At 47.0% G+C, this 58,608-nt stretch overlaps 1 protein-coding gene, 2 long non-coding RNA genes and 1 other non-coding gene across 13 annotated transcripts; 2 read left to right on the top strand and 2 right to left on the bottom strand.

Annotated features, from left to right (window-relative positions):
* Positions 1 to 18,861: 18,861 nt before the first annotated feature.
* Positions 18,862 to 28,410, top strand: LOC130313384 (uncharacterized). 4 transcript variants are annotated; one of them, XM_056552647.1, is made up of 3 exons: positions 18,903 to 18,965; positions 25,363 to 26,373; positions 27,490 to 28,410. In XM_056552647.1, exons 2-3 carry the CDS (start codon positions 25,383 to 25,385, stop codon positions 28,332 to 28,334), a joined length of 1,836 nt encoding a protein of 611 aa, XP_056408622.1. In that variant the 5' UTR covers positions 18,903 to 18,965; positions 25,363 to 25,382; the 3' UTR covers positions 28,335 to 28,410. The 4 variants fall into 4 exon arrangements, with proteins under 4 accessions (XP_056408620.1, XP_056408622.1, XP_056408619.1 ...); XM_056552645.1 differs by having other exon boundaries at positions 18,862 to 18,915; positions 25,363 to 28,410; XM_056552644.1 differs by having other exon boundaries at positions 25,363 to 28,410.
* Positions 19,982 to 34,250, bottom strand: LOC130313386 (uncharacterized). 6 transcript variants are annotated; one of them, XR_008861316.1, is made up of 7 exons: positions 34,236 to 34,250; positions 27,647 to 27,731; positions 25,340 to 25,446; positions 20,824 to 20,864; positions 20,663 to 20,729; positions 20,398 to 20,562; positions 19,982 to 20,295 (listed from the first exon to the last, which is right to left on the bottom strand). It is a non-coding gene; the product is annotated as an uncharacterized LOC130313386 (long non-coding RNA). The 6 variants fall into 6 exon arrangements; XR_008861315.1 differs by lacking the exon at positions 34,236 to 34,250 and adding an exon at positions 28,806 to 28,842; XR_008861317.1 differs by lacking the exons at positions 20,824 to 20,864; positions 34,236 to 34,250 and adding an exon at positions 28,806 to 28,842.
* Positions 34,251 to 35,383: 1,133 nt separating this feature from the next.
* Positions 35,384 to 35,571, top strand: LOC130313388 (U2 spliceosomal RNA). The gene has a single exon (XR_008861321.1). It is a non-coding gene; the product is annotated as a U2 spliceosomal RNA (small nuclear RNA).
* Positions 35,572 to 41,188: 5,617 nt separating this feature from the next.
* LOC130313385 (uncharacterized) lies at positions 41,189 to 42,255 on the bottom strand. Of its 2 annotated transcripts, XR_008861313.1 has the most exons (5): positions 42,237 to 42,251; positions 42,016 to 42,056; positions 41,855 to 41,921; positions 41,589 to 41,753; positions 41,189 to 41,485 (listed from the first exon to the last, which is right to left on the bottom strand). It is a non-coding gene; the product is annotated as an uncharacterized LOC130313385 (long non-coding RNA). The 2 variants fall into 2 exon arrangements; XR_008861314.1 differs by lacking the exon at positions 42,016 to 42,056 and having other exon boundaries at positions 42,237 to 42,255.
* Between the last annotated feature and the right edge of the window lie 16,353 nt (positions 42,256 to 58,608).

Below are 58,608 nucleotides of genomic sequence, written 5' to 3'. Positions count from 1 at the left end.
CTTGATACTGGAGGAACATATTGATATAGTTGGGGTCTCTGAGACATGGCTGGACTCCTCGCATGACTGGGCTGTCAATCTGCAGGGGTTTACATTGTTTCGCAAGGATAGAATGAACAGAAAAGGTGGTGGAGTCTGTCTGTATGTAAGAAGTGGTATGAAAGTCCGTGTGAACGATGCCATAGTGTGTGATGATTCTGAGGAGGTGGAATCACTGTGGGTACAAAAGGAGGGAAATTCTGAAAAAATAATATTTGGTGTAATCTACAGACCCCCTAATATCACTGAAGAGATAGAAGGTCGGCTGCATAAACAAATAGAGAGGGCCGCCCGGGCAGGTACAGTGGTAATAATGGGAGATTTTAACTATCCAGATATAGATTGGGGTCCGGGGTTGGCTAAAACTACAAAGGGGCGACAATTCCTAAATTTATTGCAGGATAATTTTATGGGCCAGTTTGTGGAGGACCCAACAAGAAGTGATGCCTTGTTGAATCTGATCATTTCCAACAAAGCAGAGCTGGTTGGTAATGTAACTGTGCGGGAAAACCTTGGTAATAGCGACCACAATATAGTTACTTTTGACTTAAAATGTAGAAAACAAAGACAGGCGGGGAAGGCAAAAACATATAACTTTAAAAAGGCAAACTTCCCTGGGCTGAGGGCTGCACTACAGGACATAGACTGGGGGGAGGTGTTCTCAAATACTGATACAGAAACTAAATGGGACATCTTTAAATCAACTCTAAATAACTATACAGCTAAATATATACCAAAGGGGAACAAATATAAACGATTAAAACTAAATCCTACATGGCTGACAAATGATGTTAAAAGAGCAATAAACAACAAAAAAATAGCCTTCAAAAAATTCAAATCTGATGGGTCAGCTATAACATTTAAACAGTACAAGGAGCTTAATAAAATCTGTAAAAATGTAATAAAAACAGCAAAAATTCAAAATGAGAGACAGGTGGCCAAAGAAAGCAAAACTAATCCTAAATATTTTTTTAGATATATAAATACAAAAAAATCAAGGACATAGTATGTAGGACCCCTTAATAATGATAATGGGGAGGTTGTCACGGGCGATCAAGAGAAAGCGGAGCTACTGAATGGGTTCTTTAGTTCTGTATACACTATGGAAAAAGGAGCTGACATTGGCCAGGTCAGTGCTGGTAACACATCATGTAATGTACTGAACTGGCTTAATGTAGAGATGGTACAAGGTAAGTTAAGTAATATAAATGTAAGCAAATCTCCAGGGCCAGATGGATTGCACCCAAGAGTTCTTAGAGAGGTAAGTTCAGTAATATCTGTACCCCTGTTCATGATATTTAGAGAATCTCTGGTGTCTGGTATTGTGCCAAGGGACTGGCGCAAGGCGAATGTGGTGCCAATCTTCAAAAAGGGCTCTAGGTCTTCCCCAGGAAACTATAGACCGGTAAGTTTAACGTACATTGTGGGTAAATTGTTTGAAGGACTTATTTTTTATTTTTTCAACTGTAATTTTTATTAAAGATTTTCACAAAAGAAAACAGGAGTCCGCTAAGACTTAGGCAAATCAGAGTCCGGGGCGCAGCCCAGCACAATCACAATAGGGGTAAGTAACAATCCAATATAGAGAGCAGGACAAATAAAACAGTTGTACATCGGGACAATTAGCCCCGACTGCAGACAAACCATCAACCCAGCAAATATACAGAAGATAAGAAGCCATATAGTGAATTACTCAAAGGAGAGAACTGAAAAATTCTCCAACATGAAGGACAGAGAGAGAAGACAAACAGAAGACAGAAGGAGACAAAGACACCGAAGCACAAACACATTAGGGGAGAAGGAAGGAAGGGAGGGAAGGGGGGGGGGGGATAGGGAGAGTTTTCGGTAGCGCCTTAAGGAGGTTGCCTGTCAGAGAAACGATCCCACGGCTCCCAAACTGAAAGGAAGGTGGGGATAGTATTATTCAGAGAGGCTGTGAGGTATTCTAGAGAGCGTATTTCACTAATACGGGAGAGTAGGTCTGACTCAGAGGGAGGAAGAGTCCTCTTCCAGCATTTAGCAACTAAGGTCTTAGCCGCCAAAAAAATGTGCATAGCCAGTTTAAACAACCTCTTGGGTAGAGCCGAGTGCGAGAGGTGCAAAAGATAGACCTGAGGGTTAGGAGGGACCGATACTCCAAAAACATCCGAAAGTAAGCAACTCACTAACTCCCAATATCCCGTGATGAGCGGGCAAGACCAAAAAATATGAAACAACGTACCCAAACCCACCCCACATCGCCAGCACTGGGGGGGGACACTGGGATTCAGTCTATTCAATAACTCCGGGGTATGGTACCAACCCATAATCAGTTTGTATTGAGTCTCCTTGTAAGCAGTACATATGGATGCCCTAGAGGCCCTCTCCCATATTATTTTCCACTGAGGAAGGGTAATAGACATATTAAGCGCTTCCTCCCAACGAGACATATACCGGTGGGATACCTGGACATCCCCCATAGGCCGGGTAAGCAATGAGTAAATATCGGAGAGAAGACCCCTCGCCTGAGGTCCACTACGACACAGCCTTTCAAAGCCTGTAGGCAAGGACACCACAAGGGAACCGAGCGTGGAGGACATAAAATGCTGTAGCTGTAAATAATGAAAATGCTCAGACAAGGGGAGATCCCAACGAGACTGCAACTGAGAAAAAGGCAAGAGAGTTCGCGACAAGGGATCAACCACATCTGCCCAGCAAAAAAGGCCTCTAGACCCCCACTCCCCCACCATAAGAGAAGTCCGGCCGGGGGGAAAACTAGGATGATAAAGGAAAGATCGAAGAGGGGAGGAGGGAGACAGTAGTTTAAATTTGACAGAGCAGTAACCCCACACATATCTGGAAAGTGCCATAGGGCCCAGGAGAGGGGAGAGAGAAGGAGCAGAGGCAGGAAGAGTCCAAAGGAGAGCGTTAGGGTGGACAGGCGCTAACCATAGCTTCTCTAGCTCCATCCAACGGCTATAGGCATGATAGGTAGACCACGCCGCTAGATGGAGCAAGTGGGAAGCCCAATAGTACTTTACCACATCCGGGACCGCCAAGCCACCAAACGCCCTCCCGGCCATCATCACGGACATCGGGAGCCGATGTCTTTTCCCATCCCAAATAAATCGAAAAATAGCCACCTGTAGAGAGCGCAGGGCTGACAGTGGGACCCGAACCGGCAGGGTCTCAAAAAAGTAAAGAAGCTTCGGGAGAATAGTCATTTTCCCCGCAGCAATGCGACCAAAAAAAGAGATGTATTGCGAGCGCCATTTTTCCATAAGAGCACGGAGCTCCCGAAAGAGGGGAAGATAGTGCGTGGAATAAAGTGAGGAATAGTTAGAAGAGATCCAGACCCCCAAGTACTTAATAGCAGAGGGAGACCACCGGAAAGAATAGTCAGAGCGTAGAAGAGCAGAAAACGAAGAAGGGAGATTGAGAGGAAGGGCCTCCGACTTAGCAAGGTTAACCTTATAGCCGGAAACCACCCCATAGTCATGCAAAACCTTGTAAAGAGAAGGAAGAGACAGTAGAGGGCGAGAAAGTGTAAGAAGAACATCGTCAGCAAACAGACAAACCTTGAATTCCCTATCATGTAAGGAAATACCAGTAATGTCCGGATCACCTCTGATCATAGCGGCTAAGGGTTCAATACATAGCGCAAAGATCAGGGGGGATAACGGGCAACCCTGACGAGTTCCATTAAATAAAGAAAAAATAGGAGACGGCGAGTGAGGAAGCTTGAGTGAGGCTGTAGGGGAGGAATAGAGACCCCGCAGTGCAGTCAAAAACTTCCCCGAAATCCCAAATTTTTGTAAAGTAGCAAAAAGAAACGGCCACCCCAGCCTATCGAAAGCTTTTTCAGCATCTAAACTAAGAATTAAGGCCTGCTCAGATCTCCGATTGATCAAATCAATCAGGTCCACCACCCTCCTTGTGTTGTCTCCACCTTGGCGACAAGGGATAAATCCAACCTGGTCTTTATGAATGAGAGCCGGGAGGAAGGAGCAAAGTCTAACAGCTAATACCTTAGAAAAAAGCTTAAGGTCAGAGTTAAGGAGGGCAATGGGCCGATAGCTGGAGCAATCGTGAGGATCTTTGCCGGGCTTGGGTATAAGGGTGATAAGGGAGTGTAAGAAAGACTGCGGAATCGCCTCCCCGTCCAGAAAGGAATTGAAGAGAGAAATGAGATTAGGCACCAGCAGAGTGGAGAATGTCTTATAATACAGATATGGGAAACCATCCGGCCCAGGAGAGCGACCAGTCGGGAGAGATTTAAGGACCTCCAAGACCTCCTCTCCCGTAATAGGGGCATTTAGAACATCCCGGTCGGCACCTGAAAGAGAAGGCAATCCACACCGAGAGAGATAGGTGTCTAAGGTGGCTGCCCTCTCCCCCGGGTCGGACGGCAACTGGGAAGGAAGTGAGTAAAGACCAGTGTAATAGTCAACAAAAAGACGGGAGATATCAGCAGGGTGGTAATGGAGAACCCCATTAGGGTCCTTCAAAGCAGAGGGGGATTGAGCAGCAGCCCGGTCACGTAAACGCCTCGCCAGCATTGTGTGAGCCTTATTGCCTTTCTCGTAGAAGCGTTGCTTGGCATACAGCAATTGCCTCTCAACTCTATGTAGAGCCAGGTCGCCCAATCGCGCCCGGGCCGCAACCAAGCCCCTCAGTGTTGAAACAGAAGGAGAAGACAGCAAGCAAGCTTCCAGACGAGCAATCTCCAATCGAAGTTCCCGAGAACGACTCAGAGCATTACGCTTAAGACCAGCGCCCAAAGCAATGCAATGGCCGCGGATCACAGACTTATGAGCTTCCCAAAGGATAGCCTGCGAGGACACTGAGCCTTCATTAGTGGCAAAGTAGTCAGTAATACACCGCTGAATCGACTCTCGGGAAGGTAACGTTTTAAGGAGGGAGTCATTCAATCTCCAATGACAAGATCTCAGAGAGGAAGGGGAAGAGGAGAAAGAGAGGAGAACTGGACAGTGGTCAGACCAAGAAATAGGATCCAGAGAGGTATCAGAGAGCATGCGCACCATCGGAAGATTCCCAAAAAAAAAGTCAATACGCGTATGCAACTTGTGTGGGTGCGAATAAAAACTAAAAGAGCGCTCCGTCGGGTGGCCAATCCTCCACAAATCGTAGAGCGAGGAGTTACGGATGAGACGCCGAAAAATTGAGGCAAGACGCAGCTGCGCAGGCACAGGGGGAGCGCCGGTGACTGAATGGCGGTCCAAGGAGGGGGAAAAGATGAGGTTAAAATCTCCACCCACTAACCATGCTGACGGGGGATACCTCTGGAGTTTAGTAAGGACCCTACGCAGAAAAGGAACTTGCGAAGTGTTAGGAGCATAGACATTACAAAGCAAAAGGGAGACCCCGCCCAGGGAACCCTCCAGTATGACATACCTCCCCTTAGGATCAAGAAGAGAGGAAGAGACTTGTAATGGGCAGGACCTAGACACCAAAATAGCTACCCCCGCCCTCTTCCTATCCATGGTAGCCGAGTAACGTTTGAAGGACTTATAAGGGATTACATACAGGAATACATAGGGGATAATAGTATTATAAGTGATAGCCAGCATGGGTTTACTAAGGATAGAAGTTGTCAAACCAATCTAATTTGCTTTTATGAAGAGGTGAGTAGAAGCCTTGACAGAGGAATGGCTGTGGATATAGTGTTTCTGGATTTTGCTAAAGCATTTGATACTGTCCCTCATAGACGTCTGACAGGTAAGTTAAGGTCTTTGGGTTTGGAAATTTTAGTTTGTAACTGGATTGAACACTGGCTCATGGATCGTACCCAGAGAGTGGTGGTCAATAATTCGTACTCTGATTGGTTCACGGTTATTAGTGGTGTACCCCAAGGTTCAGTACTGGGACCGCTGTTGTTTAATTTATTTATCAATGATATAGAGGATGGTATTAACAGCTCTGTTTCTATCTTTGCAGATGACACCAAGCTTTGTAGCACGGTACAGTCTATAGAGGATGTGCATAAGTTACAAGATGACTTGGATAGACTAAGTGTCTGGGCATCCACTTGGCAAATGAGGTTCAATGTGGATAAATGTAAAGTTATGCATCTGGGTACTAATAACCTGCATGCGTCATATGTCTTAGGGGGGGATTAAACTGGCAGAGTCACTGGTAGAGAAGGATCTGGGTGTACTTGTAGATCACAGACTACAGAATAGCATGCAATGTCAGGCTGCTGCTTCCAAAGCCAGCAGGATATTGTCATGTATCAAAAGAGGCATGGACTCAAGGGACAGGGACATAATACTCCCCCTTTATAAAGCATTGGTACGGCCTCACCTGGAGTATGCTGTTCAGTTTTGGTCGCCTGTACATAAAAGGGACACTGTGGAGCTGGAAAGGGTGCAGAGACGCACAAATAAACTAATATGGGGCATAGAACATCTCAGCTATGAGGAGCGATTAAAGGAGTTACAATTGTTTAGTCTTGAGAAGAGACGTTTAAGGGGGGATATGATAAACGTATATAAGAATATTAATGGCCCATACAAAAAATATGGAGAAAAACTGTTCCAGGTTAAACCCCCCCAAAGGACGAGGGGGCACTCCCTCCGTCTGGAGAAGAAAAACTTTAGTCTCAAGGGGCGACACGCCTTCTTTACCATGAGAACTGTGAACTTATGGAACAGTCTACCTCAGGAACTGGTCACAGCAGGAAAAATTAACAGCTTTAAAACAGGATTAGATACATTCCTGGAACAAAATAACATTAATGCTTATGAAGAAATATAAAATCCCATCCCTTCCCCAATATCGCGCCATACCCCTACCCCTTAATTCCCTGGTTGAACTTGATGGACATATGTCTTTTTTCGAACGTACTAACTATGTTACTATGTTACTATGATGCCGCTGTTGGGGGTGATTTGACTGGTGTTGCTGCATTCCGCACGGAGGGGGTTCTTCGGGTCCAGCCTCCTGTCGTCGATGGTAGCCGAGTCCGTGATGTCCGAAGCCGTCCCGCAGCTGGAGTTACGGCCGCTGGTCCAGAGCCGGTAAGGTCGGGTGAGTACACCACTGTCTCCACTGCTGCGGGTTCAGGGGGGGTGGGGGGGTTGGAGGGTTTGCAATATTTCGTAGATGGGTTGCAAGCGTTGCTGCGCAGTAGCGGGTTGTCTGCGGGTGGGTCGCCGGTACCTGTGTGGGGCGCAGCGACTTTGTCCAAGGGGCTGGTGGATATAGTCGGGGTCCTGGGGTTGCTCGGGCGAGCTCACCCCCGGTGGTGGGGGCGTCAGGATCCGGTGGGGGGGTTCGTTTGGCTGCTTCTGCTCGGGGGGAGGTGTACGTGTGTTTCGAGGGCCCCTTGGGCGCGCACCTTAAGGCTGAGGTGCGGGAAAGGATTTGGAAGCGGGAGTGTGTGGATATTTTTTCGCTACTCCTGCTTGAAAAATTTAATCTGGACAGGGTTAGGCCGGATGAGTCGAAGCGTATGGAGAAGGTTGAGGAGGAGGAGGAGCGCCGGCGGTATCGGCTGATACCGCGGACCTTCTCCAACTGGCTTCAGGCGTTCGCTATTTTGGGCAGCGTTGTGGGAGAAAAGTCGCCGGAGCATTGCTCTGGTCTCTTTTGTTATTTGGACGCTGTTGGGGAGGCGTATTGGGTGTATGGGGGTTCGGCGTGGCTTTGGTACGATGAACAGTTTAGGCAGCGGATGGCGGTGCGCCATGATTTGAGGTGGGACCATAAGGACATAGGGCTGTGGATGCGGCTTATGGCGGCTCCACGCAGTGGGGGTGGCCTGCAGTCCTTTCGGGACAGCGCCGGAGGTGCAGGGCCGGGGTCAGGGTGTTTGCTGGCAATTCAATAAAGGGAATTGCAAGTTCGGAGCAGAGTGCCGTTTTAAGCACGAATGCTCCGGGTGCGGAGTGGGTGGCCACGGGCTGTCGCGCTGTTTCCGGCGAGGTAAAGGCAAATTGGGGGAGGTTGATGCGAAGAGGGGCGACCCCGGTGCAGGTGGCAAGGATGGAGCCTTTCCTCGCCAAGTACCCAAATAGGGCGGCGGCGGAATTTTTGAGGGCGGGGTTTACGGACGGATTCCGTATCACCTTTGAGGGGGTTCTGGATGGGAATGGGGAGGTTAGAAATTTGGTCTCGGCTCTTGTTCGGCCAGATTTGGTGGAGGAGAAACTGATGAAAGAGGTGTCTTTGGGTCGGATGGCTGGTCCTTTTGACTCGCCTCCGTTGGTGGGCCTAATAAGTTCCGCCTGTTTCACCACCTTTCACATCCTTCTGGAGGGTCGGTGAATGACGGCATTGACCCAGCTATCTGTGCTGTGACTTATACTTCTTTTGATGCGGCATTGGCGTGGGTCCGGAGGTACGGCCAGGGGGCCTTGTTGGCCAAGACGGACATTGAGGCCGCTTTTCGTCTGTTGCCGGTACACCCGGACAGTTTTGCGTTATTGGGGTGCTGTTTGGGAGGGCGTTTTTTTGTAGACATGTGTTTGCCCATGGGCTGCTCAGTTTCATGTGCGTTTTTTGAGCAGTTTAGCTCCTTTTTGGAGTGGGTGGTGCGGGTAGAGTCGGGTTTGGATTCGGTTTTGCACTACCTTGATGACTTCCTGTTTTTGGGCCCGGCGGGGTCTAGGGTGTGTGCTATTTTACTACAGGAAATGGAGAGGGTGTCGGGCTGGTTTGGCGTTCCGTTGGCGCCTGACAAGACTGAGGGCCCGTCTACGTCGGTGAAGTTTTTGGGCATAGTGATCGACACTGTGGCCATGGAGTGCCGGCTGCCAGAAGATAAGCTGGGCGATCTGAGGGAGGAGGTGGCGAGGGCGTGTCGGGTTCGGAAGCTGCAGCTGCGGGAGGTCCAGTCTTTGCTGGGGCGTCTCAATTTTGTGTGCCGCATCATGCCTATGGGGAGGGTTTTTTGCAGACGTCTCGCGGCGGTCACGGTGGGTGTTTCTCGGCCTAATCACTATGTGCGGTTGCCGGTGGGGTTGCGTGAGGACCTGAGGGTGTGGCAGGATTTTTTGGGTCGGTATAATGGGTGCTCTGTGGTGATGGGGAGGCCGGTATCGAGCGTTGACCTGGATCTGTATACCGATGCGGCTGGGGCCTGCGGGTTTGGGGCTTACCTTCAGGGTCAGTGGTGTGTGGAGGTATGACGGGAGACTGGGCTGACTAGGAACCTTGCATTCCTGGAATTGTTCCCGATCGTGGTTGCAGTGTTTGTATGGGGGGAGCTGTTTCGCAATAGGAATGTGTGCTTCCATTGTGACAACCTGGGGGTGGTTTTGGCTATCAACAACCAGACGGCGAGTCCTCCACCAGTGGTCACGTTGCTGAGGCGATTAGTGTTGAGGGTGCTAGAGCTTAATTCTCAGGTGGTGGCGTTGCATGTGCCAGGGGTGGATAATTCGGTGGCTGACGCTCTCTCTCGCTTACAGTTGGACCGTTTCCGGGAACTGGCGCCGGAGGCCGAGGTGACCGGCCTTCCGTGTCCGGAATGGCTGTGGCATCTGGTTTAGAGTTGGCGCTCGCTTTAGTCTGTCGGTCAGTAAGCCAGGCTACTTGGGCTTCTTATCGACGCTGGTGGTCGGACTGGGAGACGCTACTGGGACAGTTGTCGTTTATGGGCGCCCCTGCAGATTGGGAGGCGGCCCTATTGTATTATGTTGGTAGGCCGTTTTGCGAGGACGTGTCTCCGGCGGGGATTGGCCGTCGGATGTCGGCTTTTGCGTTCTGGTTCAAAGTTCGTGGTTTGCCGGACGTCTCTAAGTCGTTTTTGGTGCGTTAGGCACTGCGGGGGTTTCGGAGGGGGGCGGTGTCCAGGGATTCGAGGCGTCCGGTGACTTTTCCGCTTTTGTGTCGGTTGGGGACGGCGTTGGATGGGATTTCTATTTCGGATTACGAGCGTTGTTTGTTTTGATTGGCGTTTGTTTTGGCGTTTTTTGGGGCATTTCGGATGTTAGTTTGGAAGGTAGGGTTTTGCGTTCTTTGCTGCGCCGTTCCAAAACGGATCAGGAGGGTCGTGGGGTTACTGTGCGTTTGGCGGCCTTACGGGGCTCGGCTATGTGTCCGGTTTTTTGCTATGCGGCTTTTTTGGAGGTGAGGGTGGGGGTTGTGGGTCCTTTATTGGTACACGCAGACGGGAGTTTTTTATTGCGTTTTCAATTCGTGGTTTTTTTTTGGAAGTGTTTGGCGGTGGTGGGTTGTGTGGCACGGGATTATAGATTGCATGCGTTCCGCATTGGGGCGGCTACCGAGGCGTCTCGTTGGGGCTTGGGACCCGAGATCATTAGGCGGATTGGGAAGTGGGAGTCAGAGAGGTTTCAGTTGTATGTTCGTCCTCATTTGCTGTGATTGTTGTGTGTTGGGGGAGTGCGGTTTGTATTTTGTTATTGTTTTTTGTCTTTCAGGTGTCAGCCCGGGACTTGTGTGGATTATCGGCCACTCCTATGTGGTGAGGGGTGGGGTGCGGGCTGGTGTTCGTCCAGCGGGCCGGCAGTTGGGCTTGACGAGTTCGGCAGGTCAGGTCCACTGGTTGGGGAAGAGCGGAATGCGGAATTGTTGGCCAGAGTTCAGTTTTTTGTACACTTGGACAGAGCCCCCAACGACCTTGTCATACACCTAGGAGGGAAGGATTTGGGTGTGAGGAGATCCCGGGATCTGACCCGGGACATCAAGCTGGACTTGATGCGATTGTGGTCGTCCTTTCCAGGCCTGATCATCGTGTGGTCTGAAATGGTGGCCAGGAGGAAATGGAGGCAGGCCAGGTCTGTGGTTGCCATTAATAGAGCACGGATTAAACTCAATAAGGTGGTGGGCAAATTCGTGGCCCGTAATGGGGGCCTGGTGGTGCGTCATAGAGAATTGGAGGGGAGCTCTTCGGAGTTCTTGGATGATGATGGCGTTCATCTGAATATTTTTGGTATGGATCTGTGGATCTTGGACATTCGGGAGGTGGTGGAGGGAGCACTTAGTCTGTGGTGGAACGGGGACAAGTGAGGAGTCACTTGTCGCCATTGTGGCGGTGGCAGGAGAGAGACCTGGAGGTACAAGTGGATGGCATGGAGGTGATGGGATACAGTGTGGAGGTGGGCTGGGAGCGGTCCCAGCCCGATGGAAAATTCTGCAAGGGAACATGGGTTCCCAGGATTGTTGGGGGGCCTCACAAAATGGTGCTCCTGTGCAGGCGCTAACGGCTAGGAGCAAGTGAGGCCCCATTCTAGCTTGGGCTCGGTAACAGTGTCTTCAGGTCCTCCTCCTGTATTAGGGACATGTTAATTGGTTAACTTATGTTAAGAATGTTTTATTCAGGGCCTGACTGGACTCGCTAGAGAGAGGAAGCATGGTGTGAGAGCTCCCGCCGGACTGGACTGAAAACGGGCTAATCTGAAGGTTATGGGTGGTAGATCTCGTGCCAAACGGAAGAAGAAGCAACCTGCACCCACTGTGCCTCCTCTGAGCGGTATCGCCCGCTATTTCGCATCTCAGCCATCCGATCGGACCGACCAGCCTGTGGTGCGGCCTTCAGACGCCATTCCCCAACAACAGCAGTGCGAGGCGGGGAGAAGGAGTGAGCAGGCGCTCCACGCGGCGTCTGCAGCAAGTGACCCCGCTGACAGTGCAGCTCACACGGCCTGCAGACAGAGAGAGACCGGCGACAATACACAGGACTCTGCTCCGGGCTTTGACAACGCGCCGTGCGCGATACTGGAAGTAAGTGCCGCCGCCTCCCTCCAGCACCAGTGCTCGGCTACCTCACGGCCTCCACTGCTGCCATCTCCTGCTGCGCCACAGCGTCCGGCACAGACCTGTGCCGTCCAGCACCCGGTCACCTACTGGTGCGGAACTGCACTTAACTTAGAGACTCCTTCCCCACTTACCTCCACATCCGTACCTGAGTGCTTATCTGCCTCTGTCAGACCACCAATGCCGGGCATCAACCCGCTAAGAAGCTAGGCCCTGCCATACAGCCTATATCCACCAACCTCTATGTGACACAGATAGGGATGGGATCCTCACAGTCTACTGATGACAAACCAGTAGGGCAGTCTGCAATACCTGCCTCCCCGGCTCCTGACCACAGCTTGATGCCACAACCTGAACATCAGGTACTTCCTGCACCTGAATTTCGCCAGGGCTTGCAGCCTGAGTCCCCAACTCCCAATAATACATCACCCGACACAATAGCCTCCTCCATGGCTGCCGGTCCTGCCGCAATGAATCCACAGGCTGCTGGCCCCTCGCCATCCTTGCCGTCTCCTGCCACTGGCCAACACGTTTCACGTGAGATCCAGTATACGAATCCTGCATCTATGACACCTTTATTACCTACCTGCCAGGACTCGGGGAATGCCCAGCAGTCACAAGATGGCGATTGGAGGCTGGTTGAGAAACTACATAAATCGCAGGACTTTACGTACACCACCTGTACGCGGAGCGGCTGCACCACCCCAGCTACCTGTGCTCCCAGAAAAGGTTCCTGGCCCTCCGGCATGCGACATAACTGACTGGGCCAATGAAATGTACTCTGATGGCTCCAACTCTGATAGAGACTCTCAAGACTCATCTGTGGATAGTGACGCCCCTGAGTACTGGGGTAAAAGTCCCCCTGCAAAGAAAAAATTTTTAAAGACCCCGATGAAAGTGAGACATAATAAACGCCGCTCCCGTGACCATTCATCCTCTGAGGACTCTCATACTCCAACGGAGGATGCCCCTCATAGGTCTGCACCCTCTAGACAGCAGATGCCAGCCATAGCTGCCACGCTTCAGTCACATGTGCCGCCTCCTACCTTTCCACTTACTCCTGAGATGGCGCTCTTGACATTGCAGGGACACCCTGAATTGCAAGCACTCTTGACCCTGATCCCCACTAAAGCTGACTTGGCAACGCTGGCGACCGATCTCAAACTTGCTTGGAACCGTGACCTGGAACCCGTTAAGGCTGAGGTGTCTAACTTACATAAGAAGGTCCAGAGACTGGAGGATTTTTGCTCTACTACTACAACCCACCTCCAGAAACTACAGGAAGCCACAGAGAAATTGACATTACAGCAAATCCACACAATTGATCACTTGGACGATCTTGATAATAGGAATCGGCGCAATAATCTTAGGATCAAGGGCCTTCCGGAAACAGTTCTACCTCAGAACTTGCCAGATACATTGCAACGTCTCTTTAATGAACTACTAAAGAAACCGCCGTATTCGAACATAGAACTGGATCGTGCTCACAGGGCTCTCAGAGCGAAACATCCTGATCCGAAAAAGCCCCGTGATGTTGTCTGCAGAGTGCATCATTTTCTCCAGAAAGAGGCAATCCTGAGAGGTGCTAGACAGGTTAAAAACCTTTCCTATAATGGTTCCCCTATACAGATATACCCAGATCTTTCTCTACGGACCCTCCGTTTGAGAGCCTCCTTGAAACCGTTGCTGACTCTGTTACAAAATGCTAAAATTGTTTACAGATGGGGCTTCCCCTTCTCTCTGATTGCAAAGTATGGATCCAATATCTCTACGCTCAAGAGACCGGAAGATTTGCCTGCCTTCCTTGAAGCCTTCCGTCTCCCCCATGTCAGTCTGCCTGAGTGGGAAGCCTTGTTCTTATCTCCCCTTCCTGCTGCACCGCAAAACCGTCCTGATCGATCTCCGAGAGACGGTCCATCCGAGGTCACCACAAGTGTCCCGCTGCAGCAAAGATCGAAACGTAAAACCTGAGCTGCCTATCTGAGATATTAGTGTATTACCTCATATGTAGTTTAACACTGTCAAATGTGGTTGCATTATGTCACCACAGATAGATTACTGATATTTCTTGTCTTTTATAGCTTGTCCTCATATGGTCACTGTTTCCTGGCCTGTTAGTCTTATATTCTTTACTTGTTTATTTTATGTCTCCTTTGCTCCCATGGTACCCACTCTTCCTAAATATAATTTACTACCTGCACACATAATGCCCATAACCTACCAACTACCATTGTTCCCCTAATTTAAATGCTACTGTTGTCACACTTAGCCCGTTTCATACTCGCCTCATCCCCTTAAGTGGGGATGAAGCTCTGACCTGTTACTCATAAGTCCAACCCAGGACCACTAAATGCTGTCCTTTCTGGCTTGTCTATCACGTTACCCCACTAGTATGTACATCGGACTGGTTCCGTTGGTACCTCTGACCCTTATGGTCTATTCCTTTAGTCCCTTTGCTTCTGTGTCTGTGCAGAAGCTTCTCTTCCCTTGCTTTCCTCCCTTTTCCCTTCCTCCCCACTTACTTGTGCTCTCTTCTATACGCAGACTTGAATCCTCGGACACTTGCCTGACTGATGGGCTGGACCCTCCACCTGTCTACCAACGGTGTGGTGAATATTGGCATTTACACATTACATCTGATGGCGGTTGAACTTCACATTACTACCCTTAATGTCAAGGGTTTCAACACCCCCGAAAAGCGTGCCCAGACGTTGTTCTCAATTCATAAGCAAAGATCCCATATCATAGCTCTACAGGAAACACATTTTAAAAAAGGTCACCTCCCTACCATACCAACCAGGCACTACGATAAATGGATACATAGTGTTAACCCTGATTCCGGGACTAAGGGTGTATCCATAGTTTTTCACAGGACGCTTCCCATTACGATCCAGACCTCCTTAGTTGACACAGACGCTCGATTTGTCTTCGCCAATTGCCTCCTTGCGGGACGTAATCTGACGGTGGCCTCTATATACGCTCCGAACCATAACCAAATTCAGTTCTTACTGAAGACTTTGGAGAGACTTTCCTCCTTTGCCAGGGGTCAGATTCTCCTGTGTGGAGACTTTAACACACCTCTATTCCCTCAGGTGGACACCTCATCAGGACACTCATACATCTCTCATAGTAAACTCAGGGCCCTTAGGCATAAGCTACATCTATTACAATTAATTGATACCTGGAGAGCCTTCCATCCACAAGGACGAGATTATACCTTCTTCTCACACCCTAGACAAACATACAGTAGAATAGACTACATTCTCTGTTCACACTCCCTCCTCCCCTCTTTTACTTCTGTTACGATTGGTGTTGTCTCTATGTCTGATCATGCCCCAGTTCAGGGTACATTTACGCTTCCGACCTTGGCCAAGCCACATGCCTCTTGGAAGCTTAATGAGTCATTGCTTTCTGATGCTCTTTGCATTCAGGAACTGAAATCGACGATTCCCCATTTTATTCAAGACCACTCGTCAGATCCGTCGTCACCGCTAATCAAGTGGGAAACATTGAAATGTGTCTTGAGGGGAGTTTTGATGAGGCATGGGGCTCGGCTGAAAAGGGAAGCCTCAGCTAAGCTGATGACATTATACCGAGAGCTGAACATCCTAGAGACACGGCACAAACAACACCAACAGGACTCAACTTACCGTGAACTTATCAGAGTCCGGAGTAATCTGTTAGAGACGCTCAACAAAAAACACTGCCACTATAGACAACTAACGGGTAGACTGTTCTACGAGTGGAGTAATAAATCGGGGAAGATGCTGGCGAGGGCCCTTAGGGCGACACGCTCGACCCTCTATGTCCCCTCCATTCGCACTCGATCAGGCACCCCTTCTTCCCTCACGCCGGAAATACTGGAAACTTTTCAGAAATATTATACAGACCTATATAACCTCCCTAAACCTACCGCTCTCTCCTCTCACACTGACACTCAACCCTCCTTACAGAATTACTAACATGAAACGGCATTGCCCATCATAACTGCTGAATCTATCTCGGACTTGGAGGCTCAGTTCACCCCTGAGGAACTCCACCTGGCGATATCGGCCCTACCTGCTGGTAAAAGTCCGGGACCAGATGGCTATACTGCCAAGTTCTATAAGACCCTCAGGGATGACCTGTCCTCCACACTCCTGCTGACTTTTAATGCTATCAATGGACAGCTGTCGGCTCCCTTTAGCATTCGCAACGGTACGAGGCAAGGCTGCCCATTATCACCTATCCTTTATGTCCTATGCATGGAGCACTTGCTCAATGCAATACGCTCGAATCCAGATATAAGAGGCCTCTCCTCTCCCTCGTGCAGTTGCAAATGCTCAGCGTTCGCTGACGATGTCCTTCTATTTCTCTCCTCCCCGCTCACTACCCTCCCTTCCCTCCTCTCCACCATAGCACAATATTCGGCTTATAGTAACTATAAACTGAACCCATCCAAAAGCGAAGCTTTGAATATCACACTGCCCTCCCAAATGATCACTCACATTTCTTCCACTTACCCTTTTAAATGGCAGAGGTCATCACTGAAATATCTTGGGATCCTAGTCCCTAGTGATCTGGCTAGCACTTTTCAATTAAATTTTCCCCCATTGTTCCACACCCTGAGAACTGACTTGTCGAAATGGGACAATAAAAACTTCTCATGGATTGGCAGGGTAAATATTTTTTAAATGAACATCCTACCCCGCTTACTCTATCTCTTTGCCTGTATCCCCTGTCATATCCCCCGTTCTTTCTTTAAGGACCTCTCTGCAATGCAGTCTCACTTTGTTTGGAGTAAGAAACATCCCTGCTTGGCAGGGAAGGTGCTTTATAGACGCAAGAGGGAGGGTGGCTTCGCACTGCCAGACTGCCTATCGTATTACAAGGCGAGCATATTAGCCAGAATACTAGACTGCTACCACAGTCAGCCTGCTAAGCAATGGGTTGTCTTTGAAAGAAATCTCTGTGGTGTGGATGCTAGGTCTACCTTGTGGACCAAAAGACTGCCCGCCCCCTTGCACCCACCTGACCATTTACCCCCGGTAACACATTCAATACTGCAAGCACATCAGTCTTACCTGAAAAATACATCTCACTATTTCCCGGATGGCCCCCTTATGCCCCTGTTTGGCAATGTGCTCTTCCCTCCAGCGCAGACTTCTGCCACTTTCTTAACGCGTAAAAAGTCTGATTATGTCCTATTTTCTTCCTTACTGCAACCCACAGGCTTGAAATCCCTCTCCGACCTTTTGGGTGGAACTCAGCCTTCAACTATACATAGGTTCCAATATAGTCAACTTCTACACTTCTATAACACCAACAAAGCCGCACTCCGTCTTCATAGACAACTGACCCCCTTTGAAACCCTTTGTGCGGCCTCCGCTCCTGTCCCCCATGCAATCGGAACTCTCTATGCCCTGATCATAGGGGAATGCTTTGAAATTCCCCTGCCCTATCGAGTGGCATGGGAAAGGGAACTACAATGTTCTATTCCTGACAATGACTGGTCTCGTGCCCTGCTACATTGTCGCAAATCTAGTATCTCATGCAAGGCACAAGAAACTAACTATAAAATCATCACGAGATGGTACAGAGTGCCGTCTCTTTTGGCGCAGATGTTCCCACAGGCTTCTGATGCATGTTGGAGGTGCGGACGCTCAAAAGGGACAATGTCCCATATCTGGGTGACATGCCCGACATTGAATACGTTTTGGACACAAGTTTTATCTACCGTAAATAGGCTGACGACCCTTTCCATCGATAAGGACCCACGACCTATCCTCCCCTAACACATGCCCCCGTCTGTCAGCCACTTTAGCACACTATTTACTTATCTCGGCTAGAGCTGTGATCCCTCGCCTTTGGAAATCTCCACTACCCCCGACCTACTCCTCATGGCTGAGAGAAGTTACCTATACTTGTAGGATGGAAGAACTCCGGGCAGACTCTACCCGACAGTTCGATAAATACCATGCTGTTTGGTCGCCTTGGCTATCCTATGTTGCCTCTCAGGAGTTCACTGATGATAACCTGGATCTGTCACCACGCACGCTCATCCCCCTCTGTCCAACTCCGCAATAGCTCACCCACAGTTGCTGTTTACTGCTTAGACAGGTGGAGAGGTTCAGTCCGAACAGGTAAGACTCTCTGCCATATTACACTAAGTCTGCTGCATCCTATCTCCCCCTCTTCGATTCTTCTACACCCCCCCCCCTCCTTCCTCTATCCCCCCCTGTATCTTTTCCTCTCTCTCCCTCCTCTCCTATCTTCCAGTTCCCTCTACCGCTATTGTGTTTCCTTTGTCTGCCCTGGTTCGCTGCTTCACTACTGGCGATGTTTGAATTTTCGCTATAGTTATCGAATTTATACGTAGTTCTGAATCCTGTTAGCTACTCACAACCTCTGTTCTCTGCAGTTCATTTATGATGTGAGGCTCGGACTGCTGTAATGTTTAACTTCGCTGAGTGACCCAAACTCCTTGTTTACTTGAGCCATGTGGGCTTTGTTGCCTGACCAGTGTAGACACTTCTCATGTTGTAATTTTCATTTTACCTTGTATGTTGAAAACCTTAATAAAACTTTACTTTGAAAAAAAAAAGAATGTTTTATTCAATGTTATGTATGATGTTCATACAAGGTTGCCTTACAATGTTTTATTGTTTGATATTTAATAAAGGGGCTGCTGTGGCCTTGTTACCACCAACACTGTGTCTGTCATGTTTAAGGTAAGGGATTCCTCGTTACAAAGGGGGCTTTTGGGGGTTGGTGGATGGTAGGTTTTAGCAGCTATAATATTCCCTAGTCAAGGGTCCAGGCTGTAAAATAGAAGAACACCGGAGCAGCCAGATACACTGACTCTAAGGCTGAGCCTCATACTTCTACCGAAGCTGCAGAGTTATAGGGGAACTGTAAAAATGAAAGTACTACAACCCCCAGTGTGGCCAGTCTGTGCCCCCCTAAGTGTCAGGGTTGGAGGAGGCACAGGTTGAACAGACACACTACAATGGGAGTTGTAGTACTGTAGTTGTTAAAGAAAAAAAAATGTTTTCATCAGGTTGCCCATAGCAACCAATCAGATTGCTTCTTTCATTCTTGAGAAGACCTCTGAAAAATAAAAGAAGTGATCTGATTGGTTGCTAAGAGCAACTGGACAACATTTCCTCTCCACAGGTACATTTCCCCGATTGTCTTCATATTTAGGATGAGAATCTACTGACAAAGTGAGTAGCCAACCATTTCTGGGCATAAAACTCTGTAAGAGACAGCAGTCTGGGGGCGTCTGTGGTGGACATGAAGGAAGGGGGGGGTCCAGGGAAATTGAGATTTGACGTCTGCAGCGAGCACTTCTCACTGAGCGACGGGTCTCATCCCAGGTATTGCAGGGGGACCCCCCACGATCAGCTACTTATCCCATAACCCATGGATAGGGGATAAGTTAATTTTTGCCATAGTTCTCCTTTAATTGGCCAGAACACACCCAAAATCAGTCCCAGCCAAACATTGCTTTGTGTCCTGTCATTTCTCCCAGCTGTTCTTTTTCTACCTGCTTGTAAGGCATGCCTACACTCTCTAATTCCTTAAAGTGGTACTCCGCCCCTAGATATCTTATCCCCTACCTTAAGGATAGGACAAAAGATGACTGATCACTGGGACCCCCGCAATCTTCATGCAGCACCCGGCGTTCCAAATAATATATTTAGAACTCTGGGTTCTCGTGGTGCGGGTCGTGACCTCCCGCCACGCCCTTTCCATTTATGTCTATGGGAGGTGGTGTGATGTCACAAGAAGGTGTGGCATGATGTCACGAATCCCACCACAGGAACCAGTGATCTAAACATACTATTTAGAATTTTGGTTGCTGCATGGAGATTGCTGGGGTCCCAGCAGCAGGATCCCCTTGATCAGACATCTTATCCCCTATCCTTTACATAGGGGATAAGATATCTAGAGGCGGAGTACCCCTTTAAGGGACAGTTCATGTACCCAAAAGTTGATCCTTTGCAACCGTATGACCCCTAGCAAGTTCCCTGCATGAGTCCCATTCATCAGAAAAAGGCTTGTGCATGGAACTTGCTGGGTGTTCTACGTTTGCCTCATAAACTGCACCACCCAGCACCAGTTGCCTCTCTCCGCACCGCATTATGCAGATCGTGCAGGAGAGCAACTTTGGTCATCCATGTTTTGCTAACTCTATTTTCACACACAGAAATAAATAAATGAGTCGAACAAGTCAAAGAACAGTTTAAAAAAAGGGGAACTTTATTTATTATTTATTAAAATGTTTGTGTAGGGGATTTTTTTTAACCTCCCATCACTCACAAAGAGCGTACAGTAACTAATACTCAGGACAGGAAAAACCTCCAGAGGGGAGGAAACCTGTAGGGAATCCATGGCTACTGTATGGCCCTTCCTCTGGGCATACTAAAGGAGGTTACCTCTAGAATTTGGGCAAATGTTTCTGTGTATGTGCATGATTCCTAGGCCTGTGCCTTCATCCAACGTCTTGCTGTAGGTCCCGAAATGCTACTCCATGTCCTGGAAATAGTGCATCTAAGATAGGGGACAAAAAAGATAGATTATTTACATGTTTATCATAGAAATACACATGGAACTGCAATAAAGACCTTTTGGACAAAACAATGTAACACTTACCAGTCACAGTCATGTGCATGACTTTGCATTCCCGTGTCCCTACACAGTGTCCAGCACCGGCCCCTCACTGATGAACAGGACCAGTGTTATTTCTGGGGCTATGCCTTCATCCAACGTCTTGCTGTAGGTCCGGAAATGCTACTCCATGTCCTGGAGATAGTGCATCTAAGATAAGAAAAAAAAGATAACTTATTTACATGTTTATCATAGAAATACACATGGAACTGCACTAAAGATCTTTTGGACACAACAATGTAACACTTACCAGTCACAGTCATGTGTATGACTTTGCATTCCCGCGTCCCTACACAGTGTCCAGCACCGGCCCCTCACTGATGGAGAATGAACAGGAGCAGTGTTATTTCTGCTCAGTGCTGCCCTTTGGTGGACAATGGTTATGACATCACATGTGTGACACGCTGTTACCTCCTGGGAGTTCTATTTCAGTAGTGCTGCTCTCTGATTGGCTGAAAATCAAAAAAGCTTTCTAATATATTCTGTATGACTGTTATCTAAGGTTTTTGACAATTTTTATTAAAATGGCGCCACTCCCTGTGGGTGCGTTATATTTGTTTCTCCTAACCAGACATTCTGTATATGTAATATCATTTGGTGGCCCCAACAGCCTGGGCCCATAGGTTTCTTACATAGATCAATGCTACTCCGGTAGGCTCAATGAGCAGCGCTGGCCGCCGGGACGTCTGACGAGTGACGTCCCTGACGTTGCGGTCTGGAGCGAAGGATGTCACTAGTCAGACGTCCCAGCAGCCATTGATTTAAAGTGGTCGTGGCTCCTGCTGCCAGTTCCAGATCAGACACCATGGCCCTAGATTGACATACTGCAACACCGATCCCCTGTGGCTGCCCACCTGTTGCAAAACTACAACTCTCAGCCTTCGGCTGTCAGGGCATGCTGGGAGTTGTAGCTTTGCAATAGCTGGACAGACGTCTGTCGAAAGGGGGGGAAAGGCACCAGAAATAAAGCAATGTGGGCTTTGAAAAACACCATTTATATGTTGTTTTTAATCACAGCCTAAGCCTAGGAACAAACACATTTCTTGTTTGATGTTTTTTTTTCTTTTTGCAAAAAACAAACAAACATCAAAATCTTCCCCCTCATTTCTTTTCTCAGTTATCTTTGTGTTATTTTTGCTAAAAGCACTGGGGTGGGGGGGGGGGGGGGGGAGGGGGAGGGGTTGTCTTAGAGATTTATCAAAACCAGGGATGAGGAAACTGGACCAGTTGCCCATAGCAACCAATCAGGTAGTTTCTTTCTTTTTTAAAAAGGCCTCTGAAAAGTGAAAGAAGCGATCTGATTGGTTGCTATGGGCAACTGGTCCACTTGACCTCTGCACAGGTTTTCATACATCTGTCCCAATGTGTATTATTATTATCATCATCATCATCATCATTATTATTATTATTATAGGAAGTGTTTTTTCTTTGGTGTTTTTTTTCCCTCTGGCTTTTCTCATTACAAGTCATGTGATTCTTTCATCATTTGACTGAAGGATTTCTATAAAAAAAAATTGTGAGAAAATACCCCCCCCCCCCCCAAAAAAAAAAAAAAACATGCTCTCGGCATCCCACAGATTTGATGGCCTAAAAACACCATAAAAGGATGAAGAAACCCCCATTAGTGTCTGGTGTTTCATATTACCCTATTGATTCCAACCTAACATGTGCCCGCAGCGAGCATGGTGTTTTTTATGACAAACACGCCAAGTGTAATCCCAGCTGAAATGAATGTTTTCACAATAGGTGTGAACAGGCTGCAGGCTGTGCTAGATATATTTGCATAGTTGCAGCATACAGCACGTGCAGCATTTATGTGGCGGCTTTCCGCTGGCATATATGGCTTTCTGTGCTGGTGAATGCAGCGGGCACTTACTGGCGGTTTTTTCCTAGCTGCACAGTTTTGCACCACAACCACTCCGGCTGGGACCAGGCTGACCGATCTAATGACCAAGATGCCGCAGTGAACGGCTTTCTTTCTGTGAAAGTTCTGGTGAACTACAATGCTCAGAAGAGGAGGAGCGCCATTGAGCTTTTGGAAAGTGAATTAGTTTGGAATGGTCAGGGCCATGTGCGTTTACAAACCCCCCGTGGTGCCAGACCAGTGGACCCCCCCACATGTGACCCCATTTTGGAAACTACACCCCTCACAGAATTTAATAAGGGGTGCAGTGAGTATTTACACCCCACAGATCTTTGGAACAGTGGGCTGTTCAAATGAAAAATTTAATTTTTCATTTTTACGGACCACTGTTCCAAAAATCTGTCAGACACCTGTGGGGCGTAAATTCTCAATGTCCCCATTATTACATTATGTGAGGGGTGTAGTTTCCAAAATGGGGTCACATGTGTCGTGGGTCCATTGTTCTGGCACTATGGGGGCTTTGTAAACACATATGGCCTTCAATTCCGAACAAATTTTCTCTACAAAATCCCAATGGCGCTCCTTCTCTTCTGAGCATTGTAGTTAGCCCGCAGAGCACTTTAAATTCACATATGGGGTATGTTCTTTCTCAGAAGAGATGGGGTTACAAATTTGGGGGGGGGGGGCTTTTTTTCCTATTTTCTCTTGTGAAAATGAAAAATTTAGGGTAACACCAGCATTTTAGTGAAAAAATATATATTTTTTCATTTTCCCATCCAACTTTAATGAAAATTCGTCAAACACCTGTTGGGTGTTCAGGCTCATTATACCCCTTGTCAAGTTCGGTGAGGGGTGTAGTTTCCAAAATAGGGTCACATGTGGGTATTTCTTTTTTTGCGTTTGTCAGAACCGCTGTACAATCAGCCACCCCTGTGCAAATCACCAATTTAGGCCTCAAATGTACATGGTGCGCTCTCATTCCTGAGCCTTGTTGTGAGCCCGCAGAGCATTTTACGCTCACATCTGGGGTATTTCCGTACTCAGGAGAAATTGCGTTACAACTTTTGGGGGTCTTATTTTCCTTTTACCGCTTGTGGAAATAAAAAGTATGGGGCAACACCAGCATGTTAGTGTAAATTTTTTTTTTTTTTTTACACTAACAGGCTGGTGTAGCCCCCAACTTTTCCCTTTCACAAGCGGTAAAAGGAAAAAAAGACCCCCAAAATTTGTAGTGCAATTTCTCCCGAGTACGGAGATACCCCATATGTGGCCCTAAACTGTTTCCTTGAAATACGACAGGGCTCCGAAGTGAGAGAGCGCCATGCGCATTTGAGGACTAAATTAGGGATTGCACAGGGGTGGACATAGGGGTATTCTACGCCAGTGATTCCCAAACAGGGTGCCTCCAGCTGTTGCTAAACTCCCAGCATGCCTGGACAGTCAGTGGCTGTCCAGAAATGCTGGGAGTTGTTGTTTTGCAACAGCTGGAGGCTCCGTTTTGGAAACCTTGCCGTACAAGACGTTTTACATTTTTTATTGGGGGGGGGGGGGCAGTGTAAGGGGTGTATATGTAGTGTTTTACCCTTTATTATGTATTAGTGTAGTGTGTTGTAGTGTTTTTAGGGTACATTCACACTGGCGTGCTACGGTGAATTTCCCGCTAGGAGTTTGCACTGCAGGGAAAAATTTGCCGCAGCCCAAACTTGAACCAGGAAATTTACTGTAAACCTTTCCGTGTGAATGTACCCTGTACATTCACATGGGGGGCAAACCTCCAGCTGTTTCAAAACTACAACTCCCAGCATGTACTGACAGACCGTGCATGCTGGGAGTTGTACTTTTGCAACAGCTGGAGGCACACTGGTTGGAAAACCTTCAGTTAGGTTCTGTTACCTAACTCAGTATTTTCCAACCAGTGTGCCTCCAGCTGTTGCAAAACTACAACTCCCAGAATGTACTAATCACCGAAGGGCATGCTGGGAGATGTAGTTATGCAACAGCTTGAGATACCCAACTACAATTCCCAGCATGCCGAGACAGCTGTTTGCTTTCTGGGCATGCTGGGAATTGCAGTTTTGCAACATCTGGAGAGCTACAGTTTTTAAATCACTGCACAGTGATCTCCAAACTGTGGACCTCTAGATGTTGCAAAACTACAACTCCCAGCATGCCCAGACAACAAACAGCTATGTGGGCATACTAGGAGTTGTAGTTTTGCAAGATCTGGAGGGATATAGTTTAGAGACCACTGTATAGAGGCACACTGGTTGGAAAACCTTCAGTTAGGTTCTGTTACCTAACTCAGTATTTTCCAACCAGTGTGCCTCCAGCTGTCTGGGCATGCTGGGAGTTGTAGTTTTGCAACATCTGGAGGGCTACAGTTAGAGACCACAGTCTCAGACTGTAGCCCTCCAGATCAACTTACCGGCTTCCATACCATCCCGGGAGCCGTCCTCTTCAGAAGCAAGTGACGGGTAAGTGGACGTCGGGTGACGAAACGTACGTTGGGACGGTGGTTACAGGCTTCCATTATGGGTAAGTGAGGTTTTTTTCACCAATCATTATTGTTATACTTTGGGCCCATTCTCTATACCAATCATGTGATATAGCAGTTAGCTTCTCATTACTACTGGGGCCCTTTCTGGACCCCTGTTACTTCTTTTTGAATAGGAGCCATATTACATAATTTGCTGACCTCACTATATATACATCCATTGTGATTTTTACTTCTACTGTACCTGATCCACCTACGTGTTTTCTGGTTGTATCTGAGACATCTCATTTTGTATTGCTTTATACATACACACCTGGTATTTTATCCTTATTGAAATTAGTCACATATGTGTGACGCTTTTTAACATTTTGGATATAATAATAAAATGTTGCATATTTATCAGTAGCAATTGCTCTTTGTTTGAGTTTTTTCTCTTTCTTTGTATAAAATAGTTTATGGAGCTATACTGATTTACGACTTATAGACCCCTTGCACCTAGTACATATCATGAAAAACAGAGTACAATATATACCTATTTGGTGCAGTTTATCCTTTTTGTGTTTAATTACCTTTTATTCTGTGGTTTCCACAGCTGAAAAAGTTGGGTCAGAGATGGATTTTAAAGCACGTGAGTTGGTGTGGCTCACTCAGATTAATGAGGTGTTCAGTGACAACCCTGTGATTTTAAACGCAAATGGTCAGAATGTACAAAAACAAATTATAAAGTTGAAAAACCTGCTGTATAAGAGAACGAAATTATGGTGGAACAAAAATTTTCTAGAGAACTATCTTTCTAAAGGTATTATCCCTCGAGGACTGAGAGTCCAGGTGTTCCCGTCCTACCCAGTGGATGACCCGATCTTTAAGAACAAATGGGAGGAACATGCCAACAAATGCTCTAGAGGGTTCATGAAACTCCTGGTACTCGCTAACTCATCCTCATTGAATGACTTGGAGAAAGAAATAGAAGTACTCCAAAACGACATTAAAAAGAACCTATCTTCGGCTGAATTAGAGAAAGTTAACATCGAATTAGAACAACAATATCTCAAATGGGAAACTGAAATTAGTGCCATGAAAAAGAAAAAATATCAAAGAGATAACATGGATGTACAACTAAATAGAGTATATAGATGGCGACAAGTTAGAGATAGAACACAAATACCACTGAGGTCAAGATCATCATCTGTTGTCTCTCTGTCGTCAACTGACGAGTCACAGAGTTCTGTGGATATAAGACCTAGAGTCAAAACCAACTACAGACAACATAACCCCCAACATCGGGCTGCTGAACTACGCAGGGAAAAAAGGAAAATGTCCCCACCAACCACAAGGGGCAAAAAAACAAAAAATAATGAGCTAATTAACCTTTCTACCCATATTCTCTCCGAGGAGCAACAGTACATACTAAGTAAAGGTCTTAATTTCTCACCAACTAATAGTTTTGATTATTTTACAGCTTTAAAGGACCTAAATTTATTTTCATGCAAATTACTATTGAGGAGACTGCATGCAAAGAGGGATCAATTACTTTCTACCCCAGAGGAAAGAGAAGCGATCCAAATTTTGGAGGAGCTTCTGGCAGAGCAGGGGGGAGAACAAGGTAAGCCATCATACGTAGTGCCTACGAAATCTACCACGTTTCCTCCCTTGTCATTATGTCCAGCCATCGAGGTCTTCACTAAAGCGTCAAGTGAGGACCTCAAACAGATATCATCCATAGTTGTCCAGGACAATCTAACCAAAAAACAGAGAGGAGCTTTAAATGAACTTATGGAATTGAAAGATGTAGTATTTAAACCAGCAGATAAGGGGGGAAACGTGGTAGTGTGGCCCATCAGTAAATATGAACGTGAGGTATTCAGACAATTAAAGGATAAGGACACATATGCTAAATTAACCTCTAACCCCATTACCCAGTTCTCTATAAGGCTTGGCCAGATACTTGATTCGGCTTTCAAATCCGGCATCATTGACAAAAAAACACATAGTGGTTTGATGTTACCATATCCTCAAACCCCTACCTTTTATATAATTCCTAAAATACACAAGGATCCCCTCAATCCTCCGGGGCGCCCGATCGTGTCAGGCATTGATGGTATATGCGATCCTATATGTAAATTTATTGACTACTATTTACAACCGCTAGTAGAATGTTTACCCTCTTTCATCAAAGACACGACGGGAGCCCTGGCACGGATTGATGGAATCTCCTTGGAACCAGATATGTGTCTGGTAACTGCAGATGTAGAGAGTCTTTATACATGCATAGACCATGTGGACGGCTTGAGGGCTATCAAATTTTATCTAGACTCTGGTCCGTGGGATGCCGACACCTGCCAATTAATCCTCGAATTATTGGAGTTTGTTTTAACTCATAATTTCTTTACGTTTAAAAACCAATTTTACCTTCAGAAACGCGGCACTGCCATGGGGGCCGCCTGCGCCCCTTCGTACGCAAACCTCTTCCTAGGGTACTGGGAGAGGGGTTTGTTTCAGTGCGGAGGGGCGGAGGCGGGCTCCCATGTGCAGTGCTGGATTAGATATATCGATGATATTCTCTTCGTTTGGCAGGGGTCGGCTTCCCAATTGAAGGACTTCATGACAATACTCAACACTAACAATATCAATGTGAAACTTACCTATAAGACAAGTAGAGAATGCATAGAATTTTTGGATATACTTATAAAATGTAACACCCATGGTTCTCTGTCAACAGACGTATACCGTAAGCCCACTGCCACCAACCTTCTTTTGCATGCAGCCTCCTCACACACTCCATCAACTATCAAAGCCATACCAACAGGACAATTCCTGAGAATACGTAGAATTTGCTCCTCGGATGATGATTTCAAGAAACAAAGTGCAATACTTACGGAACGTTTCCTCCAGCGTGGTTACAGCAGACGATCTCTCAAAAAGGCCTATCAGAAAGCTCAACATGTACATAGAGAGGACCTCCTACAAGGTAGGAAAAAGGTCACAAATAAACAAAGTGACAATGTGAGATTTATCTCTACATATAATTGTAGGTGGGAACAAATGAGATCTTGTATTCAAAAAAATTGGGCTATCTTACAGACAGATTCTTTAGTGGCAGCGACTTTACCCCCCCGGGTCCAAATGACAGCTAGACGTAGTCGCAACTTACGCGACATGTTGGTTAGAAGTCACTATATAGCTAATACCCCCAATCTTTTTGGGTCAAAAGGACCCAGAGTTGGATGTTATCCCTGTGGCTCCTGCCGAGCCTGTACAAACATACAGCGAGCCACAGATTTCCTGTCTGCAGATGGTTCTCGTCGCTATCAAATTCGCCAGTATATCTCGTGCACCAGTACCTTTGTGATCTATTATGCCACATGTGGCTGTTCAAAAATTTATATTAGACTTACGTCCAGAGAATTACGTATAAGAACAAGGGAACATGTACGAGATATACTGGCAACAAAAGAAGAGGATGATGTTACGCATCTGAAAACGCTCCCTAGGCACTTTAACCTCCCTGGCGGTATGATTCTGTCTGGAAATTTGTACCAAAAGCGGTACAATTTTTTTAACTGAATTTCACATCTCCCTTCGTCCATTTCACATCTCCCCTGTCACATTCCCCCTCCCTTGTCACATTCCCCCTCTCCCTTGTCACATCCCCCGAAACATTCTCCCCCCTCCTTGTCACATTCTCCCCCCTCCTTGTCACATTCTTCCCCCCCTTGTCACATTCTTCCCCCTCCTTGTCACATTCTTCCCCCTTGTCACATTCCCCCCCTTGTCACATTCTCCCCCTTCATGTTACATTCCCCTCCCCCTGTCACATCCCCCCCCCCTTGTCACATCCCCCCTTCATGTCACATTCCCCCCCCCCTTGTCACATCCCCCCCTGTCACATCCCCCCCTGTCACATTCCCCCCCTTGTCACATTCCCCCCCTGTCACATTCCCCCCCCTGTCACATTTCCCCCCTTCATGTCACATCCCCCCCCCCCCCTCCTGTCACATCCCCCCCCCCTTTGTCACATTCATCCCCCCTTGTCACCTTGTTCTGCAGCAGAATACACTAGGTTTGCCGGCAGATTTCAAACCTAGTGTATTTACTGCAGAACAAGTCCTTTCCCCTTCAGCCAATCACAGGCTTTACACCACTGCGGCCTGTGATTGGCTGAAAAGTGAAAGGTCCTAGAAGATGAATAGTGAAGAGAGGACACCCCGGACCGCACGGAGGGGAACGGCATCTGCAGGGACCGGGACTAGGTGAGCAAAAGGTTTTTTTATTTTACTACTTCTTTCTTTTACACTTAGCTCAGTGTTTTTCTAACAGGGGGCCTCCAGCTGTTGTGAAACTACTACTCCCAGCATGCCCGGACAGCCTTTGGCTGTTCGGGCATGCTGAGAGTTGTAGTTTTGCAACAGCTGGAGGCCCCCTGGTAGGGAAACACTGACTTTTAGTATTTTTCATTATCTGCTCTGGCCGGCCCCCGCAACGGGAGCCGACCAGAGCAGATAATCGCATGTTTTCCCGGGGGCCGCATCGCTATATCGCATTGCTTTTGCGATATATCGTGCAGCCCGGCCGGGAACTCTGTAATTCTACCCCGAGCGTGACTCGGGGTTACCGATCCTGGCAGGGAAAATTAACCCCGAGTCACGCTCGGGATTACCGCTCAGGAGGTTAAGGTATCCCATAATTCAGATCCAATGACCTTGAAAATTAAAGGGATAGAAAGATTGAATATGAACATCAGAGGGGGCAACTATAAAAAACTCCTGGCTCAAAAAGAAGCCAGATGGATAGTTAAATTGGGCACAATGGTGCCCAATGGTTTAAACGAACAACTTAGTTTTGCACCATTTTTGTAGGATCCTCTTGTCTCTGTACCAATATTTGCCTTGATTTTAATGCTATCTTTTCTTTTTCTAAGATTTTAACAGTTGGGAATTTTTTCCAGTAACATCAGTCAGCTCCCTTTATACCTCGCACAACAGCTGATGCACCTACTTCATGAAGCACTATACGTTGGTGAAAGATGAAGCCAATAAATAGTATTATTATATAATGCTATTCTAGTTGTTATTATGATTTTGCTAACATTGTTTATTATTTTTTGATATCTATCTTTTGACTTATCTATATACTAATTGAGGAATATACCTATATAGCTACTAGGAGATACTTTGTATTTATGCAATATAATTAGCGCCTTTGATATACAGTGTACATGCTGTTACTATATAGGTTATTGAATAATTCCCTGCTACACCATACATGGCTACTTTCATTGTCACTTTATTTACAGGAATAATTTGTTTGTTTTTAAGTACACTCCTCACTTTTTGTTATTATTTCACACTTTTTAGTTGTTACCATCCCTAAGATGGTCCTAATATTATTTTTATTTATTCACAATTATTTTTACCGTATATACTCGAGTATAAGCCGACCCGAGTATAAGCCGAGACCCCTAATTTCAACCCAAAATCCCAGGAAAAGTTATTGACTCGAGTATAAGCCTAGGGTGGGAAATACCTCATCCCCCCCTGTCATCATCCAGACCCGTCATTAACATCCTCATCATCCCCTTGTCATCATCCCACACATCCCCCCTTCATCATCCCCTTGTCATCATCCCACACATCCCCTTATCATCCCACACATCCCCCCTTCATCATCCCCTTGTCATCATCCCACACATCCCCCCTTCATCATCCCCTTGTCATCATCCCACACATCCCCTTATCCCACACATCCCCCCTTCATCATCCCCTTGTCATCATCCCACACATCCCCTTATCCCACACATCCCCCCTTCATCATCCCCTTGTCATCATCCCACACATCCCCCCTTCATCATCCCCTTGTCATCATCCCACACATCCCCTTATCATCCCACACATCCCCCCTTCATCATCCCCTTGTAATCATCCCACACCCCCCCCCTTCATCATCCCCACCCCCCTTCATCATCCCCACACCCCCCCCCCCCTTCATTATCCTCTTCTCATCATTCGCCCTCAGTGGTCTTCAACATGCGGACCTCCAGAGGTTTCAAAACTACAACTCCCAGCAAGCCCGGGCAGCCATCGGCTGTCCGGGCTTGCTGGGAGTTGTAGTTTTGAAACCTCCGGAGGTCCGCAGGTTGAAGACCACTGCGGCCTTCAACATGCGGACCTCCAGAGGTTTCAAAACTACAACTCCCAGCAAGCCCGGGCAGCCATCGGCTGTCCGGGCTTGCTGGGAGTTGTAGTTTTGAAACCTCCGGAGGTCCGCAGGTTGAAGACCACTGCGGCCTTCAACATCATCCAGCCCCCTCTCACCCCCTTTAGTTCTGAGTACTCACCTCCGCTCGGCGCTGGTCCGGTCCTGCAGGGCTGTCCGGTAAGGAGGTGGTCCGGTGAGGAGGTGGTCCGGGCTGCTATCTTCACCGGGGGCGCCTCTTCTCCGCGCTTCCGGCCCGGAATAGAGCCGTTGCCTTGACAGCGACGTATCTGCGTCGTTGTCAAGGCAACGTGACTATTCTGAGGCCGGGCCGGAAGCGCTTTGAAGAGGCCTCCCCGGTGAAGATAGCAGCCCGGACCACCTCCTCACCGGACCACCTCCTTACCGGACAGCCCTGCAGGACCGGACCAGCGCCGAGCGGAGGTGAGTACTCAGAACTAAAGGGGGTGAGAGGGGGCTGGATGATGTTGAAGGCCGCAGTGGTCTTCAACCTGCGGACCTCCGGAGGTTTCAAAACTACAACTCCCAGCAAGCCCGGACAGCCGATGGCTGCCCGGGCTTGCTGGGAGTTGTAGTTTTGAAACCTCTGGAGGTCCGCAGGTTGAAGACCACTGCGGGTGGGGGAGTTCACTCGAGTATAAGCCGAGGGGGGTGTTTTCAGCACGAAAAATCGTGCTGAAAAACTCGGCCTATACTCGAGTATATACGGTATATTAAATTGAGGGTCACATTATTATTATTATCACTATTTACACACCATCACCAGTGTCACTTTAACTTCACAAAATGTATATATTTATTTGTATACATATATATTCCATATATATATTCACTATATCGATTTTTTATTATTTACTTATTTTAGTATTTTTTATCTATTCTCATACACTTTACCAATAATTTTTAATTCTTAATCTTTCATATATCACACTTACTGTTATGATCATGGTAATGAGTACACTCCATTTACACTTGATGCTTTTTATTATTATTATGCTAATTCCCCAAGTGTATACACTTTTAAATAGCAACCACGTGTGGCTATATGCAGGGGCCTATAACCAATAAGTGCATATAGATTGAGCACCTTTATTCATCATTTAAATTAACGCTGTAATTATTTTCCCATCTATACCTTATGAGTTGCTGTTTGTCATTATAAGTACATTCGTCTATATGTATATCATGACGCATGTTATTGGTTGCTATTAGTGTTGCTCGCGAATATTCGCAATTCGAATATTATTCGCGAATATCGCATATTCGCGAATTCGCGAATTTCGCGAATATAGCGCTATATATTCGTAATTACGAATATTCGTTTTTTTTTTTTTTTCTTCACAGTACACATCACAGTGATCACCCCTCTCTGCTTCCAGCTTGTGTGGTGTAAAGAAGGCTGTAATACTACTGTGTGAGACTGGCGTACGAAAATTCGCATATACGAAAATTCGCATATGCTAATTTTCGCATATGCGAAGTTTCGCGTGCATTCGTTTTGTATTTGCTGATATTTCACATATGCTAATTTTCGCATATGTGAATATTCGCATATGCGAAAATAAAACGAGACTATAACGAATATGCGAATATTCGCGAATATATGACGAATATTCGTCCATATATTCGCGAATATTCGCGAATTCGAATATGGCCTATGCCGCTCAACACTAGTTGCTATGTGAGGCTATATTGATGTCAGGATATTGATGTCATAAGGCTCGTTTGGTTATATTGCTAAGTATAGGTGCAGACAGGGTTATATACATATTGTCTATTGACTTTGTGCAATTTCTAATGCAAGGCGCCGATTTCTGATTGTGCGCATGCGCGGGGCCCTTTTCCTGGCACGGACTCCCCGGGCGTCAATAGGCCGTGCGCGCAGGTCCGGAAGTGATGCTTTCGTGACCTGCGGGTATTGGCTGTGACGCGGCGGTGAGCGCCGATTCCATCCGGGTCGGGACCCTGCGCATGCGCCGCACGGCACAAATCGGCGCACAATATCCATAACAAACACAGTATAAAAGGGAGCCACATACATAGTCGGGTAGCGTCCCTTGAGAAAGTCGGGTGACGAAACGCACGTTGGGACGGTGGTTACAGGCTTCCATTATGGGTAAGTGAGGTTTTTTTCACTAATCATTATTGTTATACTTTGGGCCCATTCTCTATACCAATCATGTGATATAGCAGTTAGCTTCTCATTACTACTGGGGCCCTTTCTGGATCCCTGGTTACTTCTTTTTGAATAGGAGCCATATTGCATCATTTGCTGACCTCACTATATATACATCCATTGTGATTTTTACTTCTACTGTACCTGATCCACCTACGTGTTTTCTGGTTGTATCTGAGACATCTCATTTTGTATTGCTTTATACATACACACCTGGTATTTTATCCTTATTGAAATTAGTCACATATGTGTGACGCTTTTTAACATTTTGGATATAATAATAAAATTTTGCATATTTATCAGTAGCAATTGCTCTTTGTTTGAGTTTTTTCTCTTTCTTTGTATAAAATAGTTTATGGAGCTATACTGATTTACGACTTATAGACCCCTTGCACCTAGTACATATCATGAAAAACAGAGTACAATATATACCTATTTGGTGCAGTTTATCCTTTTTGTGTTTAATTGTATTCTACAGAGGAAGTTATTTTCTTTTTGGATTTCTTTCCAGTCTGACCACAGTGCTCTCTGCTGACACCTCTGTCCATGTCAGGAACTGTCCGGACTAGGAGAAGTTTACTATGGAGATTTGCTCCTACTCACAGAGAGCACTGTAGTCAGACCGAAAAGAACTATACAACTTCCTCTATAGCATACGGCAGCTGATAAGTACTGTAAGGATTAAGATTTTTAAGAAGTAATTTACAAATCTGTTTAACTTTCTTGCACCAGTTGATTTAAAAAAATAAAATAAAAAAATGTTTTCCCCCGGAGTACCCCTTTTACGTAACACCTGTAAATTCTGCACTACCAATATCAGCAGCCACTGAAAAGAGAGGTCATCCAACAACTGAAGTCCCAAAAAAATCTGCCACTAAATCCCTCAAGCAACCGTTCAGCCCCAGTCCAGAACCATCTGACCGGACCACGGGGACCAGTGTGGAGGAGAACAGGGTCCAGGCTGTAAAATAGAAGAACACTGGAGCAGCCAGATACACTGACTCTAAGGCTGAGCCTCATACTTCTACCATAGCTGCAGAGTTATAGGGGAACTGTAAAAATGAAAGAACTACAACCCCCAGTGTGGTCCGTCTGTGCCCCCCTAAGGGGCAGGGTTGGAGGAGGCACAGGTTGAACAGACACACTACAATGGGAGTTGTAGTACTGTAGTTGTTATAGAAAAAATATATGTTTTCATCAGGTTGTCCATAGCAACCAATCAGATTGCTTCTTTCATTCTTGAGAAGACCTCTGAAAAATAAAAGAAGTGATCTGATTGGTTGCGAAGAGCAACTGGACAACATTTCCTCTCCACAGGTACATTTCCCCGATTGTCTTCATATTTAGGATGAGAATCTACTGACAAAGTGAGTAGCCAACCATTTCTGGGCATAAAACTCTGTAAGAGACAGCAGTCTGGGGGCGTCTGTGGTGGACATGAAGGAAGGGGGTCCAGGGAAATTGAGATTTGACGTCTGCAGCGCGCGCTTCTCACTGAGCGACGGGTCTCATCCCAGGTATTGCAGGGGGACCACCCACGATCAGCTACTTATCCCATAACCCATGGATAGGGGATAAGTAAATTTTTGCCATAGTTCTCCTTTAATTGGCCAGAACACACCCAAAATCGGTCCCAGCCAAATATTGCTTCGTGTCCTGTCATTTCTCCCAGCTGTTCTTTTTCTACCTGCTTGTAAGGCATGCCTACACTCTCTAATTCCTTAAAGTGGTACTCCGCCCCTAGATATCTTATCCCCTACCTTAAAGATAGGACAAAAGATGACTGATCACTGGGACCCCCGCAATCTTCATGCAGCACCCGGCGTTCTGAATAATATATTTAGAACTCTGGGTTCTCGTGGTGCGGGTCGTGACCTCACGCCACGCCCTTTCCATTTATGTCTATGGGAGGTGGTGTGATGTCACAAGAAGGTGTGGCATGATGTCACGAATCCCACCACAGGAACCAGTGATCTAAACATACTATTTAGAATTTTGGTTACTGCATGGAGATTGCTGGGGTCCCAGCAGCAGGATCCCCTTGATCAGACATCTTATCCCCTATCCTTTACATAGGGGATAAGATATCTAGAGGCGGAGTACCCCTTTAAGGGACAGTTCATGTACCCAAAAGTTGATCCTTTGCAACCGTATGACCCCTAGCAAGTTCCCTGCATGAGTCCCATTCATCAGAAAAAGGCTTGTGCATGGAACTTGCTGGGTGTTCGCTTCTCGGCCTTTTGGCTAAGATCAAGTGTAGTATCTGTTCTTATCAGTTTTTCATGTCGGTGTACGGTGACGCCGGTATGGGGCTGGTGGGGATGGGTGCTGCATGAAGGATGCAGGTGTACCAGGGCTTTCCGGGGCTGGTTCTGAGGAATCAGCTCGACGGCTGCCCCGATGTGACCTGTTCCCTCCGGGTCTCGCCATGAGGCTGAGAGGGTCTAGAGCCGAGGTACTTTTGTGCCTCGGGGAGTGGTGACCCCGAGGTGCCGAAGCTCACTGGGAGGATAGGCTCACTGAGTTGAAGCACGGGCACCATAATCTCTTCACCTTGTGGTAGACATGTGCAATTCGGTTCGGCACGAATGTCTAATTTACCGAATTTTACCGTTTTCGTGCATTCGGACCGATCCGAATGCACGAAAACATATTTTGAACATTCCCGAATTGCCACGACAATACGAATAGCAAAGTAACGAATACATTCGTTATTTCCAGAACATTCGGTAAACCTTTTTATTCTGTTTTTGGACTTTAGCGATCCTAAAAAATTATGGAGATACCTTTTTTTATTAAAATTTCGTAGGGTATCATAAAAAAATCATAATAAAAAAGATACAGTAGTGATGAAAAAAATTGTATCTAACGAAATGTATCATTTTTATTATGAAATGTTTATTCATTTTTAAACAGGGATCAATTTATGTGAGCGGGTAAAGCACTAAAAATGTAGCCGACAATAGTAAAAATGTAGTGTGTGCGTGTTTTTCACTTAAAAAAAAAATATTTTTTAGGTAGTACTACTACTCCCAGCATGGAACACACTGTTCCATGATGGGAGTAGTAGTTACCTGTACTAATTGACAGATCGCAGGGGTCCCTTGCGATCCTCTTGTATAATGTATAGATGCGGCGGCTGCTCTTCTATGGTCCCCTGCACTCACGTATATATACACATATTCATATTTCCCGCAGAGCTGTGATTGGCCAGATCATTCCAGCCAATCACAGCTCTCTGTGAGAAATAGGAATATGTGTATATATACGGCCATGCAGGGGACCATAGGAGAACGGCCGCCGCATCCATACATTATACTGGAGGATCGCAGCGGCTGTCAGTAGTGATACCCGCAGTGATCTTTCCTTTACTACAAGTACGACCACTCCCAACATGGAGTACACTCTGCTCCATGCTGGGAGCTGTAGTACCTGCATTAATAGACAGATCGCAGTGGGTGTCAGAAGTTACACTTGCTGCGATATGTCTATTAATGCAGGTACTACAGCTCCCAGCATGGAGCAGAGTGTTCTCCATGTTGGGAGTATTAGTACCTGCAGTAAGGGACAGATCCCAGGGATGTCACTCCTCCTGACACCCGCTGCGATCCTCCTGATGTGAATGTCGGGATCAGCTGTTCTCAGGGCTACAGAGCCGGGAGAACAGCTGACGCTGAGCCGTAGGTATACATCGTATATCTACTGCCCAGCAAGAACTTACAGTAAGCCTGCAATGTGTATATAGTATACACATTGCTGGCTCACTTAACCCCTTGCTGAGCTGTGCACTATGCGCAAGCCCAGCAAGGGAAGAGTTAACTTACACTGCTGGACAGTGTAGGTTAACCCTTTGGGCGGTATACACTATATACAGCTATCTATAGATAGCTGTATACAGAAGACGAAGTCCAGCTTACTTCCCTCGAGTCCCGGGCATACTGGGAGTTGTAGTTTTGCACCAATTGGTGGCTCCCTGTTTGGGTAGACATTGCATCATGGGTGCTCTCCCCAGCAGACAGCGCCAGAAATGTCATAACCATTTTTTTTGTGTTTTTTTTCGTTTCAGATCCGTGTATGCAGAGGATTACTGCGGATTCGATGGATTATGGCGGATTATTTTTTTTTCCTTTAATAAAATGGTTAACGAGGGCTGTGGGGGAGTGCTTTTTTAAATAAAATTATTTTTCCAATGTGTTGTGTTTTTTTTTTTTTATTGGATTTTCAGGGTTAGTAGTGGAAGCTGTCTTATTGACGGAATCCATTACTAGGCCAGGGCTTAGTGCTCGCCACAAAAACAGCTAGCGCTAACCCCCAATTATTACCCCGGTACCCACCGCCACAGGGGTGCCGGGAAGAGCCGGTACCAACAGGCCAGGAGCGTCAAAAATGGCGCTCCTGGGCCTAGGCGGTAACAGGCTGGCGTTATTTAGGCTGGGGAGGGCCAGTAACAATGGTCCTCGCCCACACTGGTAACGTCAGGCTGTTGCTGTTTGGTTGGTATTGTGCTGAGAATGAAAATACGGGGAACCCTATGCGTTTTTATTTTTTATTTTTTTTTATTTAAATAAAAAAAAAAACGCATAGGGTTCCCCATATTTTCATTCTCAGCACAATACCAACCAAACAGCAACAGCCTGACGTTACCAGGTTGGGCGAGGACCATTGTTACTGGCCCTCCCCAGCCTAAATAACGCCAGCCTGTTACCGCCTAGGTCCAGGAGCACCATTTTTGATGCTCCGGGCCTGTTGGTACCGGCTCTTCCCGGCACCCCTGTGGCGGTGGGTACCGGGGTAATAATTGGGGGTTAGCACTAAGCCCTGGCCTAGTAATGGATTCAGTCAATAAGACAGCTTCCACTACTAACCCTGAAAATTCAATAAAAATAAAAAAAAACACAACACATTGGAAAAATTATTTTATTTAAAAAAAACACTCCCCCACAGCCCTCGTTAACCATTTTATTAAAGGAAAAAAAAATAAAAAATCCACCGTAATCCATCGAATCCGCAGTAATCCTCTGCATACACGGATCTGAAACGAGAAGAAAAAAAACACAAAAAATTGGTTATGACATTTTTGGCGCTGTCCGCTGGGGAGAGCACCCATGATGCAATGTCTACCCAAACAGGGAGCCACCAATTGGTGCACAACTACAACTCCCAGCATGCCCAGACAGCCTTTGGCTGTCTGGGCATGCTGGTAGTTGTAGTTTAGCAACAGCTGGAGTCTCCCTGTCTGGGTAGACACTGCCAGAAGGGTCTGTTCACATTATACAAAACGTACAATGTGAACAGAGCTTCAGATAAACTAGCCCTGTTCCCTTCTGTAGCTCCGCCCCCTAATGACGTCATCACTAGGGGGCGGAGCTACACGGACCTGCCCGGGACTCGAGGGAAGTAAGCTGGACTTCGTCTTCTGTATACACTGTATACAGCTATCTATAGATAGCTGTATATAGTGTATACCGCCCAAAGGGTTAACCTACACTTTCCAGCAGTGTAAGTTAACTCTTTCCTTGCTGGGCTTGCGCATAGCTCAGCAAGGGGTTAAGTGAGCCAGCAATGTGTATACTGTATACACATTGCAGGCTCACTGTAAGTTCTTGCTGGGCAGTAGATATACGATGTATACCTACGGCTCAGCGTCAGCTGTTCTCCCGGCTCTGTAGCCCTGAGAACAGCTGATCCCGACATTCACATCAGGAGGATCGCAGCGGGTGTCATGAGAAGTGACATCCCTGGGATCTGTTCCTTACTACAAGTACTACCACTCCCAACATGGAGTACACTCTGCTCCATGCTGGGAGCTGTAGTACCTGCATTAATAGACATATCGCAGCAAGTGTAACTTCTGACACCCGCTGCGATCTGTCTATTAATGCAGGTACTACAGCTCCCAGCATGGAGCAGAGTGTACTCCATGTTGGGAGTGGTAGTACTTGTAGTAAAGGAAAGATCACTGCGGGTATCAATCCTGACAGCCGCTGCGATCCTCCAGTATAATGTATGAATGCGGCGGCCGTTCTCCTATGGTCCCCTGCACGGCCGTATATATACACATATTCCTATTTCTCACAGAGAGCTGTGATTGGCTGGAACCATCTGGCCAATCACAGCTCTGCGGGAAATATGAATATGTGTATATATACGTGAGTGCAGGGGACCATAGAAGAGCAGCCGCCGCATCTATACATTATACAAGAGGATCGCAAGGGACCCCTGCGATCTGTCAATTAGTACAGGTAACTACTACTCCCATCATGGAAGAGTGTGTTCCATGCTGAGAGTAGTAGTACTACCTAAAAAATATTTTATAAAAAAGTGAAAAACACGCACACACTACATTTTTACTATTGTCGGCTGCATTTTTAGTGCTTTACCCGCTCACATAAATTGATCCCTGTTTAAAAATGAATAAACATTTCATAATAAAAAAGATACATTTCGTTAGATACAAATTTTTTCCATCACTACTGTATCTTTTTTATTATGATTTTTTTATGGTACCCTACAAAATTTTAATAAAAAAGGTATGGCCATATTTTTTTAGGATCGCTAAAGTCCAAAAAAAAAATAAAAAATTTACCGAATGTACCCGAATACCGAATGTATCTGAAAAAAATCAACCCGAATACCCGAATACCGAATGTATCCGAAAAATCTAAACCGAATATATTGCCGAACCAAAATTTTTTTCCAAAACGAAAAAACGAAACGAAATGAAACAAAACTTTTTCTAGTGCACAAGTCTACCTTGTGGCACTCACCTCTTGATTCCCGGCCTTCTGGCTAGGATCAGAGAAATTTTTATAGATCCGGCCGGATGTCCGGGCAGTATATCTGCACACATTCACTTATTTATTTCTTTTTGTCTCACTGTGTCACTTTTTGCGTGTTGTGTGTTCACAGGATTTGTCAGGATGCGGTAGCCCTTCTGGGTGTCCCTCCTGGCGGTCTAGGGGAGGTGTGTGGCCATTAGGTTCCACACCTCCCTGCAAACACCCCGGGTACTCCTGCTTTGGCAGGGTACCTACCGTTATCGGCTCTGCGGGCAAATATCTTGGCTAACGCCAAGGGGGATGCCGGGAGCATTTGTGGTCCCCTAGTAGCTTCGGCGAAAAGGGACATTGAACCTGGAACGTCGCAGGTACCTTTTGGTCCGGAGGCGAAGGGTAAGGTTTGTTGGGGGGCCTCTCTCCTATCGGAGAAGGGCTTGCGATAGACCGCATCCTTTGTGCACGTTTTTTTAGTGTAACACGTTTGCACTTTTTCTTGCACTTTGGGTGAATCGAGAGCACGTTCCTCGGCTTTAAAAAAAAAAAAAGTAAGGCATGCCTACACTCTCTAATTCCTTAAAGTTGTACTCCGCCCCTAGATATCTTATCCCCTACCTTAAGGATAGGACAAAAGATGACTGATCACTGGGACCCCCGCGATCTTCATGCAGCACCCGGCGTTCCAAATAATATATTTAGAACTCTGGGTTCTCGTGGTGCGGGTCGTGACCTCACACCACGCCCTTTCCATTTATGTCTATGGGAGGTGGTGTGATGTCACAAGAAGGTGTGGCATGATGTCACGAATTCTGCCACAGGAACCAGTGATCTAAACATACTATTTAGAATTTTGGTTGCTGCATAGAGATTGCTGGGGTCCCAGCAGCAGGATCTCCTTGATCAGACATCTTATCCCCTATCCTTTACATAGGGGATAAGATATCTAGAGGCGGAGTACCCCTTTAAGGGACAGTTCATGTACCCAAAAGTTGATCCTTTGCAACCGTATGACCCCTAGCAAGTTCCCTGCATGAGTCCCATTCATCAGAAAAAGGCTTGTGCATGGAACTTGCTGGGTGTTCTACGTTTGCCTCATAAACTGCACCACCCAGCACCAGTTGCCTCTCTCCGCACCACATTATGCAGATCGTGCAGGAGAGCAGCTTTGGTCATCCATGTTTTGCTAACTCTATTTTCACACACAGAAATAAATAAATGAGTCGAGCAAGTCAAAGAACAGTTTAAAAAAAAGGGGAACTTTATTTATAATTTATTAAAATGTTTGTGTAGGGGATTTTTTGTAACCTCCCATCACTCACAAAGAGCGTACAGTAACTAATACTCAGGACAGGAAAAACCTCCAGAGGGGAGGAAACCTGTAGGGAATCCATGGCTACTGTATGGCCCTTCCTCTGGGCAAACTAAAGGAGGTTACCTCTAGAATTTGGGCAAATGTTTCTGTGTATGTGCATGATTCCTAGGCCTGTGCCTTCATCCAACGTCTTGCTGTAGGTCCCGAAATGCTACTCCATGTCCTGGAAATAGTGCATCTAAGATAGGGGACAAAAAAAGATAGATTATTTACATGTTTATCATAGAAATACACATGGAACTGCAATAAAGACCTTTTGGACAAAACAATGTAACACTTACCAGTCACAGTCATGTGCATGACTTTGCATTCCTGTGTCCCTACACAGTGTCCAGCACCGGCCCCTCACTGATGAACAGGACCAGTGTTATTTCTGGGGCTATGCCTTCATCCAACGTCTTGCTGTAGGTCCGGAAATGCTACTCCATGTCCTGGAGATAGTGCATCTAAAATAAGAAAAAAAAAGATAACTTATTTACATGTTTATCATAGAAATACACATGGAACTGCACTAAAGATCTTTTGGACACAACAATGTAACACTTACCAGTCACAGTCATGTGTATGACTTTGCATTCCCGCGTCCCTACACAGTGTCCAGCACCGGCCCCTCACTGATGGAGAATGAACAGGAGCAGTGTTATTTCTGCTCAGTGCTGCTCTTTGGTGGACAATGGTTATGACATCACATGTGTGACACGCTGTTACCTCCTGGGAGTTCTATTTCAGTAGTGCTGCTCTCTGATTGGCTGAAAATCAAAAAAGCTTTCTAATATATTCTGTATGACTGTTATCTAAGGTTTTTGACAAATTTTATTAAAATGGCGCCACTCCCTGTGGGTGCGTTATATTTGTTTCTCCTAACCAGACATTCTGTATAAGTAATATAATTTGGTGGCCCCAACAGCCTGGGCCCATAGGTTTCTTACATAGATCAATGCTACTCCGGTAGGCTCAATGAGCAGCGCTGGCCGCCGGGACGTCTGACGAGTGACGTCCCTGACGTTGCGGTCTGGAGCGAAGGATGTCACTAGCCAGACGTCCCGGCAGCCATTGATTTAAAGTGGTCGTGGTCGTAGAGATTTATCAAAACCAGGGAAGAGGGAAAGTGGACCAGTTGCCCATAGCAACCAATTAGGTAGTTTCTTTCATTTTTAAAAAGGCCTCTGAAAAGTGAAAGAAGCAATCTGATTGGTTGCTATGGGCAACTGGTCCACTTGACCCTTGCACAGGTTTTCATACATCTGTCCCAATGTGTATTATTATTATTATCATCATCATCATCATTATTATTATTATTATTATAGGAAGTGTTTTTTCTTTGGTGTTTTTTTTCCCTCTGGCTTTTCTAATTACAAGTCATGTGATTCTTTCATCATTTGACTGAAGGATTTCTATAGAAAAAAAATAGTGAGAAAATACCCCCCCCCCCCCCAAAAATAAAAAAAAAACATGCTCTCGGCATCCCACAGATTTGATAGCCTAAAAACACCATAAAAGGATGAAGAAACCCCCATTAGTGTCTGGTGTTTCATATTACCCTATTGATTCCAACCTAACATGTGCCCGCAGCGAGCATGGTGTTTTTTATGACAAACACGCCAAGTGTAATCCCAGCTGAAATGAATGTTTTCACAATAGGTGTGAACAGGCTGCAGGCTGTGCTAGATATATTTGCATAGTTGCAGCATACAGCACGTGCAGCATTTATGTGGCGGCTTTCCGCTGGCATATATGGCTTTCTGTGCTGGTGAATGCAGCGGGCACTTACTGGTGTTTTTTTCCTAGCTGCACAGTTTTGCACCACAACCACTCCGGCTGGGACCAGGCTGACCGATCTAATGACCAAGATGCCGCAGTGAACGGCTTTCTTTCTGTGAAAGTTCTGGCGAACTACAATGCTCAGAAGAGGAGGAGCGCCATTGAGCTTTTGGAAAGAGAATTAGTTTGGAATGGTCAGGGCTATGTGCATTTACAAAGCCCCCCGTGGTGCCAGAACAGTGGACCCCCCCACATGCGACCCCATTTTGGAAACTACACCCCTCACAGAATTTAATAAGGGGTGCAGTGAGTATTTACACCCCACAGATCTTTGGAACAGTGGGCTGTGCAAATGAAAAATTTAATTTTTCATTTTTACGGACCACTGTTCCAAAAATCTGTCAGACACCTGTGGGGCGTAAATTCTCAATGTACCCCTTATTACATTACGTGAGGGGTGTAGTTTCCAAAATGGAAATCACATGTGTCGGGGGTCCATTGTTCTGGCACTATGGGGGCTTTGTAAACACATGTGGCCTTCAATTCCGGACAAATTTTCTCTACAAAATACCAATGGCGCTCCTTCTCTTCTGAGCATTGTAGTTCACCCGCAGAGCACTTTAAATTCACATATGGGGTGTGTTCTTACTCAGAAGAGATGGGGTTACAAATTTGGGGGGGCTTTCTTCCTATTTTCTCTTGTGAAAATGAAAATTTTAGGGTAACACCAGCATTTTAGTGAAAAAATATATATTTTTTCATTTTCCCATCCAACTTTAATGAAAATTCATCAAACACCTGTGGGGTGTTCATGCTCATTATACCCCTTGTCACGTTCGGTGAGGGGTGTAGTTTCCAAAATAGGGTCACATGTGGGTATTTATTTTATTGCGTTTGTCAGAACCGCTGTACAATCAGCCACCCCTGTGCAAATCACCAATTTAGGCCTCAAATGTACATGGTGCGCTCTCATTCCTGAGCCTTGTTGTGAGCCCGCAGAGCATTTTACGCTCACATCTGGGGTATTTCCGTACTTAGGAGAAATTGCGTTACAAATTTTGGGGGTCTTTTTTTCCTTTTACCGCTTGTGGAAATAAAAAGTATGGGGCAACACCAGCATGTTAGTGTAATTTTTTTTTTTTTTTTACACTAACAGGCTGGTGTAGCCCCCAACTTTTCCTTTTCACAAGCGGTAAAAGGAAAGAAAGACCCGCAAAATTTGTAGTGCAATTTCTCCCGAGTACGGAGATACCCCATATGTGGCCCTAAACTGTTTCCTTGAAATACGACAGGGCTCCGAAGTGAGAGAGCGCCATGCGCATTTGAGGACTAAATTAGGGATTGCACAGGGGTGGACATAGGGGTATTCTACGCCCGTGATTCCCAAACAGGGTGCCTCCAGCTGTTGCTAAACTCTCAGCATGCCTGGACAGTTAGTGGCTGTCCAGAAATGCTGGGAGTTGTTGTTTTGCAACAGCTGGAGGCTCCGTTTTGGAAACCCTGCCGTACAAGACGTTTTTAATTTTTTATTGGGGGGGGACAGTGTAAGGGGGTGTACATGTAGTGTTTTACCCTTTATTATGTGTTAGTGTAGTGTAGTGTTTTTAGGGTACATTCACACTGGCGTGCTACGGTGAATTTCCCGCTAGGAGTTTGCGCTGCAGCGAAAAATTTGCCGCAGCCCAAACGTGAAGCAGGAAATTTACTGTAAACCTGTTTGTGTGAATGTACCCTGTACATTCACATGGGGGGGGGGGGGGGGGGCAAACCTCCAGCTGTTTCAAAACTACAACTCCCAGCATGTACTGACAGACCGTGCATGCTGGTAGTTGTACTTTTGCAACAGCTGGAGGCACACTGGTTGGAAAACCTTCAGTTAGGTTCTGTTACCTAACTCAGTATTTTCCAATCAGTGTGCCTCAAGCTGTTGCAAAACTACAACTCCCAGCATGTACTAATCACCGAAGGGCATGCTGGGAGATGTAGTTATGCAACAGCTGGAGGTACCCAACTACAATTCCCAGCATGCCGAGACAGCTGTTTGCTTTCTGGGCATGCTGGGGATTGCAGTTTTGCAACATCTGGAGAGCTACAGTTTTTAAACCACTGCACAGTGATCTCCAAACTGTGGACCTCCAGATGTTGCAAAACTACAACTCCCAGCATGCCCAGACAACAAACAGCTATGTGGGCATGCTAGGAGTTGTAGCTTTGCAAGATCTGGAGGGATATAATTTAGAGACCACTGTATAGTGGTCTCAAACTGCAGCCCTCCAGCTGTTGCAAAACTACATATTCCAGCATGCTCAAACAGCTGTCTGGGCATGCTGGGAGTTGCAGTTTTGCAACATCTGGAGGGCTACAGTTAGAGACCACAGTCTCAGACTGTAGCCCTCCAGATCAACTTACCGGCTTCTGTAGGATCCCGGGAGCCGTCCTCTTCAGAAGCACGTTACGCCGCCCGCCGATCAACGTCGCCGCAGCCTCCGGACGGGTAGGTGGACGTCGGCGCCCGGTCCCCTTCAGTTCCCCGTTCTGGGTGGGCAGGACGGGGAAAACGAAAGTTAACCCCCCTGCCCCCGGTCTGCTATTGGTCGTCGCCTCTGACGATCAATAGCAGACCAATAGCAAGGATAGGAGGGGTGGCAACCCTGCCACCTCACTCCTATGCCTACAGGGGGATCGTGGGTGTCTTAAACAACCGCAATCCCCCTTCTATTCCGGGTCATCGGGTCACAATAGACCCGTATGACCCGGAATCGGCGCAAATCGCAAGTGTGAATTCACTTGCGATTTGCGCCTATCACCGATGGAGGGGGTCTGATGACCCCCCTGGGCATTTGCGCGGGGTGCCTGCTGATTCATATCAGCAGTCAACCCGGCCCGGTCCCCGCCCGGCGCGCGGCGGGGACTGAAATTCCCACGGGCGTATGGATACGCCCTGGGTCCTTAAGTACCAGGACGTCAAAGCTTATCCATACGCCCTAGGTCCTTAAGTGGTTAAACACTAACCTTGAGGTTGGGGAAATTTGCCAGATTTGTAAATTATTTCTATTTAAAAATCTTAATCATTCCAATACTTATCAGCTGCTGTATTCTACAGAGGAAGTTATTTTCTTTTTGGATTTCTTTCCAGTCTGACCACAGTGCTCTCTGCTGACACTCTTTTTATTAGAAAAATACAAAACTTATTAAATACAAAACACAAAGCAAGCTTAACCAGCTATAACATAAATAAGAAATACTCTAGAACCAAAAACAAAACCTCATAAACAAAACCCTGCCTAACCGGCCAGCCCAGCTTTACTAAGATACTAAAATACTAAGATATTAACCCCTTCCCGCAGAATGTCATATATAAACGTCGGGTTGTGCAGTGCGTTCGCGCATCCCAACGTTTATAAATGACATTCAGTTAACCCGGCGATGCGCAGCATTGCACGGGTTAACTGGCAGAAGTCCCGCTGTTTCCAGCAGGGGACAACTTCTGCTTCACCCCCAGGACCATCCATTGATGGTCCTGGTCAGCGATCACTGTGATTGGTCCAATGTGGACCAATCACAGTGATCTAGGGTGAAAGTTCAGATCCCCCGCGGCATTGGTGGGGGTACACGCGGGGATCGGCGGCCTTACCCGAACCAGCAGCGGGACCGAGGAGCAGCGCGGGACCGGCCACGTGGACGAGCAGCGACAGGACCGGCAGGTAAGTACATGGTCCTCAGAAGCAGCAGTGAAGATCTTCACTGCTGCTTCTAGGAGTCTGAAAACTACAACTCCCAGCATGCCTAGACAGCCTTTGGCTGTCTGGGCATGCTGGGAGTTGTAGTTTTGCAACATCTGGAGGGCCCCAGTTTGGAGACTATTGTATAATGGTCTCCAATCTGTGCTCTTCCAGCTGTTGCAAAACTACAACTCCCAGTATGCACTGACTGTCCATGAATGCTGGGAGTTTTAGTTCAGCAACATCTGGCCCTTCAGATGTTGCCGAACTACAACTCCCAGCATGCCCTTCAGCTGTCTGGGCATGCTGGGAGTTGTAGTTTTGCAACTACTGGAGACACACTGGTTGGGAAACATTGTCTGTTTCTAACTCAGTGTTTCCTAACCTGTGTGCCTCCAGCTGTTGCAAAACTATAACTCCCAGCATGCAGTATGCAACAGACCATGCATGCTGGGAGTTGTGGTTTTGCAACAGCTGGTGCACCCCCCCCCCCCCCCCCAGTGGGTTTCTCGCTGCAAGTTTGAGATGCAGCAAATTTTGTGCTGGGAAACTCGCTGTAATCCCCCGCCCATGTGACTGTACCCTAAAAACACTACACTACACCAACACAAAATAAAATAAAAAGTTAAAAACACTACATATACACATACCCCTACACAGCCCCCCTCCCCCGATAAGAACGTCCAGTACACCACTGTTTCCAAAGCAGAGCCTCCAGCTGTTGAAAAACAACAACTCTCAGTATTGCCGGACAGCCGTTGACTGTCCACGCATGCTGGGAGTTTTGCAACAGCTGGAGGCACCCTGTTTGGGAATCACTGGCGTAGAATACCCTATGTCCACCCCTATGCAAATCCCTAATTTAGGCCTCAAATGCACATGGCACTCTCACTTTTGAGCCCTGTCGTATTTCAAGGCAACAGTTTAGGGTCACATATGGGGTATCGCCGTACTCGGGAGAAATTGCGTTACAAGGTTTGGGGGGTATTTTCTTCTTTAACCCTTCATGAAAAGGAAATGTTGGGGTCTACACCAGAATGTTAGTGTAAAAATTTTTAATTTTTTACACTAACATGCTGATGTTGCCCTATACTTTACATTTTCACAAGAGGTAAAAGGGAAAAAAAGCCCCCCAAAATTTGTAACGTAATTTCTCCTGACTACGGAGATACTCCATATGTGGGCGCAAAGTGCTCTGGGGGCGCACAACAAGGCCCAGAAGGGAGAGCGCACCATGTACATTTGAGGTGATTTGCACAGGGGTGGCTGATTGTTACAGCGGTTTTGACAAAGGCAAAAAAAACAAAACCCCACATGTGACCCCATTTCGGAAACGACACCCCTTAGGGAATGTAATGAGGGCTGCAGTGAGAATTTACCCCCCACAGGTGTCTGACGGATCTTTGGAACAGTGGTCCGTGAAAATGAAAACTTGTACAGCCCACTGTTCCAAAGATCTGTCAGACACCAGTGGGGGGCAAATGCTCACTGTACCCCTTGTTACGTTCCTCAAGGGGTCTAGTTTCCAAAATGGTATGCCATGTGTTTTTTTTTTTTGCTGTCCTGGCACCATAGGGGCTTCCTAAATGCGACATGCTCCCCGAGCAAAATTTGCTCTCAAAAAGCCAAATATGACTCCTTCTCTTCTGAGCATTGTAGTTCGCCCATAGTGCACTTCAGGTCAACTTATGGGGTACCTCCATACTCAGAAGAGATGGGGTTACAAATTGTGGGGGGTATTTTCACATATTAAACCTTGCAAAAATGTGAAATTTGGGGGGAAACACATATTTTAGTGTCAAATTTTTTTTTTTTACATATGCAAAAGTCGTGAAACACCTGTGGGGTATTAAGGCTCACTTTATTCCTTATTACGTTCCTCAAGGGGTCTAGTTTCCAAGATGGTATGCCATGTGTTTTTTTTTTTGCTGTTCTGGCACCATAGGGGCTTCCTAAATGCAACATGCCCCCCGAGCAAAATTTGCTCTCAAAAAGCCAAATATGACTCCTTCTCTTCTGAGCATTGTAGTTCGCCCGTAGTGTACTTCAGGTCAACTTATGTGGTACCTCCATACTCAGAAGAGAAGGGGTTACAAATATTGGGGGTTATTTCCTGCTATTAACCCTTGGGAAAATGTGAAATTTGGGGGGAAACACACATTTTAGTGAAATTTTTTTTTTTTTTTTTTACATATGCAAAAGTCGTGAAACACCTGTGGGGTATAAAGGCTCACTTTATTCCTTATTACGTTCCTCAAGGGGTCTAGTTTCCAAAATGGTATGCCATGTGTTTTTTTTCCTGTTCTGGCACCATAGGGGCTTCCTAAATGCGACATGCCCCCCGAGCAAAATTTGCTCTCAAAAAGCCAAATATGACTCCTTCTCTTCTGAGCATTGTAGTTCGCCCGTAGTGTACTTCAGGTCAACTTATGGGGGACCTCCATACTCAGAAGAGAAGGGGTTACAAATATTGGGGGGTATTTCCTGCTATTAACCCTTGGAAAAATTAGAAATTTTGGGGGAAATACACATTTTAGTGAAAAAAAATTATAATTTTTTTACATATGCAAAAGTCGTGAAACACCTGTGGGGTATTAAGGCTCACTTTATTCCTTGTTATGTTCCTCAAGGGGTCTAGTTTCCAAAATGGTATGCCATGTGAGGGTTTTTTGCTCTTCTGGCACCATAGGGGCTTCCTAAATGCAACATGCCCCCCAAAAACCATTTCAGAAAAACATACTCTCCAAAATCCCCTTGTCGCTCTTTCCCTTCTGAGCCCTCTACTGCGCCCGCCGAACACTTTACATAGACATATGAGGTATGTGCTTACTCAAGAGAAATTGGGCTACAAATATAAGTATACATTTTCTCCTTTTACCCCTTGTAAAAATTCAAAAATTGGGTCTACAAGAACATGCGAGTGTAAAAAATGAAGATTGTGAATTTTCTCCTTCACTTTGCTTCTATTCCTGTGAAACACCTAAAGGGTTAAAATGATGACTGAATGTCATTTTGAATACTTTGGGGGATGCAGTTTTTATAATGGGGTCTTTTGTGGGGTATTTCTAATATGAAGACCCTTCAAATCCACTTCAAACCTGAACTGGTCCCTGAAAAATAGTGAGTTTGAAAATTTTGGGAAAAATTGGAAAATTGCTGCTGAACTTTGAAGTCCTCTGGTGTCTTCCAAAAGTAAAAACTCGTCACTTTTATGATGCAAACATAAAGTAGAGATATTGTATATGTGAATAAAAATTTTTTTTATTTGTAATATACATTTTCCTTACAAGCAGAGAGCTTCAAAGTTAGAAAAATGCAAAATTTTCAAATTTTTCATCAAATTTTAGGATTTTTTCACAAGGAAAGGATGCAAGTTACCATAAAAATTTACCACCATGTTAAAGTAGAATATGTCACGAAAACACAATCTCGGAATCAGAATGATAACTAAAAGCATTCCAGAGTTATTAATGTTTAAAGTGACAGTGGTCAGATGTGCAAAAAACGCTCTGGTCCTTAAGGCCAAAATGGGCTTGGTCCTGAAGGGGTTAAAATATGCCCAAAATATCTAATCAAACACTCACACGCTTACCGAAAATGAACATAAGAAAAATAAATAAATAAAATAGCACAACTTGGCTTGTCAAAATATAAACATACAAGTTATCATTACCCGACTATAACTCAAAACCATCTATACTTGGGAACACGCAACAAGAAAACTAAACAGAAAAGTAGCAAGCACACCTAAAAAATAAATAAATAAATAAATAAATAAAATAAAAAAGAATTATTATATGTTTTTTTACATTTTATTTTTTTATATATTTTTAATTTATTTTTTACATTTTTTATATTTTTTTAATCTATATATATATATATTTTTTTTATCTTCTCATATATTAAAATAAAAAATAAATAAATAAATTAAAAAAATTACAAACATTTTTTTTTTTATATCGTAATAATAATAAAAATAATAAAAATAATCATATCACACATACATTCACTTACAAAACGTCCAAATTAACTGTATCCTCTATCCAGGACTAATGAAAATACCAAAGAAAACATAAAACAGACCAAATAACTGAAATAAACAAAATAAACCACATATCAACACAACAACTGATCCGGCTACCATAACGGTATAACATGAAACAATATAGATATAACACAATATAGGTACAAAATTACTAAATCTACTATATAAATAAAATATAATATAAACAAAATATATGCAATACAGAAAACACCTACAAAATCAATAGAAAACCCTAGGAAAAACCCTACACTAAAACTGTACCCTCACCCTCACCACCCCTCCTGTACATTGGTCAGAGTCCATACCGTTCTTACAGTTCACAAAGTCCAGTCCTTAACTGACCCATGTCAGGTCCCCCAAAGATGAACACCACCACCCACAAGCACACCCTCCCCACCTAGCACTCCTCCCAACCAACTTATACACAAACTTATACTCACTGAACCACAACCCACTTTAGGCCCAAGTTTGGTCGCCTGTAAGCCCTTCATACCATATCAGCTTAAAAACAAAACAAAAAGCTAGCGTGCACATGCATTAGCCCTCCACCAGGAAGAAGGATGGCAGACTTGATACATTCAAAATAATTTTACACTCTTTCCCTAACTCCCCCTACAATTCTCCCTAATCCTATCCCTCCATTCTCATCCTATCTCTATCCCTATAACACTGTCCCTAACCAAAATAAAGGTACTCTACCTAAAAGGTCTAGTACCTAGGGCACATCAAAAGAAAAACCTCTCCATAGGAGAGAAGCCCTACTGGTACCAAGACTGCCATACTCCAAAGACCTGATCTTCCCGAGGTCACCGGTGATATTCCTACAGACCTCCACCTCGGAGAGGATTTTCTGTTGGGTCGACACTAAACACCGTGCACTCCACGTGTAGTACCTAACCACTAAGCTAACTAAGAATAAAGTGCCCCGGTCTCGGCCACCCAGGGACCTGAATGCCCCATAAGCCCACTCCGGATATGTAAGGCCGGCAAGTTGACTCCAGCCGATGGAAGCGCCCACCCGGTTGTAAACCCCTATATTAAAGGGACAATGAAGCAGGAAGTGGTCCATGCTTTCCAGCGTGTCCCCGCACTCATCTCGGGGACATCCCCGGTCATCAGAGTTCCTACACTTCAGGTTGTCCCTTACATATAGCTTCCCCTGAAAGCAGCGCCAGGCCAAGTCCCAAAACTTCTGGGGGATCCTTTTCATGTTCAAAAGATACAACCCCACCCTCAGATCCCGACCTGGGCAGTCCCTGAGCGCCAGAGGCTTCTGAAAGTGGGTCAACAGAACCCGTTTGTCAAAGAACTGCCTTGACTGGGTCCTGATCTCCCACACTCCCAGACCCCACCGACGTATCGCCTTCAGAGTCGGGGTAGCGTAAGCCGGAAGATATCCATGGGGCGTACGGAGGTCCTTCACTTGCCCTCCTGTCTCCCATTCCTGGAAGAAAGGCCGAAACCATTCCCTGCAGGAGAGTACCCACGGAGGAGCCCTCTCTGACCAGAGGTTTGCGATGTTGGCTTTCAAGAAGGTGTTCGTAAAGAACACCACAGGGTTTACCATAGATAAACCCCCTAGTCTCCTCGTGCGGTAAGTAACCTCCCTCTTGACTAGGTTCATCCTGTTCCCCCATAACAGTTGGAAAAACAGGCTGTAGATCCTAGTATAGTAAGCCTCTGGCAAGATACATACGCTGCCCAGATAGATAAACAAGGGGAGCAGGTACGATTTGATCAGGTGTACCCTTTCCCTGAGGGTCATAGACCAACCCTTCCACTGGTTCACCCTCTGAGTGGCATCCTGGAGCTTACCATCCCAGTTTTTGGTGGGATAATCATCCTGGCCGAATGTGATGCCTAAGACTTTTGCTGATTCTTGGGGCCCTGGAAGGGTGTCCGGGAGATCAAACGTGGGATCTCCCCGTCCCAGCCAGAGACTCTCACACTTATCCCGGTTGATCTTAGACCCGGATGCCTCCGAGTAGCGTTCCACCTCCGACATCACCACATCGACCTCCTCTCTCGAGGAGACGAAAATAGTGACATCATCAGCGTACGCCACCACTCTCTGGGTGACAGGCGGTTCCGCCAGACTCATCCCGACCCCCGCCAACGGCCCACAATCTACCCTCCGGACGAAGGGATCGATTGCGAACACGTATAAAAGCGGGCTCAAAGGACAACCCTGACGGACTCCGGACCCCACCTCAAAAGAGCGGCCAGACCACCCGTTCACAAGCGGGAAACTCTCTGCCCCTGCATACAAGATCTAAAGCCAATTAACAAAAGTAGTTGGTAAGCCATATCTCAGGAGGACGGACCAGAGGTACTCGTGGTTCACCCGATCAAATGCTTTGGCCTGATCCAAGGACAGCAAGTACCCCTTCCAGAGACCTGCACTACTCCGCTCCACTGCCTCCCTGACACTAAGGACAGCACTTAAGGTGTTTCGGCCTGGAACAGAGCAGTGCTGAGCCCCCGAAAGGAGCCGGGGTGCAAACTTCACCAGCCGATTAAACAATATCTTGGCCAGAAGCTTCCTGTCCGTATTGAGAAGAGCTATGGGCCTCCAATTCTCAACACGGCTAGGATCTTTACCCTTTGACAGAAGAATCAGGGCTGACCTCCTCATTGACTTCGGCAGAGTGCCCGAGGAGAGACACTCATTAAATACCTCAGTCAAGAGGGGAGCTAAAGACTCCTTAAAGGTCCTGTACCGCTCAGATGTTAAGCCATCCGGGCCTGGCGACTTCTTGGGGGCGAGCCCCTCGATCGCCAGTCTCACTTCCTCTTCCCTGATTTCTTCTGCCAAAACATCAAGAGAGGGGTCTACCCCTGGCTCAGGAATGGTTTCAGTCAGGAAAACCGACATCCTGTCTCGATCTAGATCCTTCCTCCCCAAGAGGTGCGAGTAGAAGGATCTGACGACCTCCAAGATCCCTGATCTGGACCGATTCAGAGATCCTGTACTATCAATCAGTCCTGAAATGACTTTACTACTCACTGACATCTTGCAGTTCCTGTAAGGGTCGGGCGAGCGGTACTTCCCGAAATCCCTCTCAAAAACCAAAGATGCGTGCCTATCGTACTGACACCTCATCAGCAAGGATTTCACTCTGGAGATATCCTCTCGGCTACCTCCAGTCGAGACAAGAAGCTCGAGTTTCCTCCTCAGACCCTGATACAGGCGATACCTGTTCAGGGACCTGAGGCTCGAGAGCTGGCGGAAGAACCCCGCAACCCTCTTTTTGAATATCTCCCACCACTCTGACTTACTACTACATAGGTCCAGTAAAGGTACCTGACTCTGAAGAAAATCCTCAAAGGACTGTCTTACCTCCACTTCCTCCAGGAGGGACGAATTCAGCTTCCAATAACCTTTTCCCATCCGGGGAGTCTCTGAAACATTCAGGGAAAACAAAATCATACAGTGATCGGAGAATTCCACCTCAACCACGGACACTGCGGAAGAGACGGCTTCCTCCTTCAAATAAAACCTATCTATCCTAGACCTGCGACTACCTTGATGATAGGTGAAACCCGCGTGGCCCGAGGGGCTCCGGATGTGGGCGTCCTCTAAGCGAGCTTCTCTAGTTATGCTAATCAGTGCCACACTATCACAAGTCAGCGGACCATTGGAGCCTCTCCGATCTTGGGACCTCGTGACATTATTGAAGTCCCCTCCAAAGATCACTTGCCGACTCGTAAAAAGAAAGGGCTTAATCCTCATAAAGAGATCTTTACGGCCCCGCTTAGTTTGCGGGGCGTAGATGTTAATGAGCCGAAGCTCTTGTCCCTTCATGAAGACATCTAAGATCAGGCACCTCCCCATTTCTAATTCAATAACCCGTCGGCATTCAACAGGAGTGGTAAAAAGGACCGCCACCCCACTATACGGCTCAGCCGCAAGAGACCAGTGGGAGGGACCACACCTCCACTCTCTTCTGGCTCTTACTCAACCTGGTCTCCTGTAAAAAGAAAATGTCAGCTTCAACGCGGCCGAGAAAATCAAAGGCTGCGAATCTAGCCGTATCTGACTTTATGCTGGCACAGTTAATAGATGCCAGCGTCAATGGGGTGAGTGCCGCCATACAGGGTGATTAAATTAGACGGCCACACCCTTTACTTTTTCTTTCCCTTCTTTTTAGCCCCCTCATCCCCCGAAGAAGATGAGAGGGCAGGACCACTCTTAGTTCTTTTTTTTAATTCAGTTTGGTCCATTTGATCCCCATCTACGTCCGGCCCCGGTCTAGCCCTGCCCTCCAAGGAAGGAGCCTCAATAGGACAGGGCCCAGTTCCCCCTGGAGGCTCCTTCTTCCTAGGCACCTGGCCCTCACCTTCCCCCTTCAAGGAGGGGGAGGAGATGGTATCGAGGACGAGGTACCGGTTTGACAGGTCATTCAGAGGGGGGGCAATCAGGCTTCCGTTTTGGACCTGGCCCGTAGTACAGGGATCAGAGGGCTCTGACCTCTTCTTTCTCCCTTTTCTTTTGCCCTTGTCTTTCTTTTTAGGCCTCTCTCCACTCTCCTCATCAACACTTTCATAGTGGGAGGAATCGAAAGTGTCGGCCATATTGCCCTCCTCTTTGCGCAGCCTCCTGACCTCCTCATCCAGCACGTCCTCCTCCTGGGCTTCAGTGGTTACAGGGCCAGCTTCAGGAGCAGGGGCCGGAGCTACCCCCGCCACCTGGGCACTCTCCAGCTCCCTACTCCTCCTCCGATTTTCCTCCCGCCTTAGTTTGGCGGGGCCCTTTTTCCTCCTCACTAGCCCTGTTGCACCCCCATCCCTGCCCGTGCCCTCCCCAGCCGAGGCAACTTCACAGCTCTCCTCAGCCGGAGCGGCCGCTGCACGGGCGAAGGCGCTAGGACAACGGCTGAAAGGGTGCCCGAGGACACCACACAGGTGGCACCGGATCTGCCTACAGGATGCGGCCAGATGACCCACCCCACCACACAAAGCGCAGACCTGCACAGTACAGGCTGCGCTAAAGTGGGTGGGGCTGCCACACCTGTGACAGACCTTAGGCTGCCCCTGGTAGAAGACCTGGATCCTATCATGTCCAAGGAAGGCGGCTGACGGAATGTGGGCAACTGTACTCCCTGAACGCTTGAGTTTGATGGAAAACGTCCAGGCCCCGGACCAGATCCCGTGCTCATCAAAGTTTTTCTTGGGCATGTCCGTCACATCCCCATACCGTCCGAGCCAGGTCATGATGTCATAACAAGAAAGCGACTGGTTACGGGTCAAAACGGTCACTTTCTTGACAGAGTTCTGACGGGAAATCGCCTTTACGGCGAAATCCCGCCAGCCGGGCTCGTTCTTCGCCACTTCGTAGTTCGACCAGAAGAGTTCAAGACCCTCTGGCCGAACGAAACTGACGTCAAACTCAGACGAACCATAGGGGTGAATCAGGGCAAAGATGTCGCTCGCCCTGAATTCCATCTGAAGGAGGAGCTCAACCACTTTTGCGCGAGGTGGGCACGCATCCTCGCCCCTCCAAATCAGACGGACCACATTCCTACGGTTATTGTCCTGCCCGGATGTCGGGAGGGACCAGACCACCTCCCCATTCCTCTCTCGAAAAGCCCCCAAACCGTGCCTCTCTATCCAGAAAGACAGGTCGACCTCACCCCTTCCCTCTACCTGGATCGACCTGTCACCCCTGCGTAGAGCCTCCAGGAGGCGCTGTTGCAAGAGGCCTCCAGAGCCGGACGGAGACGGGGACCCCCCTGAACCCCCGGCAGCGACATTGGCATAGCTCCTAGGAGCAGTCACTACCGGGGGGGCAGCCGGACCAGACCCAGAACCAAACCCAGAACCACTAATAACACCATTCACACCACTCCTCTCATCATCTTTCTTCCCATTCATACCACTACTACTCCCACCATCATTCACTCCACTGACTCTCCCACATACACTCCTCTCATCCACAACACTTCCACACTCAGCATTCTCACATCCAGCACTCTTATCCTGACTAACATTTTCTGGGCTGGCTGGGACTTGTAGTGTTGCAGGTTTTATTACACTCTTTTTTTCTGGCTTAGCTGCCGGGGTCGATGCTGATAGTTCCTTCTCCATAGCTGAAGTCACTTCCGGAGTCTGGGGCTGCCCCTCCGGGTGCACCCCAGCTCCTCCCACAGTGCCAGCACCTACTTTTCCCAACCACACGGGTTCTGTGGATGATGCCGGCGCCCGGACACTCCCCCCCCCTCACAGAGGAGTGCCCCGCAGCGCCCACAGAATACACAGTACTCGGAGGACCGCCCCCGAGCACACAGACCTACCACTCTCCTCCACCGGCACCCGGACACTCCCCCCCTCACAGGGGAGTGCCCCGCAGTGCCGGTAATGCCCATAGCACTCGGGGAACCGCCCCCCGAGCACACGGCAGCATAGCTTGCCTCGCCACTGCCCACCATCAGCCCATCCTGCCCCTCCCTACCGGCAAGATGGGTGGGCTTCACATCTATTGCGCCCTCTGCCTTTTCTGACGCCATACTGTACCCCCCATGCTGGCTCCGTTCCACCACAGAAACGGGGTCTGGCAGTCTGGGGGGCCCAGCAGCCTGAACCAGCTTTGCAGCTGGCCCAGACTGCTGGAAGGGAACAAACACATATTGTACTGTTTCCTGAATCTTTTGTTTCTTAGCTTTTCGCTTCACCACCACATCCTCACACTGATCTTCTCCAAAGGTAAAATTCTGGAGGTGGGCTGGGGACTCCTGCATTATGATCGCCCTCAACAATCCCCCAGCCTCACTTTCCACATCCTCCTCACTATCGCTTGATGGTAGTGCCACCTGTGCTGGCTCAATGTAGCTGTCCTGTGTTTTGGTGTCATAGGGAGTAGCCACAGGAACAGCATCCATCTCCACAACTTGTGCACTTTCTTCCACCTTCTCCTCCTCCTTTACAGCTTCACCACCATCCTCGCTATCTTCACCGCCACTACTCTCCCCAACATCCACCTCCACCTTACCTGGGGATTTCGTGGCGGCAAACCGGCTGTCGTTCTCAAGCTTTTCCTTAAAGAGACCGCTCCCCTCCAAGATCTCTGCTCTCCTCTCCTCCAGCTGCACAATCTCAGCTTTCAGTGCTGCGATCTTTTTCCTTAACTCTGGCCTGTTCTTTTTTGGTGCAGTGTTCACCAGATTCTGAGCGCCTCGCAGATCTTCTCTGGCCAACTTCAGATCCTTGCCGCACCGATCATACTCAGCAAACCTCGCGGCCAGACGGGAGCAGTAGTTGGCACTGGACTCCTTGGGCCCTCGCTCTACCCACAACTCCACACTTCTCCTCCTCGCCTTTTGTCCACCAGATCTCTGGCTGGTACCTGTTGCCGGGGGAGCAGAGCCTGCATTGCTGCAGACTCTGCCAGATCTTCTACCCCGGGCCAGAATGGCTGTTGCTGTTTGCTCTCCACCCCCCGCCAGCCTTGAAGAACGGGAGGTGGAGGCCAGGGACGCCATGCAGGGAGGCTCTCCCGAGGAGGCTGCCACACTCCTGGGGAGGCTGATGAAACACCTGCTCTGGTCTGCTGGAAGTCTCTGGAGCACACAAAGAGACACACCCGAATGAGCTGCACACCAAACTGCTCAGGACTACAGGAAGTGCTCTCTGCTGACACTTCTGTCCATGTCAGGAACTGTCCGGAGTAGGAGAAGTTTACTATGGAGATTTGCTCCTACTCACAGAGAGCACTGTAGTCAGACCGAAAAGAACTATACAACTTCCTCTGTAGCATACGGCAGCTGATAAGTACTG

Source organism: Hyla sarda, unplaced genomic scaffold (assembly GCF_029499605.1).
Source record: "Hyla sarda isolate aHylSar1 unplaced genomic scaffold, aHylSar1.hap1 scaffold_1760, whole genome shotgun sequence".
Taxonomy (NCBI): Eukaryota; Metazoa; Chordata; class Amphibia; order Anura; family Hylidae; genus Hyla; species Hyla sarda.
Note: the sequence above shows the minus strand (reverse complement) of the source record. Positions and strands in the feature narration are given on the sequence as shown.

What these genes read in the sequence shown, in the direction of transcription:
- LOC130313384 (XM_056552645.1), top strand. Translation starts at nt 25,383, where the DNA reads ATGGATTTTAAAGCACGTGAGTTGGTGTGGCTCACTCAGATTAATGAG.